The following is a 72,089-nucleotide window of genomic DNA, read 5'->3' on the forward strand; positions in this document are numbered from 1 at the left end:
TAGGAAGGATGCGATTGTGCTGGAGAGGGTGCACAGGAAATTCACCAAGATGTTGCCTGAACTGGAACGTTTCGGCTATGAAGAGAGACTGGATAGGTTAGGGTTGTTTTCCTTAGAGCAGAGAAGGCTGAGGGGGGACCTGATAGAGGTATACAAAATTATGAGGGGCATAGATTGGGTAGAGGAGGAGAAACTTTTCTCCTTAGCGGAGGAGTCAATAACAATGGGGCATAGATTTAGGGTAAGGGCAGGAGGCTTAGAGGGGATTTGAGGAAAGAATCTTTCACCTAAAGGGTGGTTGGAATCTGGAAACACACTGCCTGAGGGGGTGGTAGAAGCAGAAACCCTCACAACATTTAAGTATTTAAATGAGTACTTGAAACACCATAGCATACAGGGCTACGGGCAATGGGATTAGAATATAGATGCTTGATGGCCAGCACGGACACGATGGGCCTGTTTCGGTGCTGTATAACTCTATGACACCAATAATGGATCAAAATATTGGAACTCCTTTCCTAGCACCACATGGACTCCAGCGGTTCAAGAAAACAACTCACCACCACCTTCTCAAGGGGCAATTAGGGGATGGACAATGAATGTTGGCCTAGCCAGAGACAACCACATCCCATGAATTAATAAAAAAACAAAATCTCTTGGGTAATATCCCAGGAGCAAAGCAATTGCCCATCTGAGATTCAAACTTGCCGGGAAATTCCCACCGAGCCAGCGGCTCAGGATCCCGTTTTACGTCGGGTCACCGGCAAACCGGGTTCAGGAAGGTTTGGGCCGGACCGTTATCATGAAAAGCGAACAGCCGAGCGGCGCAGCTTGTGGATATTCACGTTTAAGTTCATATCTGCTTCAGCATTTGTGCCTCATAAGCTTTCAGTTAGTTTGAGAGGAAAATCTGAGGTAATTTTTTTGAGGGCGGAAATCTTCACTCCCGGGTGTAGGTTCCAGTTGGAGCGGGTTAAGGTGGTGGCTCCCCCGCAGTTTCCATGGTGACCGCTCGGAAGCTGTTGACTGGCCGGACCTCATTCACTGTGACACCTTCTCGGTTCAATGGTGCCGTCCGGCCAGGTGGCCGCCCCTCGACTGAATGTCGGATCAGGCCCCCGGTAGCAGGTCAGGCCCCAGGCGGCGCTGGGGGCTGGTCCTCCTGGGCGCTGCCGGCGGAGCCGCGCTCGCTCTGTACGTGGCGGCTGCACCGTTTGTGGCTCCGGCTCTGAGGCGGGTTTGTCTCCCCTTCGTCCCGGCCAGCACGGCCCAGGTGGAGACGGTGCTGCAGCTGCTGAGAGGCCGCCGGGGAGCGCTGGTGGATATCGGCAGCGGGGATGGCAGGATCGTGAGTGACTGAGAGAGGAGGAGGGAGAATGCTGCGGGAATGAAGAGAGGGGTAAAGCGAAGACAAAAGAAAGGGAGAATGGGGGATGGGAGAGAGAGTTAAAAATTACGAAGAGAGCGAGAGAGAGGCGGAGAGAGTGGGGGAGGGGCGGGGAGAGAGTGGGGGAGGGGCGGGGAGAGAGTGGGGGAGGGGCGGGGAGAGAGTGGGGGAGGGGCGGGGAGAGAGTGGGGGAGGGGCGGGGAGAGAGTGGGGGAGGGGCGGGGAGAGAGTGGGGGAGGGGCGGGGAGAGAGTGGGGAGGGGCGGGGAGAGAGTGGGGGAGGGGCGGAGAGAGAGTGGGGGAGGGGCGGAGAGAGTGGGGGAGGGGCGGAGAGAGTGTGGGGGAGGGGCGGGGAGAGAGTGGGGGAGGGGCGGGGAGAGAGTGGGGGAGGGGTGGGGAGAGAGTGGGGGAGGGGCGGGGAGAGAGTGGGGAGGGGCGGAGAGAGAGTGGGGGAGGGGCGGAGAGAGAGTGGGGGAGGGGCGGAGAGAGAGTGGGGGAGGGGCGGGGAGAGAGTGGGGGAGGGGCGGAGAGAGAGTGGGGAGGGGCGGAGAGAGGGGGGGAGGGGCGGAGAGAGGGGGGGAGGGGCGGAGAGAGGGGGGGAGGGGCGGAGAGAGTGGGGGGAGGGGCGGAGAGAGTGGGGGGAGGGGCGGAGAGAGTGGGGGGAGGGGCGGAGAGAGTGGGGGGAGGGGCGGAGAGAGTGGGGGGAGGGGCGGAGAGAGTGGGGGGAGGGGCGGGGGGGGCGGCGAGAGGAGGGACGCAGGGGAGAGGGAGCTGGGAGACACGAGTTGGGGGGTAGAGAGTGGGAGGTGGAAGAGGAGGGGTGCGGGAGTTGGTGGGGAGAGGAGAGGATGTTGAGTGGAACTGGCGGGAGAGAGAGGGGAGGGGCATGAGAGTAGGGGGGAAAGGGAGAGGTGGTGTGTGGGAGAGGAGGGCTGTGGCCGCCGGGGAGCGCTGGTGGATATTGGCAGCGGGGATGGCAGAGAGAGAGAGTTAAAAAACACAAAGAGAACTGGAAAGGTGAGTGGGAAAGGGCGGAGATAGAGGAGGGTTGTGGAAGTGAAGAGGGGAATGCGAGTGGCGGGGTGAGGGAGAGGAGGCGCTGTGGGAAAGGGGGAGAGGAGTGGTGTGGGGGTAGTGAGGGAGGAGAGAGGTGTGTCAAAGTGGGGGGAGAGTGAGGGGAGGGGCATGGGGGAGAGCGAGGGGAGGGGCATTGGGGGAGAGCGAGGGGAGGGGCATTGGGGGAGAGCGAGGGGAGGGGCATTGGGGGAGAGCGAGGGGAGGGGCATTGGGGAGAGCGAGGGGAGGGGCATGGGGGGGAGAGCGAGGGGAGGGGCATGGGGGGGAGAGCGAGGGGAGGGGCATGGGGGGGAGAGCGAGGGGAGGGGCATGGGGGGAGAGCGAGGGGAGGGGCATGGGGGGAGAGCGAGGGGAGGGGCATGGGGGGAGAGCGAGGGGAGGGGCATGGGGGGAGAGCGAGGGGAGGGGCATGGGGGGAGAGCGAGGGTAGGGGCATGGGGGGAGGGGCGTGGGGGGGAGAGCGAGGGGAGGGGCATGGGGGGAGAGCGAGGGGAGGGGCATGGGGGGAGAGCGAGGGGAGGGGCATGGGGGGAGGGGCGTGGGGGGGAGAGCGAGGGGAGGGGTGTGGTGGGGGGAGAGTGAGGGGAGGGGTGTGGTGGGGGGAGAGTGAGGGGAGGGGTGTGGTGGGGGGAGAGTGAGGGGAGGGGTGTGGTGGGGGGAGAGTGAGGGGAGGGGTGTGGTGGGGGGAGAGTGAGGGGAGGGATGTGGTGGAGGGAGAGTGAGGGGAGGGGTGTGGTGGCGTGGAGAGTGAGGGGAGGGGTGTGGGGGGGGGAGAGTGAGGGGAGGGGTGTGGGGGGGGGGAGAGTGAGGGGAGGGGTGTGGGGGGGGAGAGTGAGGGGAGGGGTGTGGCGGGGGGAGAGTGAGGGGAGGGGTGTGGCGGGGGGAGAGTGAGGGGAGGGGTGTGGCGGGGGGAGAGTGAGGGGAGGGGTGTGGCGGGGGGAGAGTGAGGGGAGGGGTGTGGCGGGGGGAGAGTGAGGGGAGGGGTGTGGCGGGGGGAGAGTGAGGGGAGGGGTGTGGCGGGGGGAGAGTGAGGGGAGGGGTGTGGCGGGGGGAGAGTGAGGGGAGGGGTGTGGCGGGGGGAGAGTGAGGGGAGGGGTGTGGCGGGGGGAGAGTGAGGGGAGGGGTGTGGCGGGGGGAGAGTGAGGGGGGGCATGGGGTGAGAGTGAGGGGGGGCATGGGGTGAGAGTGAGGGGGGGCATGGGGTGAGAGTGAGGGGGAGGCATGGGGTGAGAGTGAGGGGGGGCATGGGGGGAGAGTGAGGGGGGGCATGGGGGGAGAGTGAGGGGGGGAGAGTGAGGGGGGGGAGAGTGAGGGGGGGTGTGGTGGGGAGTGAGGCGGGGTGCGTGGGGGAGGTGTGTGGAGGGGAGGGGTATAGGGAAGGGAGGGGAGGGGTATGGGGAAGGGAGGGGAGGGGAGCTGGGTGATGAGGGTGAGGAGGGACGTGGGAGTGTAGGGATGAGGGACATGGGAGTAGGGTGGATGAGGGTGAGGAGGGACATGGGAGTGGGGGGAGAGGGTGAGGAGGGGTGGGGGGAGAGGGTGAGGAGGGGTGGGGGGAGAGGGTGAGGAGGGGTGGGGGGAGAGGGAGAGAACGGTGTAGGAGTGAGGGCTGGAGAGAGGGAGGAGGAGTTGGACGCAGAGATAGGGAAAGGAGGGCTGTAGAAGTCTCGGGGGGAGAGTGAGGGGAGGGGCATGGGTGTGGGAGGGGAGGGGAGTGGGGTGATGAGGATGAGGAGGGACGTGGGAGTGGGGGGGATGAGGGTTAGGAGGCACATGGGAGTGGGGAGAGGGTAAGGAGGGGTGTGGGAGTGGAGGGAGAGGGAGAGAGCGGTGTAGGAGTGAGGGCTGGAGAGAGGGAGGAGGAGTTGGACGCAGAGATAGGGAGAGGAGGGCTGTGGATGTCGGGGGAAGAGAGGGAGTGGAGGGGAGTGAGGGAGAGGAGGGATGTAGAAGAGGGAGGAGGGGTGCAGCGGAGGGAGAGGAGGGGTGCGGGTGTGGGAGGGAGAGGAGGGGAGTGGGAGGGAGGGAGAGGAGGGGAGTGGGAGGGAGGGAGAGGAGGGGAGTAGGAGGGAGGGAGGGGAGTGGGAGGGAGGGAGAGGAAGGAGGGGAGTGGGAGGGAGGGAGAGGAGGGGTGTGGAGCGGAGTAGGAGAGGAAGTATGAGGGAATGGGGTGGAGTGGGAGAGGGGGGAAGAGAGGTAGAACAGGGGTCTGGGAGTGGAGAGGGAGAGGAATGGGGTGAGGGAGTTGGGGGAATAGGAAGAGGTGGGGTGATAGGAAGAGGAAGGGTGTGGGAGTTGAGAGGGGAGAGGGAGGAGTGGTGTGGGCGTGTGCCGGGGAGGGAGGAGGGGTGTGGGCGTGTGCAGGGGAGGGAGGAGGGGTGTGGGTGTGTGCAGGGAAGGGAGGAGGGGTGTGGGCGTGTGCAGGGGAGGGAGGAGCGGTGTGGGCGTGTGCAGGGGAGGGAGAGGAGCGGGGTGGGCGTGAGGAGGGAGAGAATGGGTGTGTGCATGGGTAGGTGAAGGAAAGGATGGGGTGTGGGCAGGGGAGGGAGAGGAGGGGTGTGGGAGTGGGCAGTGGAGGTAGAGGATGGGGTGTTGCAGTGGGTGGGGTAGAGGAAGAGAGGAGGGTTGTGAGATCAGGCAGGGGAGAGGAGGGATGTGTGAGTGGGTAAGAGGGATAAGATGGGGTGGGTGGGGGAGAGGGAGAAGAGGGGTGTGGGAGTGGGTGGGGGAGAGGGAGAGAAAGGTAGAAATGTTGGGAGATTGAGGGAGGATATTTAGTGTGCTACTGTCCCATTTCCATGGAAGGATAGCCTCAAAATTCAGCTTATGTTTGTGCTTTATTTTTTAGTTATCTCCCTTTTTTAAAAATAAATTAATAAGCAAAGTGAAAACATGTCTCCACCTCCTTATCATACTTTGTCATTTACAACCCTATTTATATTGGGCCATAACTTCCAAGCTCCCCAACATCAGATTTGGGGGGTACACCAAAGATGTGCCAGGGAATCCCTCTCAGAAGTTCCCAGGTAAGGGTTTGCATGGCAATTGCCCAGAAGTGCAAACTTCCTCTGGACAATTGCGCTGCTCTGGGAACCATCTGAAAATGCGGTTTAAATTGCAGACTTCGGATGGTTCGGCCAAGGTTACAACAATAGTTACCCAGAAAACATTAGAGGAATTAAAACCTCTTCTAACTTCTCGGTAACTATTGTAAACACCCAGACCGACCCCCATGGGACTCCCCCGACCTTAGGGGTATGGGCAGGGTAAATAGTGAGAAACTGTTCCCATTTGAGAACGTCAAGAATTAAAGGGCACGGATTCAAAATAATTGGCAAAAGGTGTAAAAGTGATGTGAGAAAAAGATTTTTCACTCAAGGGTGGTTGGAGGCTGGAATGAACTTCCTGAGAGGGTGGCGGGGGCAGGTTTGTTCGAGGTATTCAAAAGGGAATTGGATTGCTACCTGAAAGAAAGAATGTGCAGGATTATGGTGATAAGACATTGGAGTGGGACGAGGTAGAACGCTCTTTCAGAGAGCCAGTGCAGACTTGATGGTCTGACTGGCCTCCTCCTGCATTGTAAAGAATCTATGATACCGATTCCATCCGTCTCCCTGGCATCATTCTGAGATTAAGCCAGTCTGTTCGCAACCTTGGTGTCACATTTGATCCTAAGACGAGCTTCTGACCTTATATTCGTGTCATAACTGAGATCGTCTATTTCCACCTTTGTAACACCACTTCACCCCTCTTTCAGGTCATCTGCTGCTGAAACCCTCATTCATGCCTTCATTACCTCTAGCCTTAACTATTCCAATGCACTCCTGGCTGGTCTCCCACATTCTACCCTCCGTAAGCTTGAGGTCATTCAAAACTCTGCTGCCTAAGTCTTAACTTGCAGCAAGTCCCGTTCCTCCAATTCCCCTGTGCTAGCTGACCTACATTTTTTTCTGCGGTCAAGCAACGTCTTGATTTTAAAATTCTCATTCTTGTTTTCAAATCCCTCCATGGCCTTGCCCCTCCATTTGTTTGTAATCTCCTCCAGCCTCCAAGATATCTGCGCTTCTCTAATTCTGACCTGTTGGGCATTGCTCCACTGTTGGTGGTCGTGCCTTCAGTTGCCTTGGCCCCAAGCTGGAATTCCCTCCCTGTGCTTCCCACCTCTCTCTTGTTTCCTCCTTTAAAACCTACCTCTTTGGCCATGTTCTTGGTCATCTGACCTAACATCTCCTTATGTGGCTCAGTGTCAAACTTTGCTTTCTAATGCTCTTGTGAAGTGCCTTGGGATATTTCATTACCTGAAAGGTGCTATATAAATATAAGTTGTTGTAGAATGATCCTTGCTCTGTACACTGTGACATGCATATTATGGCATTGTCTTTTAGAGGCAGTGTTGTAATGTAAATGGGATATCAGGGAGACTTGTAAGCATTTGCAAAGTGGTCATTGATGAATCAGTAGGAGGACCCCTGTGCAGAAATGATTAACTATACCTCTCAGTAATGTATCTGTCAATCATCAGCATGAGAAAGCTGTCTGCATTAAACCAAAAAGAAATCCAATTGATTGATAAGTCCTGAGGGAAGAAATGGAATGGCCATGTCCTACAGAATGAAATTAACATGGTGACTCTCCCAGGGGCAGTGAGCTTGGGTACCTCCTGACCTCCCTTCTTAGGTGTAGCTGTAGCAACAGGCCCCTCCCACACAGCAAGCTAAAAAATGAAAGTTAAAAGACATGATAGAAGGGGAAATGTGTGAAATTCCTCCTGTCTAATTTTAGCAAAGAATTGACGCAATGTTAGAGCATGGTAATAAGAGAGAATTTTAATGTAATTCTAGGCTACAAAAGAAATTTAAACAGTATACTGTTCAAAATCATAGCCAAAGGAATTTATGCAAATAATAGGTACATTTCACAATGAAGTCTGCAACACAAATTGTATTCCAATCTAAGTAGTCATCATAGGTATATTTATGGCCCAGGTGTCTCTAAGAAAAGCACAAATTTTATTTGAATAAATTTCTTGTTCATATCAGAGATTTTAATACTAATTCTGTTTTTAAAAACCCATAGTGACTAATTACATTAGTCCAGTAATCTGATTAAATTTTTTATAGAGAGATGTTTTTCCTGCCAGTGGAATATATAAGTTTGTTTTTCTGTGTGTTCTCTGAACCTGGAATTTTCTTGATCAAGCTTATACTGATATTAATTCTGTGTTGCTCTTGCCAATGGCAATTTATGCTGAAAATTTCTGCAGTTCTTATTTGTATATGGCAGAGTGCATAAAACCGGCGTAAATTCTATGTTACTATTAGGGACTGAAGAAACCATACAGTGTTTAAACCTCTCTTTATCTTATTCATGTTATGAAAATTAGTTTGAATCATTCATTCACATTAAACACTGCTGCATTTTTAAGGAAAACACCTTTGTGGAAGCTTTTCTAATATAATGTTACTGATTCTGATGTCAAATAAAACATTCAATGATATAAATTTATTCTTGGAAAAATCACCAAATCTGCAATGCAGATATAAAACTTGAGGCCTTTTCCAAGTTGAAACTCCTCAGTTTTACTGCTTTTGGGTTGGGGGGCTGGTGGGAAATATGTTGTGCTTAAATTTTGAGCTCATTCAGAATTGGCATAAATTCAGGAAAGATGCGTTCTCTGGTTTTAGTGTGGAGCATTAAGGAGCGTGGGTCGTTTACGGTAGATGTAACTTAGAAGTGGCACAAATGATGGTGAAAATTCCCATGTCTTGAGGTTCTGGCATAAATTACTTACATGAAAGTTTCCTTGTTTAAAAAAAACTGATGCACTTACACTGTGCCATAAATTATTAGGAAATTCCGTACCATAAAATTTGGTGGAGAGTGATTATGTAGCAAGCAATTAAGAAGAAAGTAGAATGAGTTCTGTAACTGTTGTTGACAAACAATAGCCATCTTGTGCACAGGAGATCTTATAAGCACCAAGATGAAAAGAAGGAAGAAAAATACTTGCATTTATATAGTGTCTTTCACATTCTGAGCAGGTTCCAAAGTTTCACCACTAGTAGAAGCTATAGTTACAACATGACACATTTTACATTGTTTCCATTATAATTGTGGACATAGGAATTCATAGTAGAAATATAAAAATTAGGGAATATATACTTTAAAATAGTGCTGAATTAATTTGTGCTCTAACTCTGATTCACATGAAAACACAACTTGGTCTTGATTCCTCGTGTACAATGACATGAGAGGCCAAGTAATATTGCATTTGTCTGGTAGTACAGAGCTTGAATATTGCTGAAAAGAGAGGTGTTGCCAAACTTTTTCATCTTGCACTCATCAGGACAAATGGAAGAATGCCAAATTTCAAATGATTGGTCACAGCGTTGCCATAGAGGCAGCAAAGGGGAAATCTAGGCTCCCCGAGTTCCTGGGTTATTCAAAAAAGGCACAAGATTTGATCATTATTCCTTTTGTTTGCAGAGAACTGGTCCTTCTGTTTGAATGTATGTGGCTTCTAGCAGATGTAAATAAACCACATTACAAGCTTTACTGATTAGTTTGATTGTTAGTGCAGCTATTAATACACTCAGGATTGTTCACCAAGTGCTACCCATTTCTGAATCACTTCTTACAGTAGATGTTTTGGGTTTTTCAGTGCTGATGCATGTAGGCTGTACGAATCAAACAGCATGCCCCCTTGGTTCGTATAGGCAGAATACAAACCATCCTCAACCAATCCAAAGCAAAAACGTCTACTGTCAGATGTTATTCCATGATTAGGTAGCACTTGCGGAACAATCCTGAGTGTGCTAATAACTACACTAACAGCCAATTTAAGATTATTAGTCAAGCTCGTAACTTGGCTCATTTACGCTTTTTAGAAATGACATACATTCATACAAAGGAGCCCATTATAAACAAAAGGAGTATGTTCAAGCCTTCTATCTTTATTAAATTACCCAGGAGCCTATAGTTCCCTGTTGCTTTCTCCATGGCCAATCAACGCCTTGGCCAATCAGAGTTGTTTTGCCAACCAATCAGCATCCTTTTCTCCTGTAGTATAAATTCTTGTGATGTTTGAAATTTGGCATTCTTGATTTGTCCTGATGAGTGCAAGATGAAAAGCTTCAGCAATGTCTCTTTTCAGCAATAATATTGTGCTATATATTTGATTAGTTGCTGTAACCATCCTGAAATATGTTTTAACCAAATATTAATAGCTGTCATGTCCTAGATATTATTGAACACTTGATGGGTTTTCACTAGATTTTGGAACAGACCTAATAAAGGTTGGCATATGTTCCTTTATTGGGAATAATACTGTTCTAAAAGTAAAACATTTTAACACTATTTGTATTAAAATTACTGTTAAACAGCTCTCGAAATTTTGGATCATTATGTGTATGAAATCCGCTATGTTGGTTACTGCAATGTGGAAATTGTGGACACAGCTTTTATAGTGACATAGTAGTTGTCCAACTTCTATTGACGCCCCACCATATAAATTGCATACTCATGTTAGTTGGTCATTAAAAATCAACAGCCTGTTTATCAGGGTTGACAATAATATGTCCTTTTGACTTTATAGGTAATTGCAGCAGCAAAGCAAGGGTTTCGAGCTGTGGGTTATGAGCTGAATCCTTGGTTGGTTTGGTACTCTAGATACAGAGCATGGCAAGAAGGAGTGCACCACAATACTAGATTTTACATTTCTGACTTGTGGAAGGTATACTCAGTGTTGCACAGTTTGTGCAGAACGGTTCTTATGTATTATTCAAATTCTGTTATTTTCAATGTGGGTAATTGTTTTTGTCCTTTGCTTTTAGGTCAATTTTTCAGAATATAGTAATGTTGTCATATTTGGAGTTCCTCAGATGGTGAGTCTGTTGTTAATCAATTCTAAAAAGTTTACTTGCGATATGTACATAAAGGTAAATTTTGCCAAACTCTGTTCCCGGTGTGGTACCTCACTTGATGGGGTTGTGCATTGGAGAAACTGGATGAAGAGCCATTTTTATTCAAACTTTCCTGCTAAAGTCTCCATTATATTCATAACAGACAGAACTGGCGAGTTCTATGTTTGGAGGTCGACTTCATTAGTCCCTTACAAGTAAATATATTAATAAATAAGTTTGTTTATAGGAGTTGGTTGTAGCTAGCACATTTTTCGAAGCCCTAGATCTTGGGTTTGAATCTAGCACACAATGATTGGGTTATGGTTGCCTCATTTTGGCAGTAAGTCTCTTAAGTGAAATAGTTTATTCACTTCAACTTGGTTCGTAGTGGCTGTAATTCCATAACAAACAAATCATTGTTAATTGGAACTAATTTGGTAATCATGCTCACAAGACCCATGGGATTGACTTAGGGTTAAAAAAAATTGTCTAATAATGGTAGGCAGCTGTCCTTCTAAAGCTTGGGATAATGACAGAAAGGAAGAACTTGCAATTGTGCAGCACCTTTCATGTCCTCAGGATGTCCTATAATTCTTCACAGTCAATGAATCATCTTTGATTCTGTTTTATTTATTTTCTTTCTTCCTGTCAGAAAGCCTAACCTGCACTTGAGATCTGTTGGTAGTGTGGCTGACACCAGGAGGTCACAGTGTAGTGGCATAGTCCTGAACCCTACTACTTCATGTTATGTACATTTATACTGTATGTGAAAGATTTTTTTAAAAAAAGAATCTAAGAATAGAATGGTGTATTTGAGGTTCACGCCTCATTTAATTGAGTAATGTTTCAGTGGAATAACAAGACTGGGGGTATGCGAAGAGGTAAAACAGAGAAGGAATCTCATGTTTTCAATCAGCCTCAAGATATAACAAATATGGAAATCATGATCTTGGACCGATCATCATTGGGTGTTTTTTTTTTAAGTATATGAGTTAATATATGGAGGCAGGGCCCCAAGAACTTGGTTTTGCCATGGATTAAGAAATTGGCATTGAAATTATATGTCTGTCGGAAAGCACGTTTTAGAAAAAGACAGTTGTGTCTGTGTTAGATGTGAAATGTGAGTTTATGTATTTTTATTTTGAATTACGACTTTGGATTAAGGAGATTTTTCTTTAATTTAGGAACAGCTTTATATGAGGGAATTTTCTGACTGCATTTTCTGTTCCAGATGCAGTCATTGGAGGAGAAACTTCAGAGCGAGCTGAAGGGCAATGCCAGAGTTGTAGCCTGTCGTTTCCCATTTCCCAGCTGGATTGCTGTTCATGAATCTGGAAAGGGAATCGATACCGCCTGGTTGTATGATGCAAAGTCATTTAAAACCACAGCAAAATAAGTCTCTGGTTAAAACAATGGAAAGGACAAGACAGGCATAATTTTCATATTGCTGCAGAGTGGCTCGAAGATTGTCTTTGAGAATTAAATAGTGGAAAAACCTTGATAGAAATGACCTAATCAATCAGCTAATCAGTTGGAGCTGCAGCATTGCTTTTAAGCCAGTCAATTTTTTTACAGGACAAATAATGCAAATATTGAACTCCATTGTAACTGAACAAATGTTTCTACTTTATCAGATTCAGTTAACAAAAATGTAATTTTAAATGAACTCTGTCCAGATGTGATATTTAATACAAGAACTGTTACTAATTAAACCTTTAATTATGTCTGGTTTATTGTAATGTTAAAGTGGACTCTCAGAATTGCCAGTGAATTTCCCTGGGATCAGTTTGTTAGTGTAGTGTGGGATTTGGCATTTAGCTATGAAAATGAGGAAAATTTAATCTTTGATATCTGATGTGTTATCCAATCTTTGCTGGTGTAGCAGAGAAGGAACACCATTTCCAGCTTTTGAACATTATTCATTGGTGTTTTTTTAATTCATTCATGGATGTAGGCTTCGCTGGCTGGGCCAGCATTTAATGCCCATCCCTAATTGCCCTTGAAAAGGTGGTGGTGAGCTGACTTCCTAAACCGCTGCAGTCCATGTGGTGTAGGTACACCCACAGTGCTGTTAGGAAGGGAGTTCCAGGATTTTGACCCAGCGACAGCGAAGGAACTGCGATATATTTCCAAGTCAGGATGGTGAGTGGCTTGGAGGGGAACTTCCGGGTGGAAATAGTGTTTCCATCTATCTGCTGCCCTTGTCCTTCTAGGTGGTAGTGGTCGTGGGTTTGGAAGGTGCTGTCGACGGAGCCTTGGTGAATTCCTGCAGCGCATTTTGTAGATGGTACAGACTGCTGTTACTGTGCGTCGGTGGTGGAGGTAGTGAATGTTTGTGGATGTGGTTCCATTCAAGCGAGCTGCTTTGTCTTGGACAGTGTCAAGCTTCTTGAGTGTTGTGGGAGCTGCACTCATCCAGGCAAGTGGGGAGTATTCCATCACTCTCCTGACTTGTGCCTTGTAGGTGGTGGATAGGCTTTGGGGGGTCAGGAGGTTGTTCACTCGTCGCATGATTCCTAGCCTCTGACCTGCTCTTGCAACCACAGTATTTATATGGCTAGTCCAGTTCAGTTTCTGGTCAATGTTAACCCCCAGGATGTTGATAGAGAGGGATTCAGTGATGGTAATGCCATTGAACATCAAGGGGCATTGGTTGGATTCTCTCTTGTTGGAGCTGGTCATTGTCTGACACTTGTGTGGCGTGAATGTTACTTGTCAGCTCAAGCCTGAATATTGTCCAGATCTTGCTGCATTTGGACATGGACTGCTTCAGGACATGATGGGGACAGGATTGGGTCTGGTATTGATGGTTAGTTCCCCTAACCTATCTCCCCTCAATAGTGTCTCCCGGGTGCGAAAATCGATGTTTAGGGCTTTCGTGTCATGGTTGCAAGTGTCCTTGAAGCATAGCCTTAGTGATTCTGCTGATCTTCTGCCTCCAGCTACCTCGTCAAACAGAAAATTCCCAGACCGTTTTTCATCCTGAAAATGTGCTCGAGCCAGCAAAGTTGCCTCAGGTTGATGAGTGCCAACATACTTGGGAGATTTGCCTTTGTGAGAACTGCCCCGTGCATAATTTGTCCTTCCATAAGATGCTCAGAATGTGCTGCAGACAGTGAAGATGAAAGGTGTTGAGCTTCCTTTCTTCATAGCAGTAAGTCATCCATGTTTCACAGCCATACAGCAAGGTGCTAGGAACACATGCCTCAAATTAGCACCTTGGTCCTAAGATTCAGCTTGATGTTATTCCATGCACGTTTCGTGAGTAGGCCGAAGGTGGTAGCTGCTTTCCCTATGTGAGTATCAAGTTCTGCATCAATTGTAGACTCTAGTAATTTACTGACCATAGGCATTAGACTAACTAGTGTGCCTCTTCCACTCTTCTTAAATAATGCAACTATATGTGCAATTTTGCAATCTAAAAGAACTGTTCCTGAATTACGAGAAATTTGGAGAATTCTAGTTAGAGCATCTGCAATGTTCTCACCTCTTTCTCTCTTTAGGTACCATGTCCTGAGAGGGCATTAGCAACCATGGACCTCCATGTTAATCTTGATGTGTGACTTACTTTAAAACCCTGAGATGGAAATTATTGAGCCCTGAGGATTTGTCACTCATTAGTGTCATTACTTTCTTTTTGTAATTCTTATTATCCATTTGTCACCCGTTGCTGTTCTTTGTATCTCTTCCATTTAACCGGATCATTGTTTTTGCAGTCTTGAGTGCTTTTCCTTTTAGTTTTATGTTGCCCCATGCCTCTTTAGTTATGGGAGTTTTTTTTTTGGCAGGTGGAGCATTTGCCCCTTAGAGGTAAAACCTGGCTCTGTATCACAAATTCATTTTTGAACACCTGCCACTGATCTGTCATTTTATGCATTAACAGAGACTATAAACTGGGCAAATCTGTCAGCCACATTTAAATCTAGAATTTTAGTAGCTGTTTTGGATTTTTCCCTTTCAAACACAACATTGAACTCAATCATATTATTGTCCCATTCGATAAATGTTCACACACTGTGGGGCTGTTAACTAAATCTGGCTTATCGCTCATTATTTTTTTCAATTATGGCCTGCTCTCTTGTTAGTTCCATGATATATTGCTAGAATATATTTCTATTCTGAACATAGAATATGTTCTGTTGGGGTGCTGGTGGTGTAGTGGTAATGTCACAGGACTAGTAATCCTCTGGGGACATGGGTTCAAATCCCACCATGACAGCTTGTGGAACTTAAATTTATAAATGACTGGGAACCAGGGAATATGGCCAGTAGGACTAAGACGAAGGGCAGGCAGGGAGAAATTACTGAATACAGTGGAACTGGGGGTCTGAAATGCATTTGTTTCAATGCGAGAAGTATAACAGGCAAGGCAGATGAGCTTAGAGCTTGGATTAGTACTTGGGACTATGATATTGCTATTACAGAGACTTGGTTGAAGGATGGACAGGATTGGCAGATAAACGTTCCAGGATTTAGATGTTTCAGGCAGGATAGAGAGGGATGTAGAAGAGGTGGGGGAGTTGCACTGCTGGTTAAGGGGAATATCACAGCTGTACGACAGGAGGACACCTCGGTGGGCTCATGCAGCGAGGCAATATGGGTAGAGCTCCGGAATAGGAAGGGTGCAGTCACAATGTTGGGGGTTTACTATAGGCCTCCCAATTGCCGGCAGGAGATTGAGGAACAGTTATGTAGGCAGATTTTGGAAAGATGTAAAAGCAATAGGGTTGTTGTGGTGGGTGATTTCAACTTTCCCTATATTGACTGGGAATCACTTAGTGCTAGGGATTTGGATGGTGCAGAATTTGTAAGGTGCATCCAGGAGGGCTTCCTGAGACAATATGTAGATAGTCCAACTAGGGAATGGGCAATACTGGACCTGGTATTAGGGAATGAACCCGGCCAGGTGGTCGAAGTTTCAGTAGGGGAGCATTTCGGGAAAAGTGACCATAACTCATAAGTTTTAAGGTACTCGTGGATAAGGATAACAGGAGTCCTCGGGTTAAGGTGCTTAAATGGGGGAAGGCTAATTATAACAATATTAGGCAGGAACTGAGGAATCTAGACTGGAGGCGGATGTTTGAGGGCAAATCAACAACTGACATGTGGGGGGCTTTCAAACGTCAGTTGATAAGAATTCAGGACCGGCATGTTCCTGCTAGGATGAAGGATAAGCATGGCAAGTTTCAGGAACCTTGGATAACGAAGGATATTGTGAGATTAGTCAAAAAGAAAAGGGAAGCATTCGTAAGGGCTAGAAGGCTGGGAACAGATGAAGCCTGTGGAGAATATAAAGAAAGTAGGAAGAAACTTAAGCAAGGAGTCAGGAGGGCTAAAAGGGTCATGAAAAGTCACTGGCAACCAGGATTAAGGAAAATCCCAAGGCCTTTTATACATATGTAATAAGCAAGAGGGTAGCCAGGGAAAGGGTAGGCCCACTCAGGGACAGAGGTGGGAATCTGTGTGTGGAGCCAGAAGAAATGGGAGAGATACTAAATGAATACTTCTCATCAGTATTCACCAAAGAGAAGGACTTAGCGGTTGATTTGTCTAGGGAAGAGTGTGTAGATAGCCTGGATCAAGTTGAGATCAAAAAAGAGGTATTAGGCGTCTTGAAGAATATTAAGGTAGATAAGTCCCCAGGGCCAGAGTACTGAGGGAGGCAAGGGAGGAGATTGCTGGGGCCTTGATAGAAATCTTTGTATCCTCACTGGTAACAGGTGAGGTCCCAGAGGACTGGAGAATGGCCAATGTTGTTCCATTGTTTAAGAAGGGTAGCAGGGATAATCCCGGAAATTACAGGCCGGTGAGCCTTACTTCAGTGGTAGGGAAATTATTGGAGAAGATTCTTCGTGACAGGATTTACTACCATTTAGAAGCAAATGAGCGTATTAGTGAGAGGCAGCATTGTTTTGTGAAGGGGAGGTCGTGTCTCACTAACTTGATTGAGTTTTTCGAGGAAGTGACAAAGATGATCGACGATGGAAGGGCAGTGGATGTTATCTACACGGATTTCAGTAAGGCCTTTGACAAGGTCCCTCATGGCAGACTGGTACAGAAGGTAAAGTCGCACGGGATCAGAGGTGAGCTGGCAAGATGGATACAGAATTGGCTTGGTCATTGAAGACAGAGGGTAGCAGTGCAAGGGTGCTTTTCTGAATGGAGAACTGTGACTAGTGGAGTTCCACAGGGATCAGTGCTGGGACCTTTGCTGTTTGTTGTATACATAAATGATTTGGAGGAAAATGTAACTGGGCTAATTAGTAAGTTTGCAGACGACACTAAGGTTGGAGGAGTTGCAGATAGTGTAGAGGATTGTCAAAGGATACAACGGGATATAGATCGGTTGGAGACTTGGGTGGAGAAATGGCAGATGGAGTTTAATCTGGACAAATGTGAGATAATGCATTTTGGAAGGTCTAATACGGGCAGGAATTATACAGTAAATGGCAGAACCCTTAACTGCATTGACGGGCAGAGGGATCTGAGTGTACAGGTCCACAGGTCACTGAAAGTGGCAACGCAGATGGATAAGGTAGTCAGGAAGGCATATGGCATGCTTGCCTTCATTGGCCGGGGTATTGAGTATAAAAGCTGGGAAGTCATGCTGCAGCTGTATAGAACCTTGGTTCGGCCACACTTGGAATATTGCGTGCAATTCTGGTTGCCACATTACCAGAAGGATATGGAGGCATTGGAGTGGGTGCAGAGGAGGTTTACCAGGATGCTGCCTGGTCTGGAGGTTATTAGCTATGAGGAGAGGTTGGAGAAACTCGGATTGTTCTCATTAGAGCGACGGAGATTGAGGGCGACTTGATAGAAGTTTACAAAATTATGAGTGGCATGGACAGAGTAGATAGTCAGAAGCTTTTTCCCAGGGTGGAAGAGTCAATTACTAGGGGACATAGATTTAAGGTGAGAGGAGAAAACTATAGAGGAGATGTGCGGGGCAAGTTATTTACGCAGAGGGTAGTGAGTGTCTGGAATTCGCTGCCAGAGGAGGTGGTGGAAGCAGGTATGATAGTGGTGTTTAAGAGGCAGCTTGACAAATACATGAATAGGATGGGAATAGAGGGATACGGACCCCGGAAGTGCAAAATGTTTTAGTTGACGGGCGATATGATCGGCGCAGGCTTGGAGGGCCGAAGGGCCTGTGCCTGTGCTGTACTTTTCTTTGTTCTTTGTTCTATAACTACCCTTCTGTTATAAGCTTGTCTGCTTATCCCAGTCTATATGGAAGTCTATATGCTTGTCAGATCTCTACATTAATACATTCTTGATTCATACACTTCATAGCTGCTACCAGGTTCCTATGCATAACTTCCATTACCGTTAAATCCTTTTCTATTTCTTAATTCTACCCGTAAAATCTCCATTGCCTGATTACTTCTCATTACTGCTACGATAGGAGCTAAACTGAGAGCTGCAAAGTCTGGTGAGTGAGGAAATTTTAAGGGTTAATTTCTGTCTAAAGTCTAATTTTAAATCTAGCAATCATTTAAAAATAACTTAATTTAAGGAGTAAAGTCTATTCCAGCTGTAAGCAGGGGTATACAAGTTCTCTGAGAGCAGCTGCAGCTAGTTAATTTGGTAGCTAGTTTAAACTGGTTTTCAGAAGCTTGAATCAGTTGTTTTTCAGAAAGTATATAACAGGCCTCCTTCAGTGCTGCTTGGTCTGCATTTGAGTCCTGCTTTGTGTGCATAGAATGTCAAACTGGGAATTTGGTGAGTGAGGGAGGTGCTCCTTTCTTTTTCTACCTTTTTTAGCCTCCAGCAGTTGGCCCTTACTTTAGTACAGGGGAACATACGAAATAGGAGCTGAAGTAGGCCATTCAGCCCCTCAAGCCTACTCTGCCATTCATTAAGATCATGGCTGATCTGTTTGTGTTTTGAATTCCACATTCCCATATACCTCTGATAACCTCTGATTCCCTCATCTAACAAGAATCTATCTACCCCCGCGTTAAAAATATTCAGTGACCCTGACTCTACCGCCTCCTGAGGCAGAGTGTTCCAAAGTCACACAGCCCTCTGAGAGAAAAGTTTCTCCTCATCTCTGTCTTAAAAGGGAAACCCCTAATTTTATAACAGTGCCCCCTAGTTATGGACTCATCTGCCAGAGGAAACATCCTTTCCACGTCCACCTTGTCAATACCGTTCAGGATCTTATATACTTAAATCAATTCATCCCTCATTCTTCTAAACTCCAGTGGAAATGAGCCCAGTCTGTGTAACCTACCCTCATAAGACAACCCGCATATTCCAGGTATCAATTTACTAAACCTCCTCTGAACTGCCTCCAACACATGTCCATCCTTCCTTAAATAAGGAGACCAAAACTTCACACAGTATTTGAGACAAGGTCTCACCAATGCCCTGTATAACTGAAGCATAACATCTCTACTTTTATGTTCAATTCCTCTTGTAATAAAGGATAGCAGTCCATTAGCCTTCTTGATTACATGCTGTACCTGCATACTAACGTTTTGTGACTCATGCACGAGAACACCTAAATCCCTCTGCACCTCGGAATTCTGTAGTCATTCTGTTTAGGTAATACTTTGCTTTTTTATTCTCCCTGCCAAAGTGAACAACTTCACGGTCTGGATCTTCTGTCCAACGTGAAGGGGCAGGCTCTGCATGTCGACGTGTAAAATGACGCGCGGTGATGTCGGGTATGAGTCTTGATGTCACCGCGCGTCATTCCGAACTTCAGTTTGGTGCACACTGGGGTTGGCTGCCCGCCTGCCGAATTGTCGAAGGCCTATTAAGACCATTTATCAACTAATTGAGCTGATTGTCTGGGCTGCCCATCCAACCTTAAGGTTGGTGGGCAGGCGAAGAACCCAGACGGCCTTTGCATTTCTCATGAAACCTCATCCACGGGCTTTTAAAATTTAAAATTTTTTTGAAATACACAAATGTTACAGCTTATGTGACACTGTCACATGAGGGGACATGTCTGAGTAATTTTTTTTCTCTTTTTCGCAATGCTTTATTCTTAATCTCCCTGAGGGACAGGCCCCAACTCTCCTACCTCCCCGCTGCCCGCACAGGTAGCGCTGAGTGCTTCTGGGTGCGCGTCACGCTATGCGGGCCTTAATTGGCCTGCCCACATTAAATGGTGGCATGCAGCAGATGACGGGTGGCGATCGGCTGTGCACATGCCTGCTCCCGTCCAGCCTGCCTGACAGGGAGAAAGTTCTCCCCCACATTTTCCTACATTATACTCTATCCAGATTTTTGTTCACTCACTCAACTTATCTATTTCCATTTGCATTCTCCTTATGTCTTCTTCACAACACACTTTCCTATCTATCTTTGTGCCATCTGCAAATTTAGCTACCATGCCTTCGCTCCCCTCATCTAAGTCATTGGTGTAAATTGTAAAATGTTGAGGCCCCAGCACAAACCCCTGCGGGACTCCAGTAGTCACATCTTGCCAATCCGAAAAAGACCCATTTATCCATACTCTGTCTTCTACCAGCCAGCCAAACATCTATCCATGCTAATACGTTACCTCATACACCACGAGCTTTCATTTTCCACAATAACCTTTGATGTGGCACCTTATCAAATGCCTTCTGGAAATCCAAGTGCAGCACGTCTACAGGTTCCCCTTTATCCACCACCCATGTTACTCCTTGAAAGAACTCCAATAAATTGGTTAAACATGATTTTCCTTTCACAAAACCATGCCGACTCTTTCCGATTACCTTGAGTTTCTCTAAGCCTAGCTATAATCTTCTTAATGATCGATTCTAACACCTTCCCCACAAAAGACGTCAAGCTAACTGGCCTACAGTTTCCTATTTTCTGCCTCCTTCCCTTCTGGAATAGAGGGTTATAATTGCTACTTTAAAGTCTGATGGAACCTTTCCAGAATCCAGGGAACTTTGGAAAATTAACACCAACGGTTCTACTACCTCATAGCCTCTTTTAAGACTCTTAAGATGAAGTCCAACAGGACCCGGAGACTTGTCAGCCCGCAGCTCCATCAGTTTGCTCAGCACTGCTCTCCTAGTGATTGTAGTTTCACCAAGTTTCCCTCTCCCTTCAACCTCCCGATTTGCAGCTATTACTGGAATGTTTTTTGTATCCTCTATAGTGAAGACAGAAGTAAAATATTTGTTCATTTCATCTGCCATTTCCTTTTTATCTACTATTAACTTCCCAATGTCACACTTTGGAGGACCAACTTTACTTACTCTTTTCCTTTTTAAATACCTGTTGAAACTCTTTTTACATTTCTAGCTAGCTTTATCTCATACTCTTAATTTCTTTCTCCTGATTAACCTTTTAGTTATTCTCTGCCATTCTTTATATTCTGACCAATCATCTGACCTGCCACTCATCTTTGTGAAGTTATATACTTTTTCCTCAAGCTTGTTGCTTTCATTAACTTCTTTAGTCAACCACGGATGGTGGGTCCTCCCTTTAGAATTTTTCTTTATAGTAGGAATATACTTATTCTGAGTGTTCTGAAATATCCCCTTAAATGTCTGCTACTGCTTCTCTATTGATCTATCCCTTAGCCTAATTTCCTAGTTCACTTCAGCTAGCTCAGCTTTCATGCCCACATAGTTGCCCTTATTTAATTTTAAAATACTAATCTTAGCTCCCTTTCAAACTGAATGTAAAATTCAATCATATTGTGGTCACTGCTACCTAGGGTTGCCTTCACTCTGAGGTCATGAATTAACCCTGTCACATTACACAATACTAAGTCTAATGTAAAAGCAAAATACTGCGGATGCTGGAAATCTGAAACAAAAACCAAAATAGCTGGAAAAACTCAGCAGGTCTGACAGCATCTGCAGAGAGGAAGACAGTTAACGTTTTGAGTCCATATGACTCTTCATCTGAACTAAAAAAAAATAGAAATGAGGTGAAATATAAGCTGTTTGAGGGGGGTGGGACAGGTAGAGCTGGATAGAGGGCCAGTGATAGGTGGAGGCAAAGAAGAGATTGCCAAAGATGTCACAGACAAAAGGACAAAGGGGTGTTGATGGTGGTAGTATTAGCTAAAGGATGTGCTAATGGTGACATTAAGGGTAGAAAGCAGGACGAGCAAGTGACAAATGGCCCAAGTGGGGGTGGGGTAGAGGGAAGGGATCGAAAAAGGCTAAAAGGTGGAGATAAAACAATGGATGGAAATAAATTTAAAAATAATAATAGAAATAGATGGGAAAAGAAAATTATATTAAAAAAATATATAAATTATTAGAAAAAAGGGAGATCGGAAAGGGTGGGGATGGAGGAGAGAGTTCATGATCTGAAGTTGTTGAACTCAATGTTAAGTCCGGAAGGCTGTAAAATGCCTAATCGGAAGATGAGGTGCTGTTCCTCCAGTTTGCGTTGAGCTTCACTGGAACATTGCAGCAGGCCAAGGACAGACATGTGGGCATGAGAGCAGGGTGGTGTGTTGAAATGGCGTCTAATATAACCGGCTCTCTGGCTGACTCCAGAACATGCTGCTCTAAAATACTATCTTGAAAGCATTCTATGAACTCCTCATTCAGGCTACCAATGCCAGTCTGATTTCTCAGTTTACATGCAGATCAAAATCACCAATCACCAATGATTATTGCTATCCCTTTACCACAAGCGCACAATATTTCTCCTTGTATACTTTGCCCTAAATTATGGCTACTATTAGGGGGCCTGTAGTCCACTCTCACTACTGACTTCTTTGCTCTACTATTCATCATCTCCATCCAAACCGATTCTACATCCTGACTTCCTGAACCAAGGTCATCTCTAACTATTGCACCAATGCCATCCTTGATCAACAGTGTTACCTCTCCAACTTTACCTAGCTTCCTATGCTTCTTGAATGTCTTATACCCCTCAATATTCAGGACCCAACCCTTGACATCCTGTAACCACATCTCCATAATGGCTACCAGATCATATTTATTTACTTCAATGTGCGCTATCAATTCATTTACTTTGCTATGAATGCTACACGCATTCAGATACAGAGCCTTTAGTTATGTCTTTTTCTTATCTTTGTAACATCTGGCCTTCAGTATTGATGACAACAAGAAACTTGGTGAATGGGTAGGCCTGTGCAAAATAGACCGAGAAGGGAAACCTCGCAAGGTTGTAGGCTGCAGTTGTGTTGTCAAGGATTATGGAAAAGACTCTCAAGCCAAGGATGTCATTGACAACTATTTCAGAGGAAAGTGATATGTTTCATAAATAAAAACAAAAGCTAAAAAAAAAAAATTAGTGTATTCTTAGGTTTAATCTCTCTGTCCCTTCCTGCTATTCTATGACCCTCAATTCCCATATGACTATTATGGTTTCCTGCCTTGAATCTACCCCTTGATTTGCCATATCTACTCAAGCTTGATTAGTAGGGAAATGGTGCTGGAGAAATTGATGGGATTGAAGGCCGATAAATCCCCAGGGCCTGATAATCTACATCCCAGAGCACTTAAGGAAGTGGCCCTAGAAATAGTGGATGCATTGGTGGTCATCTTCCCAGATTCTATAGACTCTGGAACAGTTCCTATAGATTGGAGGGTAGCTAATGTAACCCACTATTTAAAAAGAGAGGTAGAGAGAAAACAGGGAATTATAGATCAGTCAGCCTGACGTCGGTAGTGGGGAAAATTCTAGAGTCCATTATAAAAGATTTAATAGCTGAGCACTTGGAAAACAGTGGCAGAATCGGGCAGAGTCAGCATGGATTTACGAAAGGAAAATCATGCTTGACAAATCATCTGCTGGAATTTTTTGAGAATGAAACTAATAGAGTTGATGAGGGGAAGCTAGTGGATATGGTTTATTTGGACTTTCAGAAGGCTTTCGACAAAGTCCCACATAAGAGATTAACGTGTAAAATTAAAGCACATGGGATTGAGGGTAATGTATTGAGGTGGATAGAAAACTGGTTGGCAGACAGGAAACAAAGAGTAGGAATAAATGGGTCTTTTTCCGAATGGCAGGCAGCAACTAGTGGGATACCGCAGGGATCGGTGCTGGGACCCCAGTTATTCACAATATACATTTGCTTTAGATGAGGGAGCTAAATGTAATATCTCCAAATTTGCAGATGACACAAAGCTGGGTGGGAGGGTGAGCTGTGAGGAGGATGCAGAGATGCTTCAGTGTGATTTGGACAGGCTGAGTGAGTGAGCAAATGCATCGCAGATGCAATATAATGTGGATAAATGTGAGGTTATCCACTTTGGTAGTAAAAACAGGAAGGCAGATTATTATCTGAATGGCTATAAATTGAAAGACAGGAATGTGCAATGAGACCTGGGTGTCCTCGTACACCAGTTGCTGAAGGTAAGCATGCAGGTGCAGCAGGCGGTAACGAAGGCAAATGGTATGTTGGCCTTCATAGCGAGAGGATTCGAGTACAGGAGCAGGATGTCTTGCTGCAATTATACAGGGCCTTGGTGAGACCACACTTGGAATATTGTGTGCAGTTTTGGTCTCGTTATCTGAGGAAGGATGTTCTTGCTATAGAGAGAGTGCAGCCAGACTGATTCCTGGGATGGCGGGACTGATATATGGTGAGAGATTGAGTGGGTTAGGATTATATTTGCTGGAGTTCAGAAGAATGAGGGGGGATCTTATAGAAATCTATAAAATTCTAACAGGACTAGACAGGGTAGATGTAGGAAGGATGTTCGCGATGGTGGGGGAGTCCAGAACCAGGGGTCACAGTCTGAGGATATGGGGTAGACCATTTAGGACTGAGATGAGGAGAAATTTCTTCACCCAGAGAATGGTGAGCCTGTGGAATTCGCTACCACAGAAAGTAGTTGAGGCTAAAACATCGTATATTTTCAAGAAGGAGTTAGATATAGCTCTTGGGGCGAATGGGATCAAAGGATATGGGAAGAAAGCAGAAGCAGGCTATTGAGTTGGATGATCAGCCATGATCATAATGAATGGCGGAGCAGGCTTGAAGGGCCGAATGGCCTACTCCTCTTATTTTCTATGTTTCTATGATCCCTCATTCCCCCCTCCCCTTGTTTAGTTTAAAGCCCTCTCTGCTTCTCTAGTTATGTGATTTTCAAGAACACTTGTTACAGCATGGTTCAGGTGTAGTCCGACACATCTCCCATGCCACTGCCCTCACACCATCCTCTCCCTCCCAGAACCATGATCGAGTCCCCTTTGCCCTCACTTTTCACCCCATCAGCCTCCGCATTCAAATGATCATCCTCTGCCATTTCTGCCAACTCCAGCATGATGCCACAACAAACACATCTTCCCTTCACCCCCCCCCCCGTTGGCATTCCGTAGGGACCGTTCTCTCCAAGACACCCTGGTCCACTCCTCCGTCACCCCCTACACTTCAACCCCCTCCCACGGCAGCTTCCCATGGAATCGCAAAAAGTGCAACACCAGCTCCTTTACTTCCCCCCTCCTCGCGGTCCAAGGGCCCAAACACTCCTCTGAAGTGAAGCAGCGCTTTGCTTGCACTTCCTTCAATTTGGTCTACTGCATTCGCTGCTCCCAATGTGGTCTCCTGTACATTGGAAACGCAGACTGGGTGACCGCTTTGCGGAACACTTTCGGTCTGTCCGCAAGCATGACCCAGACCTTCCTGTTGCTTTACCATTTCAACACACCACCCTGCTCTCATGCCCACATGTCCTTGGCCTGCTGCAATGTTCCAGTGAAGCTCAACGCAAACTGGAGGAACAGCACCTCATCTTCTGATTAGGCATCTTACAGCCTTCCGGACTTAACATTGAGTTCAACAACTTCAGATCATGAACTCTCTCCCCCATCCTCATCCCTTTTTGATCCCCTTTTTTCAAATATTTATTTTTTTATTTTTATATATACGTTTTCCCCCCACATGTTTCTATTATTATTTTAAAAATTTATTTCCATTCATTGTTTTATCCCCACCTTTTAGTTTATTTTGATATTTTCTCCCACACCATCCCCTCTCCCCACCCCATCCCCACCCCCACTAGGGCCAAATGTCACTTGCTCATCCTGCTTTCTACTCTTCATGTCACTATTAGCATCTCCTTTAGCCAGTATCACCACCACCTATTTTTCTTTAGATCTGAAGAAGAGTCATCTGGACTTGAAACGTTAACTCTGTCTTTCTCTCCATAAAAGCTGTCAGACCTGCTGAGCTTTTCCAGCAATTTTTGTTTTGTTTCAGATTTCCAGCATCTGCAGTATTTTGCTTTTATCTTTGTGAGCACCTCAAACCTATTTGACAATCGCAAAGCCTGAGGCTCCTCCATGGCTGTATGCTCGGTCCCATTACCTGCCTCACTCATGGTCACATCCTCCTGTCCCTCACGGCTGACCAAAACAGATGACCCTATTCTAAGAGGCGTGACCGTCTTCTAGGACAGTGTCCAGGTATTTTTCCCCCTCCCATATGTTGTGCAGTGTCTGTAGTTCAGCTTCCTGATCAATAATCCTGATCTAGAATTCCTCAAACTGCTTACACTTTCTTTAGACATGTTAGTCCTGAATCACCTTGGCATCCCAAAGATCTCACATTCCTCAGCTGCAACATAACACCTGTCCTCCCATTGTTACTTATGTTATTTAGTTAACTTAATTTAATTACTCACTTGTACACCACACCTCTTTCCCCTGTGCACCGAATTCCCATGTGAACCTAATTCACTACTTACTCAGTCTCCGTATTACTTGGGCGTAGCCGCCTGTCTCCTAGTGTGCCCCTTTCTTATTGCGCGGTTTGAAAAGCCCATCTCTTTAATAGACCCTCTGATTAGTCACAAGCTAGTTTAGATTCCTTTACAGTAATTAATACCACTTGAACCAACTGCTTTCAAATGATTGACAGATAACTGCCACTCCAATCAGTTCTCTGTTTAACATGCTAACCTAACTTACTAGATGATTAGTACTATGTCAGATCTTGATTCTTAAGCTATAGTTAAAACCTGAAAACAGCTTACTAGAACTTACCATGCGAACCTAATTCGCTACTCAGTCAGTCTCCGTCTCACTCTGGCGTAGTCGCCTATCTTCTCGTGCCCCCTTTACTACTGCGAAGAAGCTGATTGGTGAGTAACTGCTAAGCTACGCTTGTTATTCTAATTGTAATAAATTGTTTTTAAAGTTACGGTATGGTAGGTCAGCTCGGCCAAGTGGAATATACATTCTGCAGTATGTGGGAAGTCATGGATGCGCTACATGAACACAACTGTAGAAAGTGTCACCAGCTGCAGAAGCAAGAGCTCCGGGTTTTGGAACTCGCACAATGGCTGTAGTCACTGTGGCACATCCGTAAGGCAGAAAACCATGTGGATAGTATGTTGAGGGAGGTGGTCACACTGCAAGTTAGGAGCTTGCAGACAGAGAGGGAATGGGTGACCACCAGACAGTCTAAGAGAACCAGGCAGGTAGAGCAAGAGCCCCCTGAGTCTATCTTGCTTGCTAATCAGTTTTCCATTTTGGATACTGGTGAGGGAGATGTTTCCTTAGTGGAGTGCAGCCAGAGGCAAGCCTGTGGCACCACAGATGGCTCAGCCACACAGGAAGGGAGGAAGAGGAGTAATGGAAGAGCAATAATGATAGGGGATTTGATAGTCAGGGATCAGATAGGTGTTTCTGCAGCTGTAAACGTGACTCCAGGGTCAAGGGTGTCACGGAGCAGCTGCAGGACATCCTTCTGGGGAAGGGTGAACAGCCAGAGGTCGTGCTCCACTTTGGTATCAATGACATAGGTAGGAAGAGGAATGAGGTTCTGAAAGCAGATTTTAGGGAGTTCAGAAGGAAATTAAAAAGCAGGGCCTCAAAAGCAGTAATCTCAGAATTACTCCCAGTGCCACTTGCTCGTGATCACAGGAATAGGAAAACTGAGCGATTGAACACGTGACTGGAGAATTGGTTTAGGAGGGAAAGCATCAGATTCCTGAGGCAGTGGGACTGTTCTGGGGCAGCTGGGACCTGTACAAAATGGATGGGTTACACCTTAACAGGACCAGGACTAATATCCTCACAGGGAAGTTTGCTAGTTCTGTTGGGGAGGGTTTAAACTAGCTTGTCAGGGGGATGGGAACCTGAGGGGTTGCTCAAATTGGAAGGAAGTAAAGCTGGGAATAGGAAGTAGAAAAGTAGCAAGTGAAATTAGAAGGCAGGCAAAATGAAGATGAGCATCAATGAGGCTTGGAATGCGGAATAATGTTAAAAAGACAAAGTTAAGGGCTCTTTACCTGAATGCATGCAGTTGATTTAAAGGCACAAATGAAGGTGAATGGGTATGATCTAATTGCCATTACAGAAATATGGTTGAAGGTGATCAAGTCTGGGAACAGAATTTTCAAGGGTATTCGACATTTAGGAAGGACAGGCAAAAAGGAAAAGGAGGTGGAGATCGGAAGAACAAAATGTGGAATCTGGTGGAGCTAAGAAACAGCAAGGGGCAGAAAACATTGGTAGAAGTTGTTTATGGGCCACCAAGCAGTAGTGGTAGCGTGGGGCGTGTTATTAATATGGAGATTAGAGAAACATGTGGCATGGTAGTACAGTAATCATGGGTGACTTCAATCTGCACGTAGACTGGGTAAGTCAAATGAGCACTAATGCTGTGGAGGATGAGTTCCTGGATTGAGTCAGGGATGTTTTTTCTCGGCAGTTTGTAGAGGAACTGACTAGAGAATAGACTATTTTAGATCTAGTATTATGTAACGCAAAAGGGCTAATTAATAATCTTGTTGCAAGAGAACCTTTAGGATAAGTGACCATAATATGATAGAATTTTATAATCTGTTTGAAAGTGAGGTAATTCAATCTGGAGTCAGAGTGTTAAATTTGAACAAAGGAAATTATAAATTTATGAGGGGCAATTTGGCTGAGGTAGATTGGGAAAATACATTAAAAGATATGATGGTACACAGGCAATGGATAGTCTTTAAAGAATTATTTACATGGTTTATAGTAATTATACAATCATTCAAGGCACAAAAACCCAAAAAGTCAATCAACTGTGGCTAATAAAGGAAGTTAAGGATTGTATAAGATTAAAAGAAGTGGCCTATAAAGTTGCCAGAAATAATAGTAAACCTGTGGATTGGGAACATTTTAGAACACAGCAAAGGAGGACCAAAAAACTGATAAAGAAAAGGAGAATAGAATGTGAATGTAAACTAGCAAAAAACAAAAAAAACAGACTGTAAAACCTTCTATAGGTATGTAAAAAGGAAACTTTTGGCTAAGTCAAATGTGGGTCCATTACAGGCAGAGTCAGGAGAATTTATAATGGGGAATAGAGAAATGGCAGGGAAGCTAAATGATTACTTTGTGTCTGTCTTCATGGAGGAAGATACAAGAAATCTCCAGAATTAGAGATCCAAGGGACTAGGGAAAATGAGGAATTGAGGAAATTAATATTAGCAAGCAGGTTGTATTGGAGAAATTAGCATGACTGAAGGTTGATAAATCCTTGGGACCTGAAATTCTACATCTCAGAGTGTTGAAAGAGGCAGCTATGGAGCTAGTGGATGTATTGGTGATCATTCTCCCAAAATTCTATAGTTCCTGCAGATTGGAAGGTAGCAAATATCACAGAGTGTGGATCTTAGAATGCGACGGGAACAGCAGTCCGAGGAACGTTGTGTGTCCCGGAGATACCTGTAATCCTGGGTGGGCTGCTTGTCCCAACAACCACCCCCCCCCCTCCCTTAAACCAGCTTATATTTCACCCCTTTTCTATTTTTACTTAGTTCTGTTGAAGGGTCATGAGTTTTTCCAGGTATTTCTGTTTCTGTTTTTGTTTTGGATTTCCAGCATCCGCAGTTTTTTGCTTTTATCTCTGTGTTTAATTGACTGCCACTTCTCTTCAAGAAATGCCTACCTTGAAGAAGTTTTGTTCTACTCTCCGTCAGGATTTTCGTATCTCTCTTTTGCCTTGTTCACCTTCATTGCTTTCCATTTCTCTCCTGGTGTTTGACAAGATGTTTACTAAAACCCGCTTTCACAGCCATATTTCCTTTCTCAGTGACTGTCTCCGTTTCCGACTTACCCCACATGGATTTCAGCTGAAATTCCATCCCTCATGTTTCGAACCCACCCAGGATTACAGGTATCTCCAGGACATACAACGTTCCTCGGACTGCTGTTCCCGTCGCATTCTGAGATCCACACTCAGTGCCCTGCGCCGCCATATGAACACACTCGACCTCTCCCTCCAGCAGCACCGTCGCACCCTTTTTCAAAGCTGCGCGTGCCCCCAGTTTCATTTTATTCTTCGTCTCATCCGACGCCTCAACAAGAAAGTCTCTTTCTCTCAAGTGCTAAGGAACGCAAGCTCCAACAGCTCATTGACACCAACACCCAACCAGGACCCTCCACCCCAGCCTGTCCCTCTGTCCCCATCCCGTCTTCCAATCCCAGCCCCGGCCGTGTATTCACTATACCCCCTGACCTTCCCCTCTCCGACGCTGAACGTTCAGTGCTCAGCAAAGGACTTAATTTCATACCCTTACGCCCTCACCTCAATGAATTTTGGGCTCGGCATGATGCTGAACTCTTCTTCCGCCGCCTTCGTCTCCGTGCTCACTTCTTTGGGCAGGAGTCCTCTCCCCGTTCAATGGATCTTTTTACCCACCTCCAATATTCTCCCTCCACCTGGACCTCTCCCTCTGGATTCTTACCTTCTCTTGATCTTTTCATTGAGAACTGTCGGCGTGACATTAGTCGTCTCAATTTCTCTGCTCCTCTCACCCATTCTAACCTGTCTCTCTCTGAACTTACTACACTCCGTTCTCTCAGGTCCAACCCTAACATTGTCATCAAACCCGCTAACAAGGGTGGTGCTGTTGTTGTCTGGCGCACTGACCTCTACCTCGCGGAGGCTGAGCGTCAACTCACAGACACTTCCTCCCACCTCTTCCTGGACCATGACCCCACCACAGAACATCAAGCCATTGTTTCCAGGACTGTCACTGACCTCATCTCCTCTGGAGATCTTCCTTCCACAGCTTCCAACCTGATAGTCGCCCAACTTCGGATGGCCCGCTTCTACCTCCTACCTAAAATCCACAAACAGGACTGTCCCAGCAGACCGATCGTGTCAGCCTGTTCCATCCCCACGGAACTCATTTCTCGCTATCTTGACTCCCTTCTCTCTCCCCTTGCCCAGTCCCTTCCCACCTACATCTGTGATTCCTCTGACACGTCACATCAACAATTTCCATTTCCCTGGCCCCAACCACCTCCTCTTCACCATGGACGTCCAATCCCTCTACACCTCCATCCCCCACCGGGATGGTCTGGCGGCTCTCCGCTTCTTCCTCGAACAGAGGCCCGAACAACCCCCATCCACCACTACTCTCCTCCATCTGGCTGAACTTGTTCTTACACTGAACAATTTCTCCTTTAACTCCTCTCACTTCCTCCAAATAAAAGGTGCGGCTATGGGTACCCGCATGGGCCCCAGCTATGCCTTTCTCTTTATGGGGTATGTGGAACATTCCTTGTTCCAGTCCTACTCCGGCTCCCTCCCACAACTCTTTCTCTGGTACATCGATGATTACTTTGGTGCTGCTTCGTGCTCTCGTCGGGACCTGGAAAAATTTATTAACTTTGCTTCCAATCTCCGCCCCTTTATCATTTTCACATGGTCCATCTCTGACACTTCCCTGACCTCTCTGTCTCAATTTCTGGTGATAGACTGTCCAGCAATATCCATTACAAGCCTACCGACTCCCACAGCTACCTCGACTACAGCTCCTCACACCCCGCTTCCTATAAGGACTCCATCCCATTCTCATAGTTCCTTCGCCTCCGTCGCATCTGTTCTGATGGTGCCACTTTCAAAAACAGTTCCTCTGACATGTCCTCCTTCTTCCTTAACTGAGGTTTTCCACCCACGGTGGTTGGCAGGGTCCTCAACCGTGTCCGGCCCATCTCCTGCGCATCCGCCCTCATGCCTTCTCCTCCCTCCCAGAAACATGATAGGGTCCCCCTTGTCCTCATTTATCACCCCACCAGCCTCCGCATTCAAAGGATCATCCTCCGCCATTTCCGCCAACTCCATCATGATGCCACCACCAAACACATGTTCTCTTCACCCCCCACAGTGGCATTCCGTAGGGATCGTTCCCTCCGGGACACCCTGGTCCACTCCTCCATCACCCCCTACTCCTCAACCCCCTCCCATGGCACCTTCCCATGCGACCGCAGAAGATGCAACACCTGCCCCTTCACTTCCTCTCTCCTCACCATCCAAGGGCCCAAACACTCCTTTCAAGTGAAGCAGCATTTCACTTGCACTTCCCTCACTTGTCTACTGCATTCGTTGCTCCCAATGCGGTTTCCTCTACATTGGAGAGACCAAATGCAGACTGGGTGACTGCTTTGCAGAACACCTTCGGTCTGTCCGCAAGCATGGCCCAGACCTCCCTGTCGCTTGCCATTTCAACACTCCACCCTGCTCTCATGCCCACATGTCTGTCCTTGGCCTGCTGCATTGTTCCAGTGAAGCTCAACGCAAACTGGAGGAACAGCACCTCATCTTCCGACTAGGCACTTTACAGCCTTCCGGACTGAATATTGAGTTCAACAATTTTAGATCTTGAACTCACTCCTCCATCCCCACCCCCTTTCCGTTTCTTCCCCCTCCTTTTTGTTTTTTCCAATAATTTATATAGATTTTTCTTTTCTCACCTATTTCCATTATTTTTAAATGTATTTCCACCCATTGTTTATCTCTACCTTTTAGCACTTTTAGTATTCCCCCATCCCCACTAGAGCTATCTGTACCTTATCTGACCTGCTTTCCACTCTTAATTAGCACATTCCTTTAGATAATATCACCATCTTCAACACCTCTTTGTCCTTTTGTCTGTGACTTCTTTTGGTTATCTCCACCTATTACTGGCTGCTTGTCCCAACAACCGCCCCCCCACCCCCCCATAAACCAGCTTATATTTCACCCCTTTCCTATTTTTACTTAGTTCTGTTGAAGGATCATGAGGACTTGAAACGTCAACTGTGCTCTTCTCCACCGATGCTGCCAGACATGCTGAGTTTTTCCAGGTATTTCTGTTTCTGTTTTTGTTTTGGATTTCCAGCATCCGCAGTTTTTTGCTTTTATCTCTGTAGGTAATATACTGGCATGGATTAGTCATTGGTTAACACGAAGAAAACAGTAGGAATAAATGGGTCATTCTCACGTTGGCGGGCTGTGACTAGTGGTGCACCGCAAGGATCAGTACTTGGCCCCCAGCTGTTCACAATATATATCAATGATTTTAATATGGGGACCAAATGTAATATTTCCAAGTTCACGGATGATACAAAGCTAGGTGGGAATGTGTGTTGTGAGGAAGATGCATAGTGCCTTCAAGGGCATTTGAACAGACTTAGTGAGTGGGCAAGAACATAGCAGGTGGAATATAATGTGGAAAAATGTGAGGTTACCCACTTTGGTCGGAGGAACAGAGTATTTCTTAAATGGTGAGAGATTAGAAAATGTAGATGAACAAAGGGACCTGGTGTCCTTGTCAATAAGTCATTGAAAGCTAACATGCAGGTGCAATTAGGAAGGCTATTGGTATGTTAGTGTTTATTGCAAGAGGGTTTGAGTACAGGAGTAGTGAAGTCTTGTTTCAATTGTATAGAACCTTGGTTAGGCTGTACCTGGAATACTGTGTGCAGTTTTGGTCCCCTTACCTTGGGAAGGATATTAATACCATAGAGGGAGTGCAGCGAAGGTTCACCAGACTTGTTCCTGGGATGGCAGGACTGTACTATGAAGAGAGATTGGGGAAACTGGGCCTGTATTCTCTAGAGTTTTGAAGAATGAGAGGTGATCTCATTGAAGCCTATAAAATACCTAAAGAAATAGACAGGTAGATGTAGGTTAGATGTTTCCCCTGATTGGGGAGTCTAGGATCAGGAAACACAATTTTAAAGGGCAAGCCACTTAGGGCCAAGATAAGGAGGCATTTTTTTACTCAGAATGTTGTGAACCTTTGGAATTCTCAATCCCAGAGTGCTGTGGAACCTCCGTCATTGAGAATGGCAGGACCGGGACAATGTCCTCGGGAGTGGGGGGAGGAGGGGGTGGGGGTAGTGTTCGCTAGTGTGGTCGGGGAGGGTTTAAACTAGAAAGGCAGGGGGATGGGAACCTGAGCAGGGAGACAGAGGAGGGGGAAACAAGGATAGAAACAAAAGGCAGAAAAGTAAGAAGCAAAAGTGGAAGGCAGAAAAAACAAGGGCGAAAAACAAATGGGGTCATAGTGCAAAATAAAACTAAAATGACTAACAAGGTTAAAAAGACAAGTCTAAAGGCATTGTATCTTAATGCGCGGAGCATTCACAATAAGGTAGATGAATTAACAGCGCAAATAGATATAAACGGTTATGATATAGTTGTAATTATGGAGACATAGCTGCAGGGTGACCAAATTTGGGAACTGAACATCCAGGGGTATTCAATATTTAGGAAGGATAGACAAATAGGGAAATGTGGGGTTAGTAAAGCATTGTTAGTAAAGGAGGAAATCAATGCAATAGTGAGGAAGGATATTGGCTGGAAAATCATGATGTGGAATCTGTTTGGGTGGAGATAAGAAACCCCAAGGAGCAGAAAACATTGGTGGGGGTTGTCTATAGGCCCCCAAACTGTAATGGAGATGTAAGGGAAGGCATTAAGCAGGAAATTAGAGACGCATGCAACAAGGGTACGATTGTAATCATGGGTGACTTTAATCTACACACAGATTGGACAAACCAAACTAACAATAATACTGTGGAGGAGGATTTCCTGGACTGTGTACTTGATGGTTCTTTACACCAATATGTTGAAGGACCAACGAGAGAGATTGGATATTGTGCAATGAGAAAGGATTAAATAACAATCTTGTTGTGCAGGATCCCTTGGGGAAGAGCGAGCATAAAATGATAGAATTGTTCATTAGGATGGAGAGTGAAGAAGCTGAATCAGAAACTAGGGTCCTGAATCTAAATAAAGGGAACTACGAGGGTATGATGCGCAAGTTGGCAATGATGGATTGGGGAACTTTACTAAAAGGGTTGACAGTGGACAGGCAATGGCTAATATTTAAGGAACGTATGCATGAATTACAACAATTATTTATTCCTGTCTGGCACAAAAGTAAAACAGGAAAGGTGGCTCAACCATGGCTTACAAAAGAAATTAGGGATAGTATTAGATTCAAAGAGGAAACATATAAAATTGCCAGAAAAAGCAGCAAGCCTGAGGATTGGGAGCAGTTTAGAATTCAGCAAAAGTGGACAAAAAGATTGATCAAGAAGGGGAAAATGGAATATGTGAGTAAACTTGCAAGGAACATAAAAACTGACCGTAAAAGCTTCTATAAATATGTGAAGTGAAAAAAATTAGCAAAGACAAATGTAAGTTCCTTATAATCAGAAACAGGGGAAATTATAATGGGGAACAAAGAAATGACAGAAGAATTGAACACATATTTTGGTTCTGTCCTCACAAAAGAGGACACAAATAATTTCCCAGAAATGTTAGGGAACCAAGGATCTAGTGATAGGGAGGAATTGAAGAAAATCAGTATTAGTAAAAAAATGGTGCTAGAGAAATTAATGAGGTTAAAAGCTGAAAAATCCCCAGGGCCTGATAATCTACACCCCAGAGCACTTAAGGAAGTGGCCCTGGAAATATTGGATGCATTGATGGCCATCTTCCAAAGTTCTATAGACTCTGGAACAGTTCCTACAGATTGGAAGGCGGCAGATGTAACCCCACTATTTAAAAAAGAAGGGAGAGATAAAATAGAGAATTATAGACCAGTTAGCCTAACATCAGTAGTGGGGAAAATGCTAGAGTCTATTATAAAAGACGTGGAAGGCATTAACAGGATTAGACAAAGTCAGCATGGGTTTATGAAAGGGAAGTCATGCTTAACTAGTCTACTGGAGTTTTTTGAGGATGTAACTAGTAGAATAGATAAGGGAGAACCAGTGGATGTGGTGTATTTGGATTTCAAGAAGGCTTTTGATAAGGTCCCACATAAGATGCTAGTGGGAAAAATTAAAGCACATGGGACTGGGGGTAATATACTGGCATGGATTGAGAATTGGTTGACAGACTGGAAACAGGGAGTGGGAATAAATGGGTCGTTTTCCGGATGGTAGGCGGTGACCAGTGGTGCACCGCAGGGATCAGTACTTGGGCCCCAGCTATTCACGATTTGTATAAATGATATGGATGAGGAAACCAAATGCAATGTTTCCAAGTTTGCTGATGACACAAAACTGGGTGGGGTTGTGAGGAGGATGCAAGGAGGCTTCAGGGCGATTAAGACAAGTTGTGTATGTGGGCAAACACATGGCAGATGCAGTATAATGTGGATAAATGTGAAGTTATATGCTTCAGTGTGAAAAACAGAAAGGCAGAGTATTATTTATTGGGAAATATATTGGGAAATATGGATGTATAAAGGGATCTGGTGTCCTTGTACACCAATCAATGAAAGTAAATAGGTAGGTGCAGCAAGCAATTTAGGAAGGCAAATGGTATGTTGGCCTTCATTGCAAGAGGATTTGAGTTCAGAAGTAGGGATGTCTTACTGCAGTTATACAGGGCCTTAGTGAGACTACACTTAGAGTATTGCATGCAGTTTTGGTCTCCTTGCCTAAGAAAGGATATACTTGCCATAGAGGGAGTGCAGCGAAGGCTCACTAGGCTGATACCGGGGATGGCAGGACTGTCATATGAGGAGAGATTGGTTTGACTGGGCCTGTATTCACTAGAGTTTAGAAGAATGAGAGGGGGTCTGATTGAAACGTACAAAATTCTAACAGGGTTAGACAGATTGGATGCAGGGAGGATGTTTCCCCTGGTTAGAGAATCTAGAACCAGGGGCTACAGTCTCAGTATACAGGACAGGCCATTTAAGACTGAGATGAGGAAAAATTTCTTCAATCAGAGGGTGGTCAACCTGTGGAATTCTCTACCACAGAAGGCTGTGGAGGCTGGGTCACTGAGTATATTCAAGAAAGAAATTGATAAATTTTTGGATATTAGGGGCATCAAGGGGTATTGAGAGAAAGCAGGAATATGGCGTTGAGACAGAGGATCAGTCATGATCATGTTGAATGGCAGAGCAGGCTCGAAGGGCCGAATGGCCTACTCCTCCTAATTTCTACGTTTCTATGTTTAAAGCAGGGATAGACACATTTCTAAGTACCAATGACATGAAGGGATATGGGGGTAGTGCGGGGAAAAGGCATTGAAGTAGATGATCAGCCATGAACATATTGAATGGTGGAGCAGGCTCAATGGGCTCACGCCTGCTCCTATGTTCCTATCTAATTTCCTCCTTATCACTCAGGCTGATCCTTGGCCTCCATCAGAATCAATGGGCTGGATTGTCATATTTGAGGCAGGTAGTGGGAGTCTGGAAATTTCCTGGCTCAGCACACACGCCTGAGGAAGAAGTGCCTCGAAAGGCGCAATTTTTATCTCGGGGGCGGGGTGAATGTGTGCTGGAGCCAGGCCCGCCATCCTGGAAACTGCTTGGAGGAGGCTACAGGTGCTGCCGAGTGCCAAGGTGGGCTGGTTAAAAGGCCTGCCTCGGTTCTCTGGGACATTCTCCCAGTTGTGTTATTCAATATTAGGCCCACTAGCCCTCACCCTTCACATCCCCTTACCGCTCCCACCTATTCCCCATGCCCCATCCATGCCAACCCATCCCCTACCCACCCCAATAGCCCCTGTTACCCTCCATGCATACCCTCCACCCATCAGCTATTCATAACTTTCTTACAAAAAACCCGCTGTTTCTACAACCCTATAAAAATGTCAATCAACCAGACCTTTAAAGTATCACTAGCAGAAACTACAAGCTTTTCACACCTGTTTATCTTGTGTAAATAAAAATTGAGCCATTCACAAAATAAACCTAAGAAAAAAGCTGTCAATCAAGCAATGTTTTTCCTTATGTGTACTTCTTAAAATAGACTAATGGAGGTGTTGACTCTCAGCCAAGTGTGCCGAATGAGTCTTGGCCAGGAACTGGAGAAAATGTCCAGATACTCCTCTGCTTGCCTTATATGTTGGAGTATCACCAACCTGCACTCCGCTCAATTGTTCTGAGCTGGAGAGATTTGAGATGGAGACATCTGCTGCAGATGTGTTCACTCAGGACAGTCTCGTGTCCACAAAATCTCAAACTGAAGTCCAGGCATAAAATAAGCTTAGTCCATATTTATTTATAGATGATACTTATTTATAGATTCTTTCTAGCTTTAAGACTGCTTTGTTAACATCAAAGCACAAATGCTAGCCACTAAATAAAAAGCACTAGCCATGAAATGCACTAACTAATAAATTTACTACTTGCCCACATTGCTCCATGCTCTGCTGACTCCGAAGGCACTTTTTGAATTTTTCCCTCAGCTGTGCCTCCCGCTCTGCCTGGTCCTGATAGGCCAAGCTGCTGCTGGCTCTCCTGCGCTGTTTAAATCTGCTGCACTTATAGCCTCAAGCTTACACAAACCACTACAAGTGTTGAAGGCAAAACAAAGCACCACCTTCCCCCTCTTTACCGAATTCCTACTCTCTCCAAATTCTAACCTTCCTACTCTGTTCATGGCACATTCAGTTAATGGTGCAACCGGTGGTTAACATTTTGTGCCAGTACTTGCTGTATAGGGCCACACACCAGAATGATTACATAGCTGATATAATGTAGGGTCATCTTAACCTATGGAACTCTGCCCCTTCTCTTCTACAGGTAGTAGTTCATTATGAACTCAACAAAGGTAGGGTAAAGTGTTAAAGGCAAAAATGGATCTCTGTTCTGGCTGACATACAAGGTCACTGCTTCAACAAAATTGCTGTGTCAACAGGATTTCTACAACCACATCTTAAAAAAAAAATCAAAAACCAGTGGACTCTGCACTTTTTGAAGAAAGAGCAATTATCTTTAAGCAGCTGTGCAATAAACAGCCAGAACCATATACATTAATGAAGACTGCTCAGTTTTATTAACACGTACTATTAGTCTTCTGCAAAGTAGATGCACTGTTGCTCTGTGGAAAACTGTTACTCTTTGGAAATAGTAAAATCGTGAATGTTTGAACTATTGGTGCAAAACAAAGATAAATGTCAGTGTACCTTTGTAAGGCTGAAATTTGATTGCATTTTATTGATAGAGTAATAGTCAAACCAATGCAACTGAAATGCTTCAGTAGTACTTCAGAATCATGAATCATGATGCAGATAGAGTATTGCTTTAGAATGCGATTATACATCGATAGTCTGACAGGTTGAAGGATGATTTCGACAAGAGGAGACCATTGATCCACTTTTCAAACCTGCCAAATCTTTCATCAGGTTCCTTACTGTCACCTTAGGACAAATAATGTCCCTTTGCTATCAGGAATTCATCTAGTCCCCTTTTTTCCAATTGTTCATGGAATGTGAGTGTTGCTGACAAGGCCAACAATTTTTGTTCATCCCTGATAAAACCTGCCATTGTTTTCTGTTCCACCATCCCTGCTGGGGGTCGTGTGGGAAAAGGCATTGAGGTAGAAGATCAGCCATGATCTAGCTGAGTGGCAGAGTAGGCTCAGGGGATTGAATGGCCTACTCCTGCACCTTTTTCCTATGTACCTATGCTGGAAATCTGTTTCAGAGTTTAGAAAAAAAAAGTTGCTTAACTTTCTTTTTCTTTGACATCCTTAATTTAAAATTAACAATCCTGCTCATCGAAACTTGCATCCCCTAAGCATCTTCCAATGATTTTACCTTTCCAGTAATTCTATCTTACCTTTATGGAGGGACCATAACTGAACAAAAACAGAAAATACTGAAAATACTCAGCAAGTCAGGCAGCAGCTGTGGAGGTCGTTCATGTTTCATGTCAGTGACTTTTCATCATGTCATCAGCCTGAAATGTTAACTGTTTCTGTCTCCACAGATGCTGCCTGTTTTGGTGAATGTTTTAAAAATTTCTGTTTCTATTTCAGATTTTCAGCATCTGCAATTTTGCTTTTGTGCCATAACTGAAACAGTTTCGCTGACCAGATTATAGGAAAGAGGCAGAATTACTGTAGAGAGTATCTAAATGTGGCTTCAGCAAAGTCAACTTCAACATTACCTCTGACGAAGGGTCACAGATCTGAAACTTTACTTTTTTTTTTGTTTTCTACGACACTGCCTGACTTGCTGAATGTTTCTAACATTTTCTGTTTTTATTCCAGATTTCCATAATCTGCAGCAGATTGATTTTTATTCAATTTACCTCCTTTTAAATGATAACTTACACCCATAGCTGTATATCACCAATTTTATTTGCTTTCTTAATGACCTACAAAAAACAGAACTGGCATTTTTAACAACCAATCCACCAAACTCTCAGATCTCATTACTGCTCTGTTATTTCAAGCATGCTACTACTTAATATGTACTCCCTATTCTTATATCCACCCATTGCCCTTGTCTGTTTGGATCCTTTTATTATTGTATGTTGGTTAGCAACATTGACCACTGCACCCAATTTGATATCATCTTGGACACTATTTATAAACTACAAAGACCCATTAGAACTCTACTCTGATACTTCCCCATATACTACAACCTTTCAGCCTAGCATGAATTCAGACTAATAATTTGTTCTGTATCCCATTGGCACACACTTTGTGAATCTTCTGTTATGTGGATCATTGTTAATGCCTTCTGAAATCCAGGTAGATAACAGCCACTGCCTCACACCTATTAACCGGATCTATAATCTCCTTAAAGATCAATCATAACCCACCCCTCCTGAACCATACCAGCAGTCCCTGATCAGCCCCTATTCTTGCAGATAATTCTTTATGCTGTATGTCAACAAAATCTAGGACACTTTACCCTTCTACAATTGAAGTAAGAACACAGGCAAATGTCAGACAGGAAAAGTCCACCTGGTGCATCTAGCTTGTCCCATGTGAATGTGATGCCATCACATTTAAAGTCATTCCCCACCCACTCGGTGTGATGCCTCTCTCAGAAGAGGCAAAAAAAAAGAGATCCAAAGTCAATTGGAAAAACAAAAATCTGAAAAAATCCTTTCTGATCCCCTCAGGTGATTGAAACTATTCCAGGAGGCCACATTGTCCAAAACCTGTATTTCTTGGTATCTAACTCTTATATAATGTGATCTCTGCCTCAGACAGGAGCCTGTCCAGTTCTCTCTTAAAACTACACAGTGAATTAGCACTTGCTGCACAAATGGCTTATTCCATGGGATCCACTGTTCTCTGGAAAAAGAAATACTGCTTAACATCTAAATCATTGCTTCCCTTGTGGAACTTACAACCTATTTTTTCTCTTGCATAATTTATAAGTGTGACCCCTAGTCTTCCCCTACCTATCTAATTGAAATAATTTATCAATATGTACACAAGCTAGTCCCTTCATTATTTTATAGACATCAATCAAAATGCTTTTGATCCTACATTTCTCTAAAGTATATAGATTCAGCTTTAAATCTAATTGGATAGTTAAGATGTTTTAAACTGGGGATCAATTTTGTGACTCTCCTCTGAACATTTTCTAAAGCTTCAATATCACCCATTATGTGGGGAGACCTAAACTGGATACCCTATTCTCAATAGGTTTAACCAATGTCTTGTACAAGGACAAAATGCGTCCTTTCATTTTATCTTGAATAGTCCTGTGAATGCAACTGAGTACCCTATTCACTTTAGATATAGTTTCACGGCATTTGGCGTGCACCTTTAGAGTTATGTACTTTTTTTCACTACAGGTTTCATTTCTTTTCCCTGTAATGTGTACGCATCTTTATTGTTGGAGCTGCCCACTTGCCTAAGTTTAAAAACTGTCACACATGGCCCATTCCACCAACATTTCAAATGCTACTTGCAGTAGCTTAGACTGCCCCACAGTCCTAATGAATACTATTTAAGTCCCATTTATCAGATCAGCAGTGATGATGCAGCTTATTTTTCCAACACCTACATCTAAGTCATGAATGAAGATAGTAACCAGCAGAACTCCCAACAATAATATGGTGTGGGTCTCCAAACTGATCTACAGCCACTGATAATTTTCTGCCACTGAGCAGGCAGTTAATTTTTAACCCATTGTAGCAGCTTTCCTCTTGTTCCATCTTGTATTCTATCTTGTACAGTAGCCTATTGTGAAGTACCTCATCAAAAACTTTCTGGAATCCAGCTAAACAGTGGCTATTTGGCTATCTTCAAAAAATTCACATTAGAAAGACACTTTTTTTCCAGAGCTGTATTTAGCGTCCTTAATGATTACTTCTCTAGGTGATCATATAGAGCATTCCTTATGATCCCTTTGAGCCTCTTACCTATAGCTGAAGGCAAATTAATAGGCCTCTAGGTTCTGGTTTTGCATTGCCATTACAAGGCTGATCAAACCTGTAATTTGAAGGTTAAAGCACTTGTCTCTTTTTAAAATTTGGGGGTCTTCATTCCAAATCCATTGGAATGTTATCTGATTCCAATGAACTTTGAAAGGCATCCATGAGGATATCTCTTTGTCCATCAGCATCTTTAGATGGAAATTGTTAGAGCCTGAAATCTTGTTTAATTTAAGGTTCATGAAGCTTTCCTGATGTGATACTAAGGGTTGGCAGTTTAATTCCTCTTTCAACTCCAGTATCTCTTCCCCTTTTCCAGATGTACCAGGATCGCTATTGGAATGCTGCATGTGGAGGATAGCCTGGACATTTTACAGTCTACCTAATTTCTATTAAAATGAATGGGCGGGAAATTGGGAGAGCTGCACAATGAGCACAGAATCCTGCATAGTGGAAATTGTGATTTGCACTCCCAGCATGCACTGCTTGGCACCGGACTAAAGCAGAAAGATTCTCTCTAATGCCCCCATGACCTTTGATTTCATTATGGTTCTCGATATGTTTCTGGGATAAACTGCCTCTGCAATTTAAAAATAATCTCCTCTTCTCGTCTACATCTTTTACGTATTTCTTGTCAACTGTAGGTCAGTGGAAAGCACACCCCAGAAGGTTGTGGGTTTAAGTTCCACTTCAAGACTTGAGCATAAAATGTAGGTTGACACCCCAGTGCAGTACTGAGGGAATGCTATACTGTCAAAGGTACCACCTTTCAGATGAGACATTAAACTGATGTATCATCTCCTCCTTCAGGTGGACGTAAAAGGCCCCATGGAATTATTTCAAAGAAGAGCAGGGGTTATCTCTGGTGACCTGGCCAATATTTATCCCCCACTCAACATCACAAAAACAGGTGATCTGGTCTTCACCATATTGCTGCTTGTGGAGGCTTGCTGTGCACAACTTGGCTGCTGTGTTTCCTACATTACAATAGTGGCTACAGTTCAAAAACTATTTCATTGGCTGTAAAGCACTTTGGGACATCCAGTGGTTGTGAAAGGTGCTATATAAATGCAAACCTTTCTTCTCATTTTATTACTTTCGTACATCTTCGTGTCTGTTATCTTGAAAACCAATTTTTAAGCCATTTTTATTATTTATTTCCTCAATTCTACTGTAAAAATTAGGAACTTTATAATCACTGGATCCCAAATGCTTCAACTTTGCATATCAGTCTTTCATTTGTCAAGAGTAAATCCAATATTCATCTCTCCATGTAGGTTCCTTTATTTTCTAAGAAAAGAATCTTTGAGTAATACAATAAATTCCCTTGCACATACAGATTGCATCCAAAATAAGTGCAATGTCTGGGCAAATTCCTTTGGCCTGCAGGGAACAGGTTCATTGTAAGTCACAGTGCATGTTACAGAGATTTAAATTCCCCATCAATACAATGGAAGCCTTAGTACTAATATTTTTTATGGCACTTTGCAAGAGTGTACCCAACTGCTTTTCATTTTGTGGTGACCTGTAATGTAATTTCAGTACTAACTTTTACCATTTTCAGTATTCCAAATCTACCCTGAGAGGCTTTGGGTTGGATTTTGCAAAATGAGTGGAATTCCTGATACTGGGGTCACAAGCACATTGTGCAGTCACATGGCCTGGTGGCGGGACTTCCTCATTAATCTTCCTATCTGTAGAATGTTCATTTCTGCACCTGAGGGCCGTTACCCAATTGTAAGCACTTGAGATCGATTGCATATAAAGGACCAATTACTCTTATAAAATTAGTACTATGAAAGATTTATATTATCAGGAACATAAGAACTAAAGGACCAATGATGAAATTAGCCCTTGGAATGATGTCGTGTCTGGGCTACTGAGGTGGTAAAGGCGTTTAAGGCCATCAAGGCTACCTCAGGTGGAAGACAATCATTTCCAGGGTGTTTAATGGAATATCAGGAGAGATGTGTGTTTACAAGTGAGTCATATGTCTCCCTGGCACACATCTGCAGGATCCTTTTGCAGTGACTGTGGATTATTTGAACATTCAGTAAATGGAGCCCTTTCCTGTTCACCAAGGTGCCTGGCTGCTCTGAAGGAGCCTTGATGGCCACATATATGTTGTTGATTACCCCCCTATACCTGAGGGAATCCAGCCATGGCCCTGAAACCAATTCTCCTCTCAGCCTATTCAGTTTAATACCTGATTGCCCTGCCCTCTGGTGCATGACCTCTGTCACCTGCTTGATGCAGCAATGGGCTGACAGATCTTGCATGTATTTCCAGGCAATCCTTGGTATGAGTCTGAAGCAAAAAAGTTAAATTCCACAGTCACCTTCAACACCAAGACAATGGTGCCTACCATATCCCAGTGGCCTGAACTCCTCCTCCAGCCTCTGCACTGGCCTGCTAACCGCTGCTTGGAAAGATGCAGTTTTCAGAGATATTGGTGCCCTGACATCTCCATGACTTTGTAAACCCTTTCAGCTGGGTATCATCTCTGCAATCATTAATCTGCCTTATATCACCAGTGCACTCCCTTATCCACAGGTCTATGATTTTGGTGCTGCTCTGCCTGCTGCTGCCACTCCTCTCCATTTGACTGATGCACTCCTCACTGGAAGAGTCAAATTCTGAGTGCAGAGCACCCATTGAGATCTGGAGTGTTAACAGCGCAATGGCTGTCAACCCCCTAGTGATGCCTGCACTTGCTGTAGTGGACTTGGGAGACACCCTTCCACTATCTATCAACCCTACAAATGTACAAACCTTCGCCAATATGAATCTCAGTCTGCCTGGTTGACAACACAGCTGTACTCAATGACTGCCACTTCCAGTCAACACTTAGCTGCCGCTGAGTTCTTGTCTCCTTTGAGCAGGCAAGCCTCTGACATTTTGTGAACCAATGCACCCCAAGGAAAATGGTAAAACCTGCTAAAACCTTTGGTTAATTTGCTGCCGTCTGCGGTCCTGCACATTTGCAAATCCTGCTGCTGGACTGCCCGCTGGAAATTCGCCTGGCAGTGGGAAGACCTTAGAGATCTGGTCCAACATGGCCCCCCCATAATTTTACCATCCTCTCTCCTGCCTCCAAGCCCATCACCACGGAGCTGGTAAAATTCCACCCTTTGTGTCAATCTCCAGTTTCTTTCACTCAGCACCTTATAAACCTTCCCTAATAAATAGTGTGACACCATTCCTGTTCTTTCCTTCTGTATCCCTATTTGAGGCCAGCACAATCCTGCAGCACTTATGAACTAATGAAAGACACCCACCTGGAATGTTTTGCTCTTTTTACAGAAACTGAGTGGGCTGCTGTGTATTTTCAGCTTTTAGTGTTTTTGATTCACATTTACAGCAACTGCTGTTTCCCTTTTTATTTTAATCCCTATAGATTTGTTCCTCTCATACCCTATTCCTTTAGTCAGATTTCATCAACTCCTAGGATACCTTGTTTTCCATTACTTATAATTCATCCTTTATATTTCTTATGCTCCTGAATTTCATGTAAGTACATAAATGTATTAAGAAAGAAACAAGCCTTTTTCATCAGTTTGTCCAGCAGCTGATTTCTATTCAAGTAAGAAATTAAAATCTCTCAGTGTCAAATTCTAGGTTATACAGCAATATTATTCTGCTAGCTAATTATTGCACTAATTAAATCTTGGTTTGAAGATAAAAGACAAAATGATTTCAGGGTAATATTGCCATTTTACAGCATTTTTATTTATATACAAGAAACAAAAAAGCAAGAAGTTATTTGCCTGTGACCCCTTTAAACTTGAGAGATTCTCTGACTTTTCCTGCAGACCACCCTAAGGTGCAGAAACAATTCTTGTCCTCCTCCTGACAGATACAAACATGACAAGGACATAATCTGAATGTAAATGTTCAAGTCCGCTGAACAGAGTAGTGCCAGACTGGTATTTTAGCAATGCACATGCTTTTCTTTCAACAAATTGTGAATCAAAAACATACAGCTAAAGTTCGTATTTTGCATTTTTGCAACTCTGACCTATAAAGATTTGGAAGTTATTTTTAAAAATTACTTGGTAGAATTTAGGAAATTTAGTAAAATATTTTTCAGGATCATTAAAGCCAGTTTCACTGTTAATTTAGAAATATGCATTTTTCTGTTTTGTTCACTTCTTCATTTCAGTGTAAAAAAAACCAATGGGAAAAAGTGAATCACGAACATCTGGAATAATTTTTTAAAAAGTATAGATGTCAAACATCACTAAATCTAGAAAACACAAGCAATTTAAAAAGTACAGTCCAATTAAATAGTACATCCCACAATTATTTACACAGCTCTTTGATAAGGCTTTCATAAATCTCACCAGTAAGACTCTCACTTAACCCAATAGGCTATTTTTTAAATTAAAAATTAAATTGATGATCTTGTGTTTAGCTCCAACCACTTAATTGCCTTTCTGATGTTGGGATAATTAAAATTGTTGTAGATTAGGCAAGAGGGATCGTACCAATCTTGTTTTTCATAACAAATGCCCTGGCGTGTAACTTGAGTCAGTCTTTAATTGATGAGCTCAGTCTTTAGGGGCCATCAGTATGGTAACTGTGACAGTGTACTGCATTTCTTGCTGGAACCTAACTAGGAATAAAGGACTGGCATTTGCTGCAATATAAAATTTATTGCCTTATGTAGAATCTAAATATTACCCTGTATCTAGGTTCCAAAAAATCCTACATTGTACACTCAATTCTGGTCAAACATTGGGTCCCAAAATGCATGTGTATCACCTCTATGATGTCAGCATGGCACATTCAGCACACAATGAACTTGATGATGTCACAAATGCGTTCAAGTGTAAAGTTCCCCAACAGAGACCATGAAAATGGCATAGCCTGAAATTTCCCCCATGGAGGTCAGGAAAATGGCATGTCCCAGATTTCCCCTGTGGAAGGCAAGCAACTGACTTGACCTAAAGTTAGCATCAAGGGGTCTGAGGGTTACAGTACACACGGTCACTTTATTTAAATAACCAAGAAGGCCTTCTTGCAGAAAGAGCTAGGAGAATCTGACACAAACCACTTGGTAACAGTTGAGTACTTTTATTTGGAGTCAGACACAGCACTAAGCGGCAATGTGGTATTAAAAACAAAGGCTGGGATTTTTCCTGAAAAATGCAAAGTCTGGCAGCAGTCGTAAAAAATGGCGTTCGACTCGCTGGCCACAATGGTGGGTTTTCGCACTGTATCGTGTGCTTCAAACGCCATTAAATATTCATGCACGAGGAATCATGCCATATCACTGGCGGATGCATCCAATTCGCCCGTCCCACTGTGACTTCAGTGCTTCTTAACTCCAGGTGCCATATTTAAATGGCACCCCGACACAGCGTTCACACTCTCTGCAGCCTAGGACAGCTTCACAGAAGAAAGCATGCTGCGCCCAAATTCAGTAACACCTCACGGCCCCTGGGAAGAGCCGGAAACCCAGAAGTTGAGGACCACTGTGACCTTCAGCGCCACTGGCATGGGGTGTCTACCTACAGCCATGTCCTTTGCGGGTAACCCTTGTCCCTGAGGAGCCAACCCTGCATCCTGTGTGGTCCCTGGAAGATGTCAGGGATCTGAGGCCTACTCAGGATGTTTGAGTCACAGACGTTTCCTGGGTATCTGGTGTAAACCTGCATGATGCATTATTATGGTCGCACACCAGCTGCACAATGAGCGAGTGGTAACCTTTGCGGTTGACGTACTGGAATGTTTGTTGCCAGGGAGCTTTTATAGCCACATGAGTGCAGTCAATAGCACCCTGGACATGTGGGAAACCAGAAATCTCAGCAAAGCCCAGTGCTCTTGCATCCTGGCTTGCCTGATCTCTGTCAACGTTGACAAAATTGTGGGCCTTTGCAAAAATGGTGACTGTGACCTCCTGGATGCATCTGTGGTGGGACGCTTGGGAGATCCTGCAGAGTGCCTGGAATGAGCTACTGCTGTAGAAATTGAATGTGGCGGTTACTTTCACAGCCACTGGCAATGGATGCTCTCCAAGTCCCCTTGGCGTGAAATCCTGTGGAACGTGGTAAATGTGAGTCACCAGATCCTTTGACATGTGGAGGCGTTGGCGACACTGGTGCTCACTCATCTGCAGATAGTACACACGACGTCTATACACCCTGGGTCTCGTGAGGTGCCTACGAAAGACGGCTTTCTGAGGATCATCCTCTGCATCCGGAGGAGGACCTGCTGCCCCTTGGTCTTGTGGATTCTGGTCCTCCCTTTGGTGGGCCAGGTGCCTCCATTGCATTCCTCTCCTCCTTCTCTCCTGCCTTTAAGCAATAATGCAGACAGCGATAACACCAGGCTCCATCTTCCCGTTGGTCTCCTCACTGCAGTATCAATGATAGAGACGCAAGAGTCAGCACTTTTCTCCAAAGGTCCACTCTTGGTCAAGGAACCCTCTGGGACTGTGTCCTCAAGGCCTCTTTAGGCATGCCGGAAAGCACTGGCCACCTGAAATGATGCCCAGTGTGGGATGCGCATGAATGTTCACCACAATGACAACCTCATGCCCCACAACCCACATGACCGACTGCTGACAGCTTCAGCCAGGCGACTGAGTGTTCTGCTTTCAGCTCAGGTGATGGGCTCATCTTTACCTGCACTGCAAGACTTGCTGTTTGGACTGACCATGAGGGTGAATGTTCAGTATCTACATAAGATTAATTTTGGGCATCTGGAGGCTCCTCTGTGAGTGGTGCATGACTACATTTCCAAGGGGGTCCTCAAGCTCTTGTTGCCCAATAGTTCTGCAGTTCCACAATACTCTGGTGAATTTGAAGGGTGCACACAAGGGGTTAAAACTAGGGGAACAATCAGTGCCACTTTGAGGGATCAGTGTTGCATGGATGGGCAGAATTGCTTCACTTTCTTGACGCCCTGTATGTCAATTGAACAGCTGCCAACCTTTCTCACCTGTGGCTCTGTCCTCAACTTGGAAGTTACAGTTCAGTTAGTTGGCCCTTTAGTGCCCCCACGCCCCCTCCCCCGCAGTCATGTGTCTCCTCATGCAACCTTCCCCACTCATTGACTCCAATGGAGCCCTTGCCCTGCAGCCACTTCCCATCCCTCAGTCGTGTCTGGCCCCTTCTACAATGGAGCCCTTGCCCAGCAGCACTGTGAAAGCCACCCTTGCCTGAACACTGGTGTGGCCGCTGTGGAGACTTGCCTGAGGGACACCCCCTGCAAAGCCTGGTGTTGATCCCCACAAGCGCTGTGCAATTCAACTTATGCAAACTAACCTCAGAGTCCCGAGCAAAATGCTAGTTGCCAGTTGCACCTTGTTTAAATCCTGTTGTGAAACAGGCCGTTCTAATTGCATGCCGATGAGGGCCCTTAACCCAGCGTGAAGGGATGATTCCTGCAAGCAGGCATCATAATTAGATGCAGATTTATGCTCATTACATTCGTGACGTTCAGCGGCGGGAAATGCAGCCTGCCATTGACGGCAGAAGCGCGCAATCACTTCCTCTTTTTACGTTGTTGGAAATCCCGTCTTGGGCCTTCTCATGAGATTTAACTCTTGCGCCTGCCATGACGCCCACCCTGATTGGGAGCAGAAACGGAAAATGATGTGCTGGAAATATTCAGCAGGTCAGGTGGCATCTGTGGAGAGAAACAAAGATAACATTTCAGGTTGATGACCCTTCATCAGAGCTCTGCTAGGTTCTATGCGGGTTAGAGTAGTATTCTGGCATCTACATGGTTATTACAGGCTGAGATTATTACAGGCTAGATCACTGAAAGACTTTAAAGGGGAGGTAGATAGATTTTTTAAATATCGGTGAGCTGAGGACTATGAGGAGCTGGCATGAAAGAGGCGTTGAGGCCTGGGGCAGATCAGTCATGATCTTTTTGAATGGTGGGGCAGGCTTGAGGGGCCGAATGGCCTACTTTTGCTCCTATTTCTTATGTTCTTATGTTCACTATCCACAGCACAGGCAGTGGGTTAATTTTTAGAATAGAAAATGATGCCTGGTGATTGACAAGCATCAACCCATACAAGTTACTTCCTCATATCTCCTAACCAGAGGCAGCCAATAAAAGGCTACACATGGTAGGACCTAGGTCAGGTGATATCCATATGCTTGGAAGATTATTTGAACCAAAGTTGTGGGTTTTTATAGGGCTCTTTGGCAACCTCTACCCTCCCTATTCTTTCTGCCAACTTTTAGCCGTATATCCATGTCTGTTCTCAGACATGATCTTCTGTTAAAGCATTGCCTTCACCAAGGCCATGGCTTGAATTTGCATGCTTATCTCTCCCTAGGAAGAAGCAGTTAATCTTATTCTCCTGCCATTTTCCAAGCATCTTTTTTTCTAAAAAAAAGCAAGTTACCAGCCCAAAAGCATAATTCAAATTACCTCATAGATTTCTAGGTTTAATCGTATGTTGTTAACTACACAATTTCCCAGTTGTCATGAAGAGATATTAATGTCTATAATATTATTGGAAACTCTTTTTTTAAATAGAGTTTAGTGATGTATGTGTCTGTGTGTGTCATGATTGGATTAAAAGCAGATAGTCTGGGTGCTTGATGTATGGTAGTTTGAGATGTTAATTGGGTAAACAGTAAGGAGGAAAGAAGGTAAAGTGTAAATTTGCATTTTGTTGAATAAAACATTCAAGAGTGGGAGTAAAACCTTGCACCTAGATGGGATGAACATGTTATTGTGAGAAGATGTGACGTTAAAAGCGTAGGATACCATGGAAAATTTACGTTCAAAGGAAAAGCTAGATATAAACAGAAAGGAGATTGTGTGTTACAAAGAGGTATTTAAGATCTAACCAGCCTGTACGCCTGCAATTGTGTATGCAAGGAACCTCATTTCGAATTTGTAAGGTCAAATGTGCTTTGCCTGGTGTCTGTTTAAAGCCTATGGGCTATTGTTGCCTTGGTGAAGATTTACCTGGCAGTGATTAATTTAGGGATTTGTTTAAAAGTTATTATGGTAGTAATTTGTAGACGTGTATGTGTTTAATCTGTTGTTAGATTAATAAATGTTTAATTTAGTTTCATATGAACAAAACCTCTTGAGGCTCGGTGGTCTAATTCCTGAATTCAGAACTGCATCTCACACATACCAATTGAAAATATAGGTTATGACAGTTATTCAAGTTTCCCTCTGGGATTTAAACAACTCAATTTTACCAACTGCTGTGTCATAACACAGTTAACATGCTGAATAACTAAATTGATTAGTAGTATCAAGTAGACATTTGAGATGGTCTTTTCAAAGTGGAGGAGTTAATTTGAAATGGCTGCTAGCAGGCTTGGACCCTTTTCAGACTATACTTCTACAACACATGTTTGGATTTTGAAATGAAATCAATACTACATGTCCTATCTGGATTGCAGTAGTCATGTGACCTCTGCCATGAGGGACACCCGGCAGACAGCCATCTTACATTCAGTACAATAAAGACATCAGGCTACAAACACTGTAACCTTTGAGCTTGTAGCATGATGTCGGAAGTGGAGCACAGATTGAGTTTTGAAAACCTGGAAAAGCTGGAGAGAAGTCACAGCTACTAAAAACGGAACACAGAAATGTTCAAACCTTGCTAAAAGCTGCTGAAAAATGGACAAGTAAAAGCAAACAGAAGGCTGCAAGTAAAAAACTGGCTGTAAATTTTCCTTTCCCACTCCTGTAGAAATGGAAGGCAATATGCGGAAGAACTGGCAGTTTTTCCACTTGCAATGGCAAAACTACGATATTGCAACAAATTTAATTAACAAGTCAGAACAGAAAGGAATAGCAACACTTTTAACGTTGCTGGGGAGAGACTGCCACAAATTATATTCCACCTTAAATCTATCCGATGAAAAAAAGAAAACAGGTGACAGAGATTTTGAAAGTCTTGAAGGCATGCTTTGAACCCCAAGTTAATGTAATTTACGAACACTATCTATTCAAAACTAGAGCTCAAGGTGAAAAAGAATCCATTGATCAGTACTTGACTGCAGAATCCTGCGAATTCAGCAATTAAAAGATGTTCTCATTAAAGATAGAATTGTCTTAGTTATAAGAGATCCTGCAGTGAGAGCAAATCTACTGAGAGAGGAGCTACTTACTCTCAATAAAGTGATAGATGTGTGCAGAAACACAAACGTTGTAATATGTTAGCTAGAGCATATGTATGGCAGAATAGACCAGGAGATACTGTACATTATGCTGGGAGACATTCCAGACCAAAAGATCAGAACAGTTGTGGACAAAGGGCAGGATGCAACTACTGGGGAGGGCATCGTACAAAGGAAAGGAAGGATTGTCCAGCATGGGGAAAGCAGTTTTAACTGCAAGAATCTAAATATTTTGCACACAAGTGCTTGGACTGAAAGAAGCAAAACAAGCTGATACAGATGGCCACTGAAGAGATATCAGCCGAAGAGTCTGATGAAGCACTATATACCATACACTAGGTTGGTTCTGTCAAGCCTATAGGTGATAAATGGTTTGTGACTGTTAGAATGATGACTGCTGAAGGAGAGTATCAGGGGAACAATAAGTGTCAGATAGACACTGGTGCATTATGCAACATTATGACCTTCACAGACCTGTGCGAAGCGGCTCAACATGGCAATCCGAAAATGAAGCTCTCAAAAGTAAGGTTGAGGATATATGATGGCATGAAAATCACACTGAAAGGATGAATTAATGGCAATAATGAAGATCTGGAGTTCCAGATCATAGACGGTATGCAACAGCCACTCATCATAGCTGGAGCAAGTCTAAAGCTTGGACTAGTAATTGTGAATGTGCAAAGAGAGATTTACAATGTGTCACAGTACACAAAACTATTAACTGCTGAACAGATCCTAGAGGAATACACAAATGTGTTTGGATGTCTACCTGGAGAATATCATCTCGAAGTAGATGAGAGTGTAAGACCAATTCGGCACCTGCTGAGAAGAGATCAAGCTGCCCACAAGTCAAGCCTAAAAGACAAGATAGAAGAGCTGGAAAAGAAAGGAAGAATCAAGAAAGTTGATAACTCCTACTGACTGGATTAGCAGCATGGTAGCTGTAAAAGAAACCGGAAAGCTGACCCAATGGATCTAAATAAACTGCTGAAGAAATCACACTGCCAACCATCAAAGGAATTTTGCCATAACTTGCCAAGGCAGAGATCTTTCCTACCTTAGATGCGAAGGATGGTAACTGGCAAGCGAAGCTGCATGAAAGCAGCAATGTTACAACTACATTCTGGACGCCATTTGGGAGATACAGGTTGTGCATACTGTTTGGCATCTCCATGGCTTCAGAAGAGTATCAACGCAGACAGCATGAGATAGCCAGTGATCCTCCCGGAGTGGAAGCCATAGTGGATGATCTACTAGTCTATGGATGTGGAGACACAACAGAAAAAGCCGTAGCTGATCATGATTAGAATTTAATACAACTGCTAGAGAGAGAGCTCACCACAAGAAAAAATTACAATTGAAGATGCCTGAAGCCAAGTCAAGTCAAGGTCATGCACTGACAACAAAAGGGCTTTGCCTGGATCCTGACAAGGTGAAAGCTGTAGCAGTGATATAGTGACCAATGGATGTGAAAGTATTGCAACGATTTGTTGGACTCGTGAACTACTTAGCAAAATATTTCCCGAATTTGTTGTTGGAGTGTGAACCCTTACACAAACTCATTGCTAAGGATGTGCAGTGGTATTGGGGCACAGAACAAGAAGCAGCATTCGCGAAAATCAAATAACGAGTGACAACAATGCCAGTGCTGAAGTACTATGACGTCAATGATGAAGTCACCTTGCAGTGTGATGCCAGTGAGGCAGACCTTGGAGCAACCCTAATGCAGCCAGGACAACCAGTTACATTTACATCCATGGCATTATTGCAAACTGAAAGACGTTGCACCCAGATCTAGAAAGAATGTCTGGCTATTGTTTTTGCTTCTGAGCATTTTCATTAATACCTGCTTGGGAGAGACAAAGTAAAAGTGGAATCTGACCACAAGCCGCTTCAAAACATTTTTCTCAAACCACTGCTATCTGCTGCAAAGTGTCTGCAAAGAATTTGTTTACAGAGATATCATCTGGATGTGACATACAAGCAAGGGAAAGAGATGTACATCACTGGCATGCTGTTGAGAGCAGCAGTCCCCATAAAGAAAATTGAGGATGCTACAACAGATTGTGAAATCTTCTAAATTCAAAGTGAAGCAGCAGCTCGACACACTCGGGAAGTCATCAATCCAGCAGGGACATTGGGCGGAATTTTATGGCACCATTGTGGCTGGGGTGGCAGTTTTATCTAAATGAAATTTGGCTTTCTGCCATTTCACCTTGACTTTTTTCACTCACACCTGTTACTACTTCTGGTTTTAGTGGCTTTTTTTGTGATTAGAAGAATAGTTTGGGTGCAACGTGTAAAATGTGGAGAGCTGTTGAAAAGTTCATTGACTTTGGCGGGACCATAAAATCCCATGGCCTGCATTCATTGCACATCTCTAATTGCTCTTGTTCAGGGTCAACCACATTGTTGTAGATCTAGAGTCACATATAGACCAGAACAGGAGATTTCCTTCCCTAAAGGGCATTAGTGAACCAGATGGGTTTTTACAACAATGGTTTCATGGTCATCATTAGACTTTTAATTCCAGGTTTATTATTGAATTCAAATTCCACCATCTACCATGGTGGGATTTGAACCTGGGTTCTCAGAGTATTACACTGGGTCTCTGGATTACTAGTCCAGCAATAATACCACTATGTCATCACCTCCCCTCCTTCAAGTGAACTATCCAACAAGATGCAACTCTCCAAGTGTTGCAAGAAGTAGTGATGAAAGGATGACCTGAGAGCATCAAGAGTACTAAACAAGTTAGAGAGCTATTGATGACATCCCAGATAGGCCATGGATAAAGCTGGGAGTAGACCTCTTTACCATAGCAGGGATTGATTATCTTGTTACTGTAGACTATTAATCTGACTACTGGAAGTTCGAACAGCTGACTTCAATGACGACAGGAAAGATAGTGGAATGCCTGAAAGCACACTTCAGTCATTACGGCATTCCAGACATTGTGATGAGTGACAACGGACTTCAGTTCACAAGTGAAGAATGCAGCTGCTTCCTAAAGGATTGGGAAATTCAATACTATACAGCATCTCTGCACTATCCCCAGTTGAATGGAAATGCTGAGACGGCAGTGAAAATTGCCAAAGGAATCATCAAGAAATTGAGCAAATCTAGCACGGATGGATCGAGTGGAGAAACATGCTGACTGAAGGCATGGAAAGTAGCCCAGCCAAAGACTAATGTCACGTTGCACCCAAACTACTCTTCTAATCGCAAAAAAAGCTACTGAAACCAGAAGTAGTAACAGGTGTGAGTGAAAAAAGTCAAGGTGTAATGGCAGAAAGCCAAATTTCATTTAGATAAGACTGCCAAACTATTGCCGGAGCTGAGCTTTGGAGAGCCTGTCAGGGTATAAACCTTCAACACTCTCAAATAGGAGTCAGCCCATGTGGTAACTTGGGACATGCGTAGAGCAGTTGTCACCTTGATCGTACACAGTGGAAGTAAATGACCAAATATACCGGCGCAACCACAAGCATATATGGACAACGAGAGAAGCTGTTCCTTCACTGCAGGTGGCCGATCAGGAAGGTCAGATTTCACCAGCTGCACAGAGTACAGAACGGCCATCACTCCCAAATGTCCACTGGTCCTCAACAACAGAAATGAAACAACAGTTACCATGGCAACAACAAGTGCCACGTAAGCGACACTCCCCAGAGAGGGAACATCATCCAGACAAATAGCCAATGACAATGTGCATGTGCACCATTAAGAGAACTGCATGCTTTAACAACTATGTATGCAATGCATGTGCAGCAATGGACAAGAATAACGTGACAATGTTAGAAATGCAGGTCTCTTTAAGAGTAAACCAGGACAAGCTTCAGAGCGATTTGAGAGCAGGTGATGCTCATTGAAGCCTATACTTAAGAGCTGGGTTTTCCCCAGTAGAGGTGTTGGCTTCTGGATAGGGAGAGAATCCAGAATGGAAACTGGCATTTGTACTGAACTATAGTTTAACAATAAAAAAAAAGTTGTGGTTTACATAATGTCTTCTGCTGCCTGATTCAGTAAATGGATACCCACCTATTAAACCTAATGAACAGTGTTAATGCATGAGAACAATTGAGGTATAGTGGGTGACTTGGGTAACTCACAGATACACAAGATAGTGCATGCAAATTTGTTCAGAAAAGAGGGATGTTTGTGTCTTTTGTTCATTATGAAAAGGGGGATGTTTGGGTTTTGAAATGCAATCAATACTACATACCCTTTCTGGCTTGCAGTAGTCATGTGACCTCTGCCATGAGGGACACCATGCAGACAGCCATCTTATATTGTGTACAATAAAGACATCAGACTAAAAACACTGTCATCTTTGAGCTTGTAACAACACAAAACAATTAAATATAAAAGCAAAAAACTGCGGATGCTGGAAATCCAAAACAAAAACAAAAATACCTGGAAAAACTCAGCAGGTCTGACAGCATCTGTGGAGAGGAACACAGTTAACATTCCGAGTCTGTGTGACTCTTCAACAGAATTAAGGAAAAATAGAAAAGAGGTGAAATATAAACCGGTTTAAGGGGGGGTGGGACAGATAGAGCTGGATAGAGGGTCAGTGATAGGTGGAGATAGCCAAAAGATGTCATAGACAAAGGACAAAGAGGTGTTGAAGATGGTGATATTATCAACACTATTTAAGCTGTCAGACATTGGAAAGGTCACTGAGCATCTTAGCCATTTGCATGACTTGATTATGAGTATACAAGGTAGCCTGGAGTTCTTTGTACAGTTGACAGGGCTCGAAAAGGGCAAAGAGAACAGCTTGGACCAACAGGAAACCCATCCACCACCTGAAATATCCACTCCCTCTACCACTGGTGCATCAGGCTGCAGTGTATATCATTTCCAAAAAGCACTGCAAAAACTTGCCAGGCCTCTTTCAGCAGCAACTTCCAAACCCTTGACTTCTATCACTGAGAAGAACAATGGCAGCAAGCAAATGGGAAGGCCATCACCTCCAGGTTCCCCTCAAAGTCACACAACATCCTGACTTTGAAATTTAGCTTTGTTTGTTCATCGTCACTGGGACATAATCCTGGAGTTTCCTTCCTAACAGCACTATGGGTGTATCTACAGCACATGAACTGCAGTGGTTCAAGAAGGTTGCTCAACACCACCTTTTCAAGGACTTGCCAGCGATGCCCTGAAAATGTTGTGAATGAATGAAAACAAAGTGGATTTGTGCCCAGCCACCTACAAGCTTAAGGGGGACAGGATTTCAAAGGATGAATGCATATGGTTACTTCACTTATATATCGCATTGGCATGCATTTCCCCTTACATCCAGTAAAATCTGTACATTCAGGGAGTGGTACCTCTCCCTGTTGAGGTAGTAACTGTAGAAGCTCATAAAACAATGTGGGTGCCACCTAATTTACCATGGCCCGTGGAAAAATCCTAATAGCCCTATCTTGCTGCTGCATTGCTTTGACCCCAAACTGCATGAATTCAAAAGATCTGCTGAAAATCTGCCACTTGGAAAATACATACCTGCACTGCACCCTAGGCAATATTACAGAGATTCCCTGTAGCCATCCATTTGACTTGCAGGGAGGCGTGCGGGGGAAAGTATCAAGATCACCTCTAGTGCTCTGGCAATCCCAAAGGTGGTCAGAGGTAAGTCCAGTGCTTAAAGTGCTCTAGAAAGGAATTCACAATTGCAGCAATCACTTCCCAAATATAAAGCAATCATCAGGCTCAAATATTCCTTGCTTTTAACAGTTTCAGCCCATCTTGACAACAGCTGTGCCTTAGACTATTCAGTCTAACTTACTCTGAATGCGTTGCAGACATAAAAACAGAACATTCAGGGCTGCAGTACAACTATATTTCATTATAAAATTTGCAAAATAGGTGGCTGTGGATGGCTCATAAATTGTAGGAAGGGACATCAAGCATGTGGAAAAGGTTTCTGCCCATAGGATATATTTTTTCTGATTTTACTCTAAAGACATAATGAAAATGGAGTGGAATTATGGGGCTATTTACATAGTCCTGTAAGTAGTTTTAAATAAAATGTGCCTTCTATGCCCCATTCCACATTTTATAACTTCACTCGTTCTGTCAGAAAGACTATAAAGTTGAACAGTTTCAGATTCACACGATCCATTGCTTTCGATAATATGACTCAATGGTATACAAGATCAGAAGTTATCCAGCTGCTCTGCATGCTTTGTTTAATCTTGTATTAATTAACTTGAATAAAAATGCAAGTCGGATTATGCCTTCCTTCAACATGTGAGTAAATGATTACAAAATACTGTCAAGAAACAGTTATCCTATTTTCTGTGTAAATAGTAGATTAAGTATTAATGAAATGCAATTGAAGTGGCACAGCAGGCATATAGTAAACGATGTAATAGCTAGTTAGGCACAATTAGGCATTATAGTTAGGCACTGTAATCTTTTAATTTAGTATTTTGTATGTATACAGTATATTGTCAAGCATCTTCTTAAACATGAGGAAGTTGATGTAAAAATGTAAAGCAAAAGGATAGTCATGGTCATAATGAGTGGCAACTCTGGAAAAAAGTTGTGCAGGGTTCCTTCACACCTTATCCACTTTTTCTTTGCTTCTATCGCTTCCCACACACTTTACATCACAATCTACAGCTATTTTCACCACCACGCACCTCTCTGCTTTCACTGCACGCTAAAAGCCAACCCTTGTCTCACTCATTCAGTTCAGGTGCTGAAAATGTGGAGATACCTCTGCCATTTCATGAAGAGAAAGCAAGGCTTCCTGATAATGTACTATCACTCAGTTGGGTCCTGGCAAGCACCAGCTCAGAGTTGCACCACATGTACATTGGAAGATAGGCTAGAGGATGGACCTCATAAATGCAAGTTGTTGTTTACATGGTGAAGCACTGAGCACAAGGGAGCTATGATAAAAGACCAGGCAAATATGATTAAAACTATTTGTTCACATAGAGGGTAGATCTGAACACAGACTAGTTGGGCCAAATGGCCTGCTTTTGTGTTCTAACTTCTATGTATTTCTTGGTGGAAGACAACAACACCTCCAAATACAGTTTTAGTATACAAAGTGTGAATGTTTAATCTTTTAGAGTCATAAAGTCAGAGTTATTATGGCACAGAAGGAGGCCATTTGGCCCATTGAGTCCATGCGGCTTAACCCAGTCAGTCCCATTCCCCTGCCCTCTCCCTGTAGCCCTACAAGTTCCTTCAATGGACCATCCAATTTCCTTTTGAAATCGTTAATCATCTCCTCATCTCCACTTCCACCACCCTCATGTGCAGCGAGTACCAGGTCATTACCAATCACTGTGTAAAAAAACTTCTTCCTCACATACCCCCTACATCTCTTGCCCAAAACTTTAAATCTGAACCTAGTGCTTATGTGATCAGCTAATTGGAATTTATTTCTTTGACTATTTTGTCTAAACCAGGAGAAGATTTAAAACTATCAGCTGACTAAATAAACTGTCAATACAGTTAGTCATTTGATAGTACAGAACTTGAGTATTGTTGAAAAAAAGAGACATGCTGTTGAAGTTTTTCATCTTGCAATCACCAGGACAGGTTCATAAGAATACCAGTTATAAAGGGAACAATAATTTATACTGCATGAGAAGAGAATGCTGATTGGTTGGAAAATGGACTCTGATTGGTAGAGGTGTTGCCATGGAGAATGCACCAGGGAACAGTTAACTTCCAAGCACTGTTCAAATTCAAACCAGGCAGGTTAACTCTGACTGGTCAAGGCATTATCCAGGAGAATGAACCAGGGAATGGCTGTTCGCAAAGCTTCTGTTTAGTTGAAAAATGTGCAATGCACGGGCATGCTCCTTCTGCCTGGAAAGGACAGTGCTCTGTGTGTGAATATATGTAGCTTCTAGCACACATAAGTGAGCCACACTGTAAGTTTGACTTATAATCTTAAATTGGTTGTCAGTGTAATTCTTAGCACAATCAGGATTGTTTAGCAAGTGCTGTCCTATTGCAGAATCACATCTAATGTTGGACACTATGGCCAGAATTGTCCAGCTGCTCACACTGGTGGGATCGTCTCGTCCCGCTGATGTGAATGGAGATTCCAATGGCTCACCGGCCCCACCGTGGGGGAACCCGCCATGCGGGTGCTGGGAAATTGTGGCCTATGTTTTGAATTTTGCAAGCATGGGCTGGTTGGGTACAACCAGGCACCTTCCTGGGTAAGGTGTCTCAAAACTTTGAGCAACAGGTGAAGCTAGCTGCTTCACATTGCTACAAAGAAATAGTAACATGAGTGGTATTCTCCACTAATGGAATGTTGCCGTCAAGCCATAAAGGCGTTCTAACATACAAATGAGTTATATGGTAAATGAACTTCAGTGCCAGTGTGATGCCATGTATATAGGCCAGAAGGAGCATGTCCACGCATTGCACCTTTTTCAACTAAACAAAAGCTTGGGGGCAGCCATTCCCTGGCTTTTTCCCCAGGGCAATGCTTTGACCAATCAGAGTCGAACTGCCTGGTTTGAATTTAAAGAAAAGCTTTGCAGTTGACTGTTCCCTGGTGCATTCTCCATGGCAATGCCTCTACCAAACAGCAGTCTCTTCTATTGCAGTAAAAATTGTTTTTCCCTTTTCAATTGGTGTTCTTGCAAATCTGTCCAGATGAGTGCAAGAGGAAAAGCTTCAATAGCATGTCTCTTTTTTCAGAAATATCTATGCAGCTTTTGTTTTCCACACACGCTTGTTATTTTTGAAATTATGTTAGTTGATTGTTACACTTTGGACAGTTAATTCTAGAAAATGTCTGTTCCAAACTATCTTTCTTTCAAAATGGTTGTGATATTAAATTCGTAAATAATTTCTGAAGAGTATGATGTATGATTTATGTTGTGAATATAGATGTGGTTGCATAATATTTAATGTGATTATTGAGGATGAGACCACTAAACTTAAAGGAAGCTTTACAAGAATATTTTGTGGTGGAATCTGTGGGCGGGATTTTCCATTCTGGGCCTAAGTTCAGTGGTGGGGGCGGGAAGTGAGAGTGTTCCCCGATGTGGATCCCAGCAGGAAATTGCGTCGAATAGCATGAGGCTGGGCTCATTAATTATGCAGCCGGGAGTTTCCTGACACTTTAAGTGGCATGATGGGCGGGATGTCATGTGCCCGGCCATCATGTCCAGGCACCATATTTAAAAGGCACCTGAACAGTTGTGTAGGAAATGGCCCGGAGACAGCAAGCTGCATCAGCACCCAGATTTAGTGATGCATCCCTGGAGGTACTGCTGAATGCAGTAGATGAGAGGAGGGACATCCTGTACGCTAGAGATGGAAGGAAGAGGTCCTCCTGACACATCAGCCCTGCACGGGAGGCAATCGCCAGGGTGGTGAGTTTGAAGAGCACACACCAGAGGACAGGCCTACAGCGCAGGAAAAGGATGAATGACCTCATCTGTGCCACCAGGGTAAGTGAACCCTCGACTACTCCAACTTACCTCACAGACTGGGAACTGGGTGATGGGCCTCAGTGGCCAGACTACCATTGGTGCTGCCCATGCATAAAGGGCTTCTCAATGTGAAGGGCTGATGCCTCATAGTCATACTGCAGTCCATCTAGTCTGCAGGTACAGGGGCAACTGCGGGTCACTGACCCTGCCACATAGAGAGCTCATGTTGTGGAAGGTATGGTGGGAGATCAGGCATAGAGGATACCAGCAAGCGCAAGCAGATGCCAGGTCTCCTCGTGCCTATTCCTTCTATACGCATGAGCTCACCGTTCTGGAGGGTGCTGCCAGTGAACCCTAGTAGTCCAGGTGCAATGGAACATTCACATGGCATACAGTAGCCAGAGGGTTGCTGCTGTCGACTGGCAGTATTTGTATGCCAGCTGCATCCCAAATACTCTCAAACCATTTTCATTCCTTGTGCAGGACAAATTGGTGCAAACCAAGCATGAGAGAGGGTGAGGGGGGCATGGCTGAACTCTGGCACCTGATCCTGCACAAAGAGAGGGCTGCCAAGTTGGCAGGGGAGGATTGGGACTGGGCATGTGGAGATGGTGAGGTCGGCATCCAGCCTCCACTCAGTAAGGAACAAAGCTTAATGTATCTACTTGGAAATCTAAGGCTCATGCGTGGTGCCACATTTGGTGGCAGCCCATGTAGTCACTCACTCTCTCCTCTCGCAATTGCAAGTGCCACCAAGAAGATGGTGAGGCCAGACCCTGAGCCTGAGTCCACCACATCCAGCAGCCTGCAGGTAAGTGAGGAAGATGAGTGTGAACAAGACATTTCACCTGTAGAGCCCTCACAGCAGTCACCTGCACCCTCCAACCGTCCAGAGGCACACACCTCGGTGGGTTCAAGTGTTAGTTCAGACAGGGTTTCACATTCTGGTGCCCACCGCATGGACACGTTTCTGCAGAAGGAGGAGGCAGGGACAGCCAAACTCACTGGCATTTGGAGGACTGTTGGGGAAAGAGGCCCCTGCAAAGTCCAAGTCAGATGACAAGCCTCTGGGACTGGTCCTACACAGGATGCTTGACATGCAGCAGGAGGCAGGGGGGCAACAGGTGGAGATGTCAGAGGCCCTCAACAGAGTGGCATGTGAGGTGCAAGAGTCTGTCCGTCTGCTCTCTGGTGAAGTGGTGCCGACATATGCGCGCACTGTGATCTTGATGAGGAGGGTAGCAGATGCCGTGGAGACTCATGTTCATCAGAATGACCAGTTTCTGCAGGAGTTGTGCATAGACCTTCACTCCATCACAGTATCGATGGCCAAGGTTTCACAGTGGCTAGGCGAGAGAGGGACAGGGCACCTCAACCTCCATCCAGTTGCCCCTTCTCCTCAAGGAGTCAGGCAGGGGTCCTCGGCCACCCAAAGGGAAGAGGAGCGGCAGGCTGACACACCTGTGACCTCCACTCAGGACTCTCAGAGGGCGTGTGAGCCTTCGGAATCCCCTCAGTCGGTGACCCCAGCAGAATCAGCCTCTGTGAGTGCAGAGGGTGCAGCTGCACCACAGCAGGAGACCTAAAGCAAGTCGGGGCCCTTCAGGCCTCAAGGACGCCTGCCAAAGTCATCAAGGACAACAAAGCATAGTGGTCTGCAGGCCTTGCCACTCCTGCTGCATATGTTGGGGGAGCACCTGGACGCAGTGGCAGGGCACGCAAAATTTAGAATTCTGATTTCATATACTAAAATTGTTCAATGTTCATATGCTTTTGCAAATAGCCTGCACTTTCACTTTAATCAGGTCTGATGTGGTTTCATTGCCATTCTTACTTGTTAAGCCTGTGTGACCACCCCCGTCTTCAGGGGGACACCCCAGACTGTGTCTCTACCCCCGGAGTCATGCATGTACAGGGGGGCAAGGATCTTTGTCAGGGCCCTTGCGAGCCATGTGCAAGAAGCCTCCTGCGCACACTGAGCCTTTGCCTTTCACATGCTTAACTGTTCCAACACCGTAGCATTGTAAGTACTAGATACTGGGGTTCCCCTTCAGTTGTCCAGTTGAGATGACTTGTAGCTCCATCCACCCCACGATGACCAAACTCCCATCCAAGATCTCGAGATCTCCGCCTTGAGGCTCTAGATAGTTGTGAGTGGTCATGGTTTGTGTTAGGTTTGAAGTGCAGTCGAATACCTTTACCCTTGCCCCTGTGACCCAAACCCTCCGGCCTCATAACCATTGACCCTCCCAGTTGTGACATTTGACCCTCCCACCCTTGAACCCCCACAATTCCCTTCAGTTGAATGTCCAAGTCCCCGACTTTCCTGAGGAGCCCACCGCCGCGACAGTAGATATTCCCCTCATCATTTTGCCGACTCCCACAGTCTGCTTTTACTTCCATATCCCCCCCCAACTAACACTTACTCACTCACCCATCACCACCGAACCCTCACCCTCCCACCCTACCTGCTCCCACTGCCCCCTTTAACCATCACCATCCCTTCATATCAACAATTCTCTCAATGTGTCCCCAGGACTCATCCATTGACAGCACACATCCCTCCCTCTGAACCAATTTCCCCTCCCCCTTCTCCCCCTTCTGCCCGTTTATACCTGCAAACCCCCCCACTGCCCGTACTCCACTCCAGCCCTTCCCATCCTCCTGCTCCTTAAACCACCTCACCCATTCCACAACTCTCTCAGTAAACTACTCTTTCCCCTACCACCAGCAACTTGCCCTGACCCCCTCAAGGCCCACACACCTGCTTCATTGCTCTCCTCCCAGTCTAATTTCACCACCCCCCCACCTCACAAAAACACAGACCATTGCCACCCAACAATACCTCATTCAACCGTCCACCTGCAGCTCCAGGATCCACATCCTGGAACCACCTACAGCTCAAGGATCCTTTTGATAGATACTCTACCCACCCACTGCGGCACACGATTCTCCAGGGTCCATGGTTGCTGGAGGACTCCATCTCTTCCACTCTCCGCAAGCTGCCCCAGGCCTTCATCCAGGTGAGTCCTGGCATATCCATGCCACTTGGTCCAGATGTGTTCCGGACTGGTGTGAAATCGGTTTATTTCAGATTGTGTTATTCTGGTTAAGAGCTAATTTGAAAATAAGTTTATTAGCCTGTTGTCAAACAGATATTTTGCTCAACTCCTCTTCCTCCCCTTTCCCCACTGATAGTGATCCCAGTCATTCTCTATTATGAAGCATTATTTAAATTACAGGTTGTTTGAAAGAAGAATTTAGATAGCAATTGACCATGTTCTGAGGACATCCCAAAATGTTATGCAACAGATCAGCTTCTGCTCGCATTATGAGGAGGATTTTTTCTCATTAACTTGGTCTTATTAAATTCCTATTTCAGCCCTGCACAATTCCAGGAGACAACCAGGCAAAACCATTCAATGAAGAGCAGGACTTCCAGCTGGTTGCAATTTTGCAATATTCATCAGTAAGATGAGCCTGTAACTAGTGCAGAATAAGGGGTCATTACCATCTCTGGGAAGAATGTAATTAAATCAAGAGCCGCGAGCCTGGGCAAATTGTCTGTTCTGCCTAATTTGTTGAAGTTGAAAAGCCAAATGATGTTTAGACCTGAATTATATATAAGCATTGAAACTTTCCTCAGGGTTTCTCCCGATCGTTCACCCACACTTTGGTGGGAGTGAGGTGGTTTATGTGATGTATCCAGGGTGTCTGCTTGTTATAGAGTTGATTTTCCAGGCAACTTTTCTTGCTGGAAACATTGAACTTTATTTACAAGATAGCAGCAGCAGCTACATGTGTGCATCAAACTCTTTAACTAAAGAAGAACTTTCTCTGAGAGCTTCCCCATGCTGCAAACTGATTGGCTTACACTGATCATGTGATCTTACAACACAGGATTATTCTTAAAGCTACAGACCTACGTTTATCAAAACTATAATTACCACATTCCTCCCCCTTTAACTTTTCTGTACATTTTTATTTACAACAATATTTATCTCATGACATTACAATATTTACACAGGTCATGAAATTATAAGTTTTGTTTTTCAGGTGGTTCCCTGCTCCGTGTGGAACTTCACAGCTCCACAGCTTGCGATTCTTTGGCAGGAACCACAGTCTCTGGAACCGCATTAACATCAGGTACCTCATTAGGCACAGGCAGTTCAGTGTCGTCCATTCCGACAGACATTGGACATGTCTATCCTTGGTTGAACAACTTCAACAGGAACCACAGGTTCAACAATGGTTACAGGCGGAACATCATTTTGTTGGGGTATCTCCCTTCTTCTCCAATGATCCACATGCTTATGGGTGATCTGGCTCTCCACTTCCACATAGTACAGCAATGGTCCGGTCTCAGAGCTTACTTTACCAAGTAACCACTTCGGTCCTTCACTGAAATTCCTTGCATATACTGCTTCACTAACAGTAAATTGTCACTCACGACAATGCAAATCATGAGCCGCTTCTTGATTCCCTTGACTTTTCTCCACTTTCCCTCCAGTTTGGAAAGTATCAGGCTTAGTCTTGTTTGAAGGTAGTGCCTCATCAGTAACTCTGCAGGTATTGCACCTAAAGTAGTGTGGGGGGTTGTTCTATAGTGAAATAAGAAATGAGCAAGTTTAATTTCCAACGATTCACTTATGAGAGTTTTCATTCCCACCTCAAAAGTTTGTACTGCTCTTTCCGCCAATCCATTAGATGCCGGATGGTATGGTGCAGTCTTCACGTGGTTGATACCGTTTAGGCTGACAAGTCTTTGAAATTCAGCGCTAGTAAATGCAGTACCATTATCTGAGATGATTACTTCCGGCAATCCAAGGATAGAAAAGCTTTGGCGTAATTTTTCTGTAATAGTACCTGTCATTGGTGACTTAACCTCATAAATGTCTAACCACTTGGAATGAGTATCTATAGTCAGTAGAAACATGGTTCCAAGGAAAGGACCAATGTAACCTATATGCAATATTACCCAGGATCTGCCAGGTCACTCCCATGGGTGTAATGGGGCTGCCACCGGCAACTTCTGTAGCTGTTGGCATTGCACACAGTGTTTAACCACCTTCTCAATATCGCCATCCTTTCCTGGCCACTAAAGATAAGTTTGCGCGATCATCTTCGTTCTTGAAATTCCTGAATAGGCATTGTGTAACTCTACTAAGAGCGGTTCCCCTCCTTGTGAAGGAACTCCTCCTTGCGTACCCCATAATAGGATACTACCTTGGCTGCTCATTTCGTGCCTTTGGTTGAAAAATGGCTTCAATTCATCAGGAGCTGGTTCCTGGGACCATCCATTTAACACTTGGTCTCTCAGTCGAGACAGGACTGGATCACGATTTGTCCAGTTTCTTATCTGCCTGGCACAGACTGGTGAGGAATCCAGGAAATTCATCGCTAATATGATCTCTTGGGGAATTGGGACATGTTCATCTTTCCCTTGCAAAGGAAGGTGACTTAGGGCATCAACATTGGCTATGTAAATCCCTGGCCTATGCACAAAAGTGTATTCATATGTCGCTAAAATTAAGGACCATCTTTGAATTCATGCAGAAGCAATGGGGAGTATAGCCTTTCCTCGCTAAAAGTGGTTTGTGGTCTGATACTATTGTGAAGTGTCACCCATGCATGTATCGGAGGAATTTTTTACACCAAAACTAATCGACAGAATTTACTTTTCAGTCTGAAAATATCCTTTTTCGGCTGTGGTAAGTGTCCTGGATACTTAGCCTCTTGGCCTTTTTGCACCATCGTCCATCTTGTGTGATAGTACCGCTCCCAATCCACAGGGGGACGCAATACACGTTAGCACCAATTCCTTTGTCCAGTCGTAGTGCACTAACAAATTTGAAGAGTGGAAGAGCTGTTTGACTTTCATGAAGGCTTCTTCTTGGGGTGACTTCCAAAACCAACGCTGGTTTTTCTTCAGCAGTGAATGTAGAGAGGCTAGGACTATTGATAAATTTAGTAGAAACCGGCCATAATAATTTACCATCCCTAAAAATGATTTAAGTTCAGAGACATTTTTAGGTGCAGGTGCCTCTCTGATTGCTTTAACTTTCTCTTCAACAGGGTGTAACCCTTGGGCATCTACCCGGTGGCCCAAATAAATTACTTCATTTTCCTGAAAAGTACAGTTTTCCTTCTTTAGGCACACTCCTGCTTCTAAAAATTGTTTCAGGACTTCCACCAGATTAGCCATTTTCGTGAATCCAGTTATTAGTACATCGTCCAGGTAGACCATGACTTGAGGTAGTCCTCATAGCAAGCTCTCCATCATCCTCTGGAAATTGGCACAGGCTGAAGAAACACCGACGGGCAGGTGTGTGTATTGATATAACCCTTTGTGGGTGTTTATGGTCACAAATTCTGTGGAGAATCATCTAGTTCCAGTTGCTGATATGCGTGACTCATAACTAGCTTTGTATATTTAGTTCCTCCTGTTAGTTTGACATAGAGGTCTTCAATCTTGGGAATAGGGTACCTGTCCAGTTTGGCGACTTTGTTGACCATTATAGTCCCCACAGATCCGGACAGTCTGATCCTTTTAGGACGGGGACTATAGGTGCTGCCCACTCTGAGAACTGAACCGCTTTTATGACGCTCAGTCTCTCTAGCTGATTCAACTCAGCATCAACCTTTTCTCTCAGAGCTTATGGCACAAGTCTTGCTTTCAAGAAGCGGGGGGTTGCTTCTGAGTCCAGGTAAATCTTGGCCTGTAGGCCTTTCCCCAGTTTATCCCAGGAGACGGTGTCACTTTTTTTAAGCAACCTATGGCAGTCCTCCTACTCACAGCTGGTGGATTTCGGGTCAGTTTAATTTAATCTTTTTCAACCAATCACGACCTAGAAGGCTTGATCCTTCATTTTCTACCACCATCACCATCACTGGTAGTTGTGCTGTTTGGTGTCTATAATAAACAGGTATACTGGTAATATTCTTTACTTGGATTTCTTCACCTGTATACATTTACATTGGCAGAAGTATGTTCCCAATTTAAATGTTGAGCACCTTTATTTAAATATCTGAAAGTGTGCTGTCCTACTACAGTGGAAGAAGCACCAGTGTCTACTTCCATTTTTAAGGGTTTTCCATTCACCTGTAAAGTGATAGTGATTGGCTCTGTCTTCCCAGCTTTAATGTTGAATGAGGAATAAATGTTAGAATTGGTTGTTTCTGGTTCTTCCACATTATAAACTTTATCTGACTTCATTTGTTGCCTGGAAGCCTGTTATAATCTTGCTTTGCAATGTTTCAGTATGTGACCTTTTTTGTGACAAAAAACACACTCCACCTCTTTAAATCTGCAATCGTTAGGCGTATGATTGTTTCCACGTCGATAACAATTGGTTTTTGAATTTGCTGCTGAGCTGTTTCCTCTAAATTTTCAGTTAGCGGGGGTTGTTTCCCTTTTTGCGGTGGAGTCCTGGCTTTTCATGCCACTTTCAGCTGACTGCTCCCACCCAAGTAGGAAATCAGCACCATTTTGTGCACCTTGAATCACTTGTGAATCCCTTACAGTGTTTTCCATTGCAAGCGCTATTTCTAATGCTTTCTTAAAATCAAGATCCACTTCAGCCAGCAATCTTTGCTGAATGGCATCATCTTGCATGCCACAGACTGAACAATCCCTGAGCATATCATTCAGGGTTTTACTGAAATCACAATATTCTGTTAGTTTTAATTTCACCATGTTGGTAGCAATGGTCTCCCTCGGGGCTCTATTCCATGAATTGAACCTGAACCTCTGCATTGTGATGAGGGTTTGGGTTGAAAATGTCCTTTAATGAGGTCTATTAATTCACTGACGGTCTTCAAATTAGGGGCACTGGGGGTCATCAAGCTTCAAATTAAACTCTAGGTCTTGCTCCCACAAATACTCAGGAGAATCACTCTCTTCTTTTCCTCACCCATGATTTAATTGGCTTGAAAGTAGAACCCAAGACATTCTATATATTGAAATCAGTCGTCTGTGGCTGGCTCAAAGGGAGTGATTCTGCCAAACTGTGGCATCTTGGATGAGTATACCTTTCTTTCTTTTTAATTATTTTAGACATTCACAAATGCGTGACGAGGGACACCACCGGATCTGATTTATCCTCATCACCAGTTTGTTATAGAGTTGATTTTACAGGCAACTTGGTGGAAACATTGAACTTTATTTACAAGACAGCAGCAGCAGCTACATGTGTGCCTCTCACTCTATAACGGAAGAAGAACTTCCTCCTAGAGGTTCCCATGCTGCAAACTGATTGGTTATCACAGATCATGTGATCTTATAACACAGGATTATTCTTAAAGTTACAGGCCTACGTTTATCAAAGCTATAATAACTACACTGCTGATCTCCACTGAAGTTGTAGCGGAGAATTCCCCTTGAAAAATGTTCTAATTTGAACGAGACTGTGACAAAAACAGAAGATTTTAGGAATAGGTTCTTTTTCATTCCCCTTTTACTTAATTCTTGGGATTAAAATAGGTTCACTTTAAAAAATAAATCACCAGGCTGGTAGCAGCACATATATTAAACCACAATGTTCCTAGTGGAGATGGGATTGGAGGTAGGGGTGGGAAAATAGTGGGAGAAGCCGCCGGGGCTTCCCATCTTTCCATCGCCGGTCAATTTTTCCATAGGTGGCCAGGGCGTGGTAAACGGAGCCTGCTGGCCGGCAGCAGTTGAGGGTGTAATTAAAAATTATTTTGTGCAGTGTTTGGAATTTTGGGCATTAAGAAGTTCAAAATTTCCAAGCAGAAAGGCTCCTGACTGCCATTGGAAGGAAGTTCAATTTAAAGGAATTTTTCTGTGGAAGGATTGCTGCGTAGGCCAGTAACTGGAAACTTTCTTCCCAGGGCCCTTGCAGCGGGACAATGCAAGGGGGCTGAGGACTGTAAAGGAGATGGGTGCCCTTAGGATGTCTTCCCCAGTGAGAGAGGGGAACTTCAGTGGCTACATGGGAACGAATTGCAGGAGCCAGAGGGGCACCAGCAGCATGACCTTGTGCTGGCACAGGCACATGGAGGGCTAATAGGGGCAGTGAGGCAGGCAAAAGATGGGACTATTCAGTGGTAAGGGTCAACAGACAACAGGCCATCTTCATGGACATTTCTTTTGGAGCACCAGTTTCTCTGAAGACTCTGCTTATTAAGATAGATCGCCACTGACCGCCACTGAATGCTGGAGGGGAATTGAGGCATTGGGATGTGGTGGTCACCCATTTCTTGTGGTGGTGAAGGTGACTGTGGTGCTCAGTTTTCTCACTACAGGGCCATTCCAGGAATTGGCTGGGAACATTTGTTGGATCGCCCAACTTTCTGCCCATCATTGTATAAGGCAGATGGTAGATGCCTTGATCGCGAGGGCAGGAGAGCACATAAAGCCCGGGGCCAATAATGGTTCAAGAAGTGATCGACTATGCCTATGTGACCATCAAGGCACCCTCTGAGCAACCAGTTCCTTTCATCAATAGGAAGGAGTTCCCCTCCCATAATGTACAAATTGTGTGCTACCATGCAAAGGAATCCTGAAAGTGGTTCCCAGGAAGCTGCCATCACTCCTTCATTCTGAGGTAGTGCCAAATACCTCTCTGAACTGGAAAGCCTTTACTGATGGATCCTGGTGACAAGGGACAGAGGACTTGGCTGCTCACATCAGTGCAGAACCCCATCACTGAAGCAGAGTATTAATACAACAGCAGCCATCTACCTATAAGGCTGACCACTGAACGAGCAATTGAACTACTGAAAATGCACTTCAGATGTTTAGACCATCCTGAGGAGTCCTCCAATACAGACCCTCAAGGTGATCCCATATCAAGGTGATGTAGAATTAGAAAGAAAATTTCCCATGGTCTAAGTGAGGATTTGATGTGCCAAGTTCACATTAAGTTCTGTTGATACCAGGCCCCAGTGCAACACTCAATAAGTAGCAACATCCAATTAATTTCTCAATTTGCTACTCTTATTCTCATTGTGAAAGCTTCTCAATATTTTTACAATTAGGAAGGGAGAAATAAAGAGGCACTCTTTCTCAATCTATGGCAATGCTGCCTTCCTCAATGGTTTTATGATTATATCACGGCTTCCCAAGCTTTTTTCCAAGTGGCCCCATTTTCACGCTTGAAAATTAATGTGACCCCAGATGCCAGCAAAAACAAAACAACAATAAAGCAGCTCAGTAACGTTAAGTATATAATTATTAGCATAAGAACATTATTAGCATTAGCACAATAAATAGGATCAGTTGTCGGTCATTTGATCCCTCAAACATGCTCCGCCATTCAGTAAGATCATGGCTGATCAGATTGTGGCCTAAATCCACTTCCTTTCTTCCCCCCATAACTCTTGATCCCCATGTCAATCAAAAATCTATCTTATTCAGCCTGGAATATATTCAATGATTCAGCCTCCAGAGAATCCCAAAGACACTCTACCAAATGAAATTCCTCATCTCCATCTTAAATGGGAGACCCTTTATTTTGAAACTGTACCCATTACTTCTAGATTGCCCCCATGAGAGGAAACAACCTCTCAAAATCTACCCTGTCAAGCCCCCACAGAATCTTATCTGTTTCAATAAGATTACCTCTCATTCTTCTAAATTCTAATGAGGAAAGGCCCAAGCTGCTCAACCCCTTCACCCCAGGAATCAGCCTACTAAACCTTCTCTGACCTGCTTTTAATGCAAATATCTCACACCTTAAGGTGACCAAAACTATGCACAGTACTCAGTGAGATCTCACCAATGCCCTGTACAGTTGTAGCAAGACTTCCCTACCTTTATACTCCATCCCCCTTGCAATAAAGGTCAACATTCTATTTGCCTTCCTAATTACATGCAGACTTTTTGTGATTCATGTACAAGGACACTCA

At 44.4% G+C, this 72,089-nt stretch overlaps 1 protein-coding gene across 1 annotated transcript; it reads left to right on the plus strand.

Annotated features, from left to right (window-relative positions):
- Positions 1-947: 947 nt before the first annotated feature.
- atpsckmt (fATP synthase c subunit lysine N-methyltransferase) lies at positions 948-12,092 on the plus strand. Its single transcript, XM_078538725.1, has 4 exons — positions 948-1,348; positions 10,058-10,195; positions 10,296-10,346; positions 11,596-12,092. Exons 1-4 carry the CDS (start codon positions 1,103-1,105, stop codon positions 11,758-11,760), a joined length of 600 nt encoding a protein of 199 aa, XP_078394851.1. The 5' UTR covers positions 948-1,102; the 3' UTR covers positions 11,761-12,092.
- The last annotated feature ends 59,997 nt before the right edge of the window (positions 12,093-72,089 follow it).

The sequence above is a fragment of the Cetorhinus maximus genome, chromosome 3 (assembly GCF_964194155.1).
Source record: "Cetorhinus maximus chromosome 3, sCetMax3.hap1.1, whole genome shotgun sequence".
Lineage (NCBI taxonomy): Eukaryota > Metazoa > Chordata > Chondrichthyes > Lamniformes > Cetorhinidae > Cetorhinus > Cetorhinus maximus.

Excerpts from the sequence above, each read along its gene's own strand:
- atpsckmt (XM_078538725.1), top strand. The coding sequence starts at position 1,103 with ATGTCGGATCAGGCCCCCGGTAGCAGGTCAGGCCCCAGGCGGCGCTGG. Across the intron at positions 10,196-10,295 it reads ACATTTCTGACTTGTGGAAG|GTCAATTTTTCAGAATATAG; the intron begins GTATACTCAGTG and ends CTTTGCTTTTAG. Across the intron at positions 10,347-11,595 it reads TATTTGGAGTTCCTCAGATG|ATGCAGTCATTGGAGGAGAA; the intron begins GTGAGTCTGTTG and ends TTTCTGTTCCAG.